The sequence below is a fragment of the Lactuca sativa genome, chromosome 6 (assembly GCF_002870075.4).
Source record: "Lactuca sativa cultivar Salinas chromosome 6, Lsat_Salinas_v11, whole genome shotgun sequence".
NCBI lineage: Eukaryota > Viridiplantae > Streptophyta > Magnoliopsida > Asterales > Asteraceae > Lactuca > Lactuca sativa.
Window position 1 is genome coordinate 12,581,541 of NC_056628.2, and position 72,089 is coordinate 12,653,629.

Consider the following 72,089-nt stretch of genomic DNA (forward strand, 5'->3'; position numbering starts at 1 on the left):
TATATATATATTTATCTCCAAATATGTTGGGTAGAACATGGGTATGGATAATGACAACAGACTCTTTCTAGACAATCATGTGGAACGTTATCAGGTTCATAACCTGTAGGTGTTGTGAACGATGTGTTCACCAGTATACTCTATCCCCCTAATGGTTGCCTTAGGACTTTTATTGTTGAGGAAACCCCTCGCGGTAAAGTCCATCCCGATGAAATTCCTAGATTAGGTCCTTTGATATAGATGTTGTTTTAGGGACGTAAAGTGAGGATAACGGGAATGGGTTATCGAGTTATTATTGGTTGGTGATATTAAATATAATTATTTATTGTGGGTTGAAAACCCTATATGCTCACCAAGCTCCCAAGCCTGGCCCACTCAGTTTTGTTGTATTGAAGGTAGTGGCGCGAGAGCATAAGTTGGATGACTTATCAAGATCTTTTGAAATTAGACCAGTTGTTATATGTAACTGTTGTATGGTCTATCTTTTGTTGTTTATGCTTTTGGTCTGTTTATCGGAACATGACATCCCGAATATTGTTATATAATGAAAATGCATCTCTTGATTAAATGCTTTGATAAACTTTATTTTATCATATTTTGTTTTGGGAACAAATTCCGCAACTCTTTTAAATCAAAAGGATTTACTCTGAAATTATTTTAAAAGCATAAATGAAACCTGTCTTTTCTGGCCGTGATTTTAGGGATGTCACAGTTGGTATCAGAGCATTAGTTTAAGCGAACTAAGAATTTGTAGGATTTCTAGACTTAAACTTAGAATGCTAAGTGGGGATTGTGAGATGTGTGTCTGTTATATTATAGACACGAGCACTAGTATATTTTAGGAAGCTGCCTAAATTGCTTTTATGTGCTAAATGTTATATGTTGCCATATATGATATTATTTGTTAGGATCTATGGTCTGTTGCCGACCAGATCTGGAAAACCTTATGTGTGTAGGATTCTAAGCGTACGTCTACGGTATTAGAACTAACATTTAAACGTTTCGGAGTGATAAGGATGATTTAACTATCTATCATGGATGAGGATCTAATTTCACCTTATTCAGTGTATAGATCAAAATGGTAAGAACCATGAGTGGCGTTGGAAACACGGATGAAAACAGGAATCAACCACCAGTGATTGAGCAAATACCTGTCGTAGTTGCTGCACCGGAGCTAATAACAATGGTTGGGGTGCAAGCCATGATTCGGGCTATGTTAGTCGAACAAAAGGAAGAAATGCGACAGACGTTGCATGAAAATAGGGACGAACCAATCATACCCATTGAGGAACCCAAACTGATTCCCGAACAATCGGAGGAAGGAAACAATAGTCGTGTTGTAAGTCAAGTTGGGACTCAAGGAGAACAAAGGAACGACCCGGAAAGGAGAAACAACAAGGATGGGCGAATGTATAAGAATTTCTTGGGCGCCAAGCCGCCAAGTCTTTCTGGGAGCCCAAAGCATGTTGAGATTATGGATTTGATCTCCGAAATGGAGATGGTATTTGAAAGTTGCGACTGTAGCAACAAACAGAATACTTTCTTTGCAGTTAGACAACTAAAGACTGGAGTCTTGAGCTGGTGAAAGTTGTTGGCGGATACTATGCCATGAGGAGAAGCCCTGAAAATGTCATGGGAGGAGTTCTTGGAACAACTAAGGGTGCAGTACTGTTCAGAGATAGATCTGATTGATCTAAACAATGAGTTCCAAAACTTGAAGAAGGGGAGAATGAGCGTAGATGACTATGCTACTGCATTCACTGAGAAAATGAAGTTATTTCCGTACCTAGTGCCAACAGAACTCTCCAAGATTGAGAGGTTCGCTAATGGATTGCCTGCTGACTTTGGCTTGATAGTCAAGATGGCAACCACTCTGAAAACAGTTGTTCGAGCAGCTAAGAATGTGGAGGCCCGACAGAAGGAAAAGGGTCTGGAAAGGATAGAGGTTAGTGAAAAGAGGAAGTTTGATGGACCTTCAGGGTCCAACAAGAAAAACAAGTTCTCGAAGTCTAGTTCGAGAGGAGGAGGCGAAGCAAAATGGTGCGACAAATGTAAGAAGAAGCATAACAGAAAATGTGACGTAGTGGCCACATGCTTCAAATGTGGAAATCCAGGGCATTTTGCCAACAAATTCACTCTCACCAAGAATGTTTGCTATGGTTGTGGTGAGGAGGGACACATGTCTAGGGACTGCCCGAAAAAGAATGAGGCAGCAAGACCCAACATTCCGCCAAAGCCGAAGGCGAGAGCCTTCCAGATGACACTGGAAGTTGCTAAAGATGAAGTTGATGTCGCTTTAGGTACCTTTCTCGTTAACAAATTGTCTGCCCAAAATTTATTTGATTCTGGAGCCAACTACTCCTTTATTTCGCATGAATTTGGTAGAAACCTAGTTTTGCCTTTCGATAGACTAGATAATGCTTTATTAGTCGAAGTTGCTAGTGGAAAGTTTGTACCTGTTAGCCATCGTATGAAAAACATCTTAATTGACTTAAATGGGAATAAGTTCCACGAGAAATTATTGCCTATCGAACTAAACGGTTTCGACATCATGCTTGGAATGGATTGGATTAGCGTCGAGATATTGTGCAAGAAGAAGATAGTCAAAGTAAACCCGCCTAGGAAAGAGTCGTTTATGGTGTATGGAGATAAACGCAGAGTAAATTCTGGAATCATTTCATTGATGAAAGCCAGAAAGTGTTTGGCTAAAGGATGTACATCGTATCTAGCATTCGTGATCAATGCTAAGAAGGAGAAAAAGGAGATGCAGAGCATTCCTGTCGTGTGTGATTATCCGAAAGTATTTCCCAAAGATCTTCCCGGATTACCGCCTAATAGACAAGTGGAGCTTAGAATAGACTTGTTACCAGGGACGACGTCAATAGCAAAGGCACCTTACCGATTAGCACCGACGGAGATGAAGGAGCTGATGATGCAACTTCAGGAGTTATTGGACAAAGGTTTCATAAGACCTAATTCATCATCCTGGGGAGCTCCGGTGTTATTCGTGAAGAAGAAAGATGGAAGTATGAGAATGTGCATCGATTACAGAGAGTTGAACAAGGCAAAAATAAAGAATAGATATCCGTTGTCGAGGATTGATGACATGTTCGATCAACTACAAGGTTCAAGTTATTTTTCAAAGATCGACCTGAGGTCATGATATCATCAGCTGGAAGTAAGGGAGCAGGATATAGGAAAGATTGCATTCAGAACACGATATGGACACTACGAGTTTTTGGTTATGTCTTTTGGACTAACTAAAGGTAGATCTCTCATAGGAAATCTAGTTGAATAAGAAGGATGTAAGACCACGATAGACCTTTCGGAGGGAAGTTGTCAATATTAGGCCAACTTGAGATAGACCTCTTGGAGGGAATCTAGTTGACTGGGGTTATTTATGCTAGCATATGTTGTGTGATATAATATAAGTAATATGTGACTTATTACTTGAAGTTTGTGTGCTATTATGTGTATCACATATAATTTGTATAATGCGTTAGTGTTGTGATTAGTCACTAAGCCTTAGGCTTACAATTGCTACTTTATGTTTTTATAGCAGGTCAGACAGATGATTGGATAGCATGGAGTTTGCAACATATGGACATTCTCATGGGCATGACATATATCTAGTATTCATTAATTATATGAAATGATTTTCAAGTAATGTTATATTTCCGCAACTTAATGGTACTACGCTAATATGATAATAATATCAAACATGATTAAGAATCGGTTTTAGCATATTAAATAAGGTTTCACATTTCACAAAGATCTATACTTGAATTTTCAAAAGTTTTATTGCCGGATTTTGAGATGTTACAGTTCATGCACATTCATCGTGAACTGCACTTCACTCATGTGAAATGCATCATCTACTACCTTAGAGGCATCAATATGCATCCACTTGCATCATTTCCTACACTTATGCCTATTTGGGCGTATGCCCAAACATTAGATGGTCAACAACGGGTTTTGGTCTGTTATTTTTGAAAATTTAGTCTCATGTTCCATAACAACTTATTATCTCCTGCTTTAACTTGCTTGAGTGTGGTAGGATATCGAGGTGTCGCAAAAGATATTATGGAAACTTGTTGGATCTACAACATATACTTCTTGAAGTTCAATGTCCCATACGTTGGGCCAATCTCACACTTTATTGTGACAATGGTTTTGATCGATCTCTCTAGCATCCTCGTTGGACACTAACATGGATATATGCTTTATTCAAGAAAAAGATGCCCTTAGTCAGTTTCGTGTACTTCACATTCCTTCATCCTACCAATATGGAGACATTTGCACCGATTGTCTATCATGGCATGCATCTTGACCGATTGTCTAGCATTATAATTATTTATAAGTATCTTTTTATATAGTTGCCAAGTCTAATTTTGTAACAGAATACGAATAGCACAAAAGCCTAATACAAAACATCAGAATCGACACATATATATTAGTTTGGATCTTATATATTTAATGATAATTCTTGTTAGAGATCTATAGAATGTGGTTCTAACTCACTATGTTTTAAGCCGAATACTTTATGATGGTGTTTTAAATGTTTTTGATGGATGAAAGGTTTTAATCATAGATTTAAATAAACAGAGAAATATTATGAAAAAAATGCAGAGGGACAAATGATGCAGGTTAAAAAAGCACGAGAAAGTGGGAAAAGCGGGCAGTTGGAAAGTGGAAAAGCTGACTTAGCTTTTCACCAAATCCTAAATAAACTAATCAATCTTCCTCAAAACCCATATAAATTCATTAGATTATGCGTGTATTCTACTATTCTCTAGGTAGAAATATAAAAATTATTTGCTTATATACATAAATATTTAGACCGGAGAGAGTGGTGTCATCGAAACCTCATTTCCTCCACCACCATATAAGCGTCACGTCATTTTTTACCACACAAATATGGTTTCTTGTCACACTAAGAGAGTGGTGTCATGCTTTTATTTTCTTTTATTTTTGTTTTTTTAGCTATTTCAATTAAAACTTCTTTTTTAATAAAAAACAAAAATTTTCATTGCTTGAAAATTAAAAAGAACATTACATTGAAAATTCAAAAAACATTACATTGCATTACACAAATAAGGGGCTGTTTGGTAAGATCTGAATTTTTAAGATCTGAATTTTTAACATGCTATTTGGTTGGAACCTCTTAATTGTTGTGCTGAATTAACAAAATGACCATTTTACCCTTTTGTATTATTTTTTTCTGAATAATTATAAAAAAACATAAATGCCATACAAAATCCAAAATTCACACAAATCAAAATTTCTTTTCAATAATTTATAATTGATCTTTTTGAGATATATTTACAAAAATAACATCATGCTTTTATATCCCAAGGATTTCAAAGTTAAAAACAACATATTTGACATCGATTTGTACTCCTTCTCCATCACCTCAAAGTTTTCTTTTAAACATTTCAACCTGCAAATCCAAATTCAACAAGAAAACAAATCAGCTCAATGGAAAGTTATATAATCATTACTATAAATTGAATGAATGTTCTTTACATAACTAGGCTTGGGTTGAAACCCAAGCTTTTCCAAAAAACACTTTAAACATATATATAATCATTACTGTATGTGTTCTATTCCAGATTCATCAACCAATTGGTTTTTTTTTTTTTTTTTGCCAAAATCTACAATATTAACCAACCAATTTATCATCTTCTATCTTAAGATTTCAAACAATATTCATATTTTCTGGAAACATGATGCTACTAATAATAGGGTTTTTCAGAAAATATACAAATTCATCGTCAATCTGTCTTTGCATATGAATTAACCCTCAAATTTGAACTACTCGAAATTAATTGAGGTTTGAGGTCAAGAACTTCTGTCGATAGTTTTGAGGGCAAGAAAATGAAAAAAAAACTAATATGATTTCAAGCATTGATTTCTTGTAATAGAAATATATGATGAAATTAACAAGAAGTTAGGGTAAATCATTTGATTTCCAGCGACAATACTCAACTTCCAAGCAAAAAGAAAAGAAAGAAAAATGTACCACAGTCGATGACTTTGAGGGAGCCAGAGGGCTTCGCTGCCGGCGGAGACTGCGTCTTTTGCATAGGTGGTGGCCGGACGGGATGGAGGATGGTTGCAATCGGAGTTTCGGTGGGAGGGAGCAGATAGACATGCGAAGAAGAGAGAGTAGAAGGAAGGCGGTAGGTCTCGCACAAAAGGCTTCACTGAGGAATAGAATGGAGGCATATTAGGGCAAAGGGGCAAGAAGATGTCGGTGTTTTGTTGTAGAAGGGTCGGAGGGAAGAGCAACCTGTGAGAATGAGAAATAGACAGAGAAGAAGGAGCGGCGATGGGTAAAAGAGGAATACGCATCTCTTATTTTTTTTCAGACACGACTCCACATCTGAAATATTAAGAGGGTTTTAAAAAATTAAGAAACAAAAAGTAATAGGCTACCAAACAAGCTGAATCTGAATTTTTAAGAGGTTACATCTTAATTTTTCAATTAAGAGGTAAACAAACAAGGCCTAAATAAATAAAAACACACATGACATTAAAATAATCCTAAAAACTTAAAAAACACAAATAAAATAACAAAAGCAAACTATATAAAGTCGTTATCCGAGATTGGTAATTTTTTTTTTAAGTTAAGAGAGAAAGGTTTGTATTGTGTGAGAAAAAAATGAAGTGTTTGTATATATATAGAAAAGAAAGACAAAAAGGAAAAAAAAAATTAATTTATTGCAAAGACCGTTCAACGGTCAAAAACTTCAACAACCAATCACGATTCGCGGTAGTCTCTAACCGTAGTACGGCCTAAACCGCATGAAACCGCAGTCTAGGGGCGATGTGAGCGGCTGAGGTGGCACAAACCGCGACCACACCCTCTAACCTTATACTTTTTTGGTTAAAATAATTAAATATGTTGTTATTTACAAACCATAATTTGTTATTTTAAACCTAAAAGATAATAGCATAACATTAATTGTCGCCAAATTTTTTATTTAAATTATAAATAAGTATATTTATATGAACACATTATTGAATAATGACAAAATTACAAAAATGGTCTCCATAGTTGTCAAAATTATACGGTTTTGGTCAAAAAAGATTTAGTAGTGCACCAGTGGTCTAATTTTGAATACCTTGTACGGATTTGATCCCTAAATCATTAACTTTAACAGTTTAACTATTATCTTTTTTTAAATGATTATTTTACCCTCAATGACCATTTTTTCAATTGAGTCTTTTTACCAAACCATAAGATCATGTCTGCATATCTTCTTTTTAACTTTATTGAAGTATTATATATTAGTTTTCTTTAACTAATTTTTTTCATTTCTTTTTATTGTATTATTATATATTAATAAATATTATTTTTAATATATAATATTTAATATATTAATAATATTATTTTATTGGAGTATTGATTTCTTTTAATTATTTTTTTTTATTTTTTTATTGGATTATTATATATTAATAAATATTATTTTTAATATTATATATATATATATATATATATATATATATATATATATATATATATATATATATATATTAATGAATATTACTTTATGAGATTATTAACTTCTTTTAGTTATTTTTTTAATTTCTATTGTATTAATTCTTTTTTGTCGGACCGAGTTTGAGACATATTTCGGAGAAAACCACAATTTTCAGACCGAGTGATAGTGGTGGTATTGTCCAAAATATGCTATCGTCCGGAATGCCCATTCCAGACGAAGTGGTTATTTTTGCAAAAGAGTTGGTTATTTTCTTCAAATACACATTAAAATGTTGTTGGATTACTTAATTTCCTGTTTATTAATGTACAATAATTCAAATAAATATTTAAAAAATAATTATAAATATCAGTAGTCTGATAAAGTAATATTCATCAATATATTAATATTATATATTTAAAGTAATATCTATTCATATATAACAATTCAAAAATAATTAATTTAATAAAAAAGTTTTAAAAAAGAAATGAACTAAAAGAAATTAATCCAACAAAATTTCAAGAACAAGGCCCAAAAATCCACCTCTTATATTTTATTTTAAATATATCCGAGATAGCATACTTTGGACAACACCACCATTATCACTCGGTTCGAAAATGATGATTTTGTCCAAAATATGTCTCAAAACTTGTTCCGACAAATTAAAAAAAAATAACTAAAAGAAGTTAATAATCTCATAAAGTAATATTCATTAATATATATATATATATATATATATATATATATATATATATATATATATATATATATATATATATATATATATATATATAATATTAAAATAATATTTATTAATATATAATAATCCAATAAACAAGAAATAATCCAATAAAAAAATTAAAAAAGAATTAATTACAAGAAATCAATACTCCAATAAAATAATATTATTAATGTATAATATATTATATATTAATATATAATAATCTGATAAAAAAATTAGTTCAATAAAAAGAAATTAAAAAAATTAATTTAAAAAACTAATATATAATAATTTAATAAAGTTAAAAAGAAGATATGCAGAAATGGTCCCTATGGTTGGGTAAAAAGACTTAATTGTAGAAATGGTCCCTGAAGGTAAAATAGTCAACTTGTTAAAATTAACGACATAGAGATCAAATCCGCAAGAGGTATCCAAAATTGGACCATTGGTGTACGATCAAACCTTTTTGGACCAAAACCGTATAATTTTGACAACTACAGGAACCATTTTTGCAATTTTGTCATAATTATAAAAAACATATTATTCAAAATGTTTTTTATATTTTCCAGCTAGTTTATCAATTAGTTTTTACCCTACCTCATTTTTTATTAACTAGCTAATAAGCTAACAGCTACCTATTTAGCTAATAACTAATTTTTCAATTAGTACGCTAAACATAATTGTGAGCTTCACAACTTCCAAATTCTTAATTAAGATAGCTTTGGGCAACGTGCCCAAATGCCAGAACTATCACACAATGAAAGATTTCTAATAATCTTGATGTTTTGTTGGATTCTAACAATTTACACAATATTGGATTGAGTTGCAAAAATATGCTATTGATGAAATACTTCAAAAAAATTTCATCGAAGACTCTTACCTACGATATTGCAATAGATTGAGCAATGTTTTTATTAATGATTTATTCATCATAAGTGCAGCCTATCCAAGTACAACTCTTAGTTCTAACAACATTGTTGCATTATGTTGAAATCACACGAGATATTTTTCCCAACATCTTCATTTCTTATATCAATTTAGGACAAAGAAACAGAAGGTTTTCACGTACTTACAACTGAAACCTCACTACAAAACCCTAATCTACTCTCACTTAATCATACACTCAACCCTAATCTAAACAGATCATACGATAAGAAACATCTGAATCACTGATCTATCAACAAACGATTGAGCGATTACAACAACTTGTTAACATACACAAGAACAGAGAAAAGTAGATGCACGAACAAAGAAACTAGAGAATACCCTAACTCTTTCAAGCTGAAGAAGATGATCTCTAAAATATCTCCACTCTCTCTCCTCTTTTATACCTCAGTAACACAAATATGGATCAACCCAAATATATTCGACCCATATCAGAAGATCCGCGCATTGTTCCTGCATTTACAGTCTGAACCCACAAAAAATACTGAAACACAAAAAACCCCCTTTAAGAATACAAATAAATATAAGATTGAATTATTTCGTTATTTTCAACATTCCCCTCAATCGAAATATTTATTTGTTTTTCTTAAAAATATCAATGAGACCCATTTTTTTAGATAAAAAATCATGTTGTTTTATATTCAAAGATTTTGTAAGAATATCTGCATTCTGTTCAGAAGAAAGAATTTTAACCAACTTTATAACCCCATTAGAAATTTTTTTCTCTAACAAAATGCAAATCAATTTCAAAATGTTTAGTTCTTTCATGAAACACTGGATTAAGAGCTAACTTAATTGTTGAGTCATTATCACAAAATACAGAAATTGGAATAAAATTCTTAACTCCTAATTCAAAAAAGATTTTCAAAACCCAAATTATTTCACAAGTAATAGACCCAAGAGCTCTATATTCAGCTTCAGTAGAAGATCTAGAAACAGTAGATTGTTTCTTACTCTTCCATGAAATCAAACAGTTATTAAAATACACCAAGTAACCTGTTACAGATTTTCTTGTAGTTAAGCATTTGGCCCAGTCTGCATCAACAAATCCACTCAATACAAAATTATCAGATTTAGTTATTGCAACTCCTTTTCCAGGACTTCCTTTTAAATATCTTAACAACCTTAAAGCAACTTTTAAATGAGATTTTCTAGGTTTGTGCATAAATTGACTTAGCACTTGAACCCCATAAGCAATATCTGGCCTAGTAACAGTAAGATATATAAGTTTCCCAATAAGTTTTTGAAATTCAGTTTTATTTTCCAATAGCTCATTGTTTTTATCTTCATTTTCTGCATTTATCATAAAATTTGTTTCTAAAGGAGTGCTAACTGGTTTACAACCAAGCAAACCATACTCATGCAAAAGTTCTAAGCAATACTTTCTTTGATTTAAACATAAACCATTATCAATTTTAACTAATTCAATACCTAAAAAATACTTAAGAGCTCCAAGATCTTTAATCAAAAATTGAGTTTTCATAAATTCTTTAACCTTTTTCAGTTTCACAATTACCAGTTAATATAATATCATCAACATATACAAGTAACACAGTTATTGAATTTTCAAACCTTCTAATAAAAAGTGAATAATCACTTATACTTTGTTGAAAGCCAAACATAAACAAAGAAGCACACAGTTTTTCATTCCATTTTCTAGGAGCTTGCTTTAAACCATATAATGATTTTGTAAGCTTACAAACCCTAGAATCATTTACAGAATAATATCCAGGGGGAAGAGACATATAAACATCCTCAGATAGATCACCATAAAGAAAAGCATTATTTATATCTAACTGATATAAAGGCCAAGAATTATGCACAAATAATGAAATAACAATACGAATAGTCACAATTTTTGCAACAGGAGAAAAAGTTTCTTCAAAATCAATCCCTTCTCTTTGATTATACCCCTTAGCCACTAACCGGGTTTTATATCTTTCTACTTCACCATTTGACTTATATTTAATTTTGAAAACCCACTTGCAACCAATTGGTTTCCTATTTTTAGGTAAATTTGTTATTTCCCAAGTGTGATTACGATGAAGAGCTTCCATCTCTTCATTCATGGCCTTTACCCAATTAGGATCATATAAGGCTTCATTGTAATTTTTAGGCTCAACAGTCTTATTTAGATTTGAAACAAAACATTTAGCATCAGTATCAAGTAGAGAATAGTTAACAGATCTTTCTATGCCATATTTATATTTTCCTTCTATAACATAATCAGCAAACTTAATTGGCATATGTGATTCACGTCTAGACCTAGATGCACCTATAGACAACTCTACTGAAGGAGTTGAAGAAGTATGGCTATTTTCCTCAGACATATCAGAAGATAAAGGAATAGAACCAGCAGAAGGAGGCACATCTGCCTCGCCACTACGGTTGACTGACTCAACTAAGTCACTGTAATCCAAGTTAGTAGCTGCATTAATACCATCCTCCTGTGACTCCACTCTCAGTTCATCTAAATTTATAGAATCATTTAAGTATTCATTTTTATCAAAGTCATCATAGGAAAAGGGATCACTAGGGCCAAAAATATTAACAATTTTGTCAACAATAGTTGACCTCAATTTGTAAGGAAACACAGACTCATAAAACTTCACATCCCTGGATACAAAAGAAGTGTTAGTATCCAGACTAAGAAGTTTATAAGCTTTCTTATCAGATGAATATCCTAACAAAACACATTTTTCAGCACGCTCAGAAAATTTATCAGATACATTTTGTTTAGCAGCGAAACAAAGACAGCCAAAAACTCTTAAATGATCAAAACTAGGAGTTCTTTTAAAAACAAGTTCATAAGGAGATAAGCCATTCAAAACAGAAGTAGGCATTATATTTATCAAAAAAACCAAAGTTAAAACTGCATCTCCCCAATACTTAACAGGAACTCCTGACTGAAACATAAGAGATCGTGCCACATTAAGAATATGTATGTGCTTTCTTTCCACAACTCCATTTTGTTGTGGAGTGTAAGCATAAGAGGTCTGATGAATGACTCCATGTTCTATACAATAAAACTTCATTTGATTATTTATAAACTATGTTCCATTATCAGACCTTATGGTCTTGATATTAACACCAAATTGATTTAATAGAATATTCACAAAAACCTTAAAACAATCAAAAACTTCACTTTTAGATTTTAAAAGAAAAACTCAAGTTACCCTAGAAAAATCATCCATAATAGTCAAAAAATACTTATAACCCTCAACAGAAGCCAATCTATAGGGACCCCAAACATCTAGATGAACCAATTCACCTAATTGAGTTGAATGATGCTGACTATGAGAAAATAAAAAATTATCTAGTCTGTTTTGCTTTATGACAAGCATCACAAGGAGGTAAGGATTCATTTCCAAAATTCAGTTTATCCTTTAGAGCACTTAAAGCCTGGTTAGTAGGATGACCAAGTCTACTGTGCCAGGTAAATTTTGAAACACAACACTTAGGAATAGTTAAACTAGCAGAATTACCTAAGGGAACATGATCAAGGTAATAAAGACCCCCAGATTCCTTACCATTCTCCACCATCTCCTTTGACAGTGAATCCTGAATTTTACAATTATATTCAGAAAATACAACTTCACAACCACTATCCTTACAAAGCTTGTGTACAGACAAGAGATTAACATTAAAGTCTGGAACAGCAAATACATCAAATAAAGTAAGATGAGAAGACAATTGAATGTTCCATATTTTATTAATAGGAGCAGAAGATCCATTTGGATGTTTAACAAGAAGATTGAGCCTAGACACATCCACTGTGTCTTGAAGTTGTGACTCAGAGGCTATCATATGTTGATTTGCCCCTGAGTCAACAATCCAACTCTGGGAATTATTTACACTGACAACGGAATTACAACAAGTAAATGAACATGTACCTGCCATATTAGATGCAGCAGAAACATCCTCATTGGTAGAACTGTCATTAATGAGACGAAGAAACTTGGAGTATTGTTCACTTGTGAGATGGTGAGCATCACTATTGTGAACAAACTCAGAAGAAACTATTGTATTGTTATTTGAACTGACAGAAGATGAATTTACAGAAAAAGATTTATTTTGGTTATTATTTTCATTTTTCTATTTAAAATCCTTTGGATAACCAATCAGTTTATAATATCTATCTATCATATGACCTTTAAGATTACAATGTTTACATTGTAATCCTTGATTTCTGATCCTGTTTTGACCTTGTCCCCTCTTAAAATCATTAACTTTACTATTAAACACAGACACCTGTGATTTTGAAGGGACAATTGAATTCAAAGACCCATTCCTTTGAAGAGATTCTTCTCTAGAAAGAATGGAAAAAGCAGATTTAACATTTGGTAATGGATCCATCAAAAGAATATGATTTTTGACTTGATTATATGAATCATCAAGACCACTCAGAAACTGCATTAGTTTCATCAAATTTAGAATGATCATTAAGCTTAGTAGCAGCCTCACATACACATTCAGTTAAACTAGTTAAACCATCAAACTCCTTCCATAAAGAGTCAAGTTTATTATAATAATCGGAAAGAGACGAACCATTTTGTTTTAAAGATTTAATTTGTTGATGGATATTAAAAACTACAGATCCATCAGCCTTATTATAAGTTTCAAATAATTCGTCCCAAATATCCTTAGCTTTATCAGTGTAAACATGACTAGCATATATGGATTCAGAAATAGACCCTAATATCCAATTGCATACAACAGCATTAACACGCTCCCATTTAGAAGATTTAGAGGCATCAGTTTTTTCAAGAGTTAAAGTTCCATCCACAAAACCCAACTTATTTCTAGCCTTCAGACCTCTAGACATGGCACTACGCCATAACCGATAATTTTCATTTCCAGTCAATTTAATGGTTATAATTGAGGCTACAGCATAATCAGAAGGATGAACATATAAGGGATCATCAAAATCAGCAGTAGTACTATCTTTAGGAGTACCACTCCCTTCAGGAGTGTCTCCTGCCATTGTAAATCACAGAAATCACACAGAACAGATAGCATATAAAAAACACACAGAAACAGATAGCAAACAGAGAATCAACAAAACAAATAACAGACCTTGTGTTGACTTAAAGTCCAGATGGTCACCACAGTATGTCGGGGCCCAAGACAATCAAACACAGAGTCAAAAAATAGCAACCAAGAACAACACAATATACACGAAAACAAAGAAGAAAGTATAAGAAGACACCCTCACAGTGCTATAGGTAGCGATGTTGTTTTAAAATTGACTCCCCGAATTCGTTCCCTACAAGGGTTTATCGATGATGAAATCCGACCCCAAGAGGATTATTTCAAATAAAGGGATTAATCGATGACTTCCAGAGTGTATTCCTTTTTGTTCAAACTTGCAATCGTAGCGACAAGTAAATGAGAAAAAACGCCAATCTGCAAGATCAATCAAACATCTCGCAGTACCAGGATCTAAAAAAAACAAACTAGGGTAAATAGAAAACGAAACCCTAGATCTAACAGATTCAAATGAAAAAATTAAAGAATCGGTATACCTTTTTAGATCGTCGAGAACCAAGATCACCAAACGACGATCAACAACAACCGAAGCGTCAGGATCAAAGAACATGAGCCTTAGCGCTCTGATACCATGTTGAAATCACACGAGATATTTTTCCCAACATCTTCATTTCTTATATCAATTTAGGACAAAGAAACAGAAGGTTTTCACGTACTTACAATTGAAACCTCACTACAAAACCCTAATCTACTCTCACTTAATCATACACTCAACCCTAATCTAAACAGATCATACGATAAGAAACATCTGAATCACTGATCTATCAACAAACGATTGAGCGATTACAACAACTTGTTAACATACACAAGAACAGAGAAAAGTAGATGCACGAACAAAGAAACTAGAGAATACCCTAACTCTTTCAAGCTGAAGAAGATGATCTCTAAAATATCTCCACTCTCTCTCCTCTTTTATACCTCAGTAACACAAATATGGATCAACCCAAATATATTCGACCCATATCAGAAGATCCGCGCATTGTTCCTGCATTTACAGTCTGAACCCACAACAAATACTCAAACACAAAAAAAACCCCTTTAAGAATACAAATAAATATAAGATTGAATTATTTCATTATTTTCAACACATTAGATTGCAGTTAAGGTGTTTGATGAAATACTCTAGTAACTTTCTTTTATATCAAGCATGTTACTTTATTAATTGTTTACTAATCATAAGTATTCGTAACACAACCCCTAGTTTCAACATTAATCGTTGCATCCATTACAATTGATTATAAAGTGGTGTCCTTCCTTTTCAAGAACTCAAGAACTTCATACAAATAGGTGGTCTAATTTTAGCCAGAGAAAGAACCGCAGCTGGAAGAATCCACAAACCTTCACCACAAATCAACCCAGAAGCCACCGAAGTAGACATCAAATCAGCCTTTTTAACATTCACCTTCTGCCATACTAACACCACCAAGCTTCCAACACACATATCAATACTAAAATACCCACCCACCAAAAAAGGCACAGCCATACATATAGGCAATGGCATCCACTTCCCTATCTTTTTAGGCAACAAATCTTTCACAATATTAACCCCCAAAGAAAAAGCAAAAAACCCATAGCATAAATCCAAACAATGTTTAGGTAAAGCCGAAAAGCCTTGAACACCAATAATCGCCATGTTTCTAAAAACTATCGCGAATGGTGCTTTGTATTCTCCATTAGGGTTTCCCACATCAAATGCTTTAGTAAATAAAGAAAGAGTTAAAGGCGACACAACACACCCTATAGCTGTCCCAATCGTTTGGCTTAAAAGCATTGTTCTAGGTGAAGTCAATGTTACATGACCGGTTTTCAAGTCGTGCATCAACGTACTAGAAACAAAAAGAACCGCCTTCGTAACACCACACCCCACCAATCCCGCCACCACTCCGTGGTGTTTTCCGGCCAACGCCGCCATCATGAAAAGCCCGATTTTGCTGTAGTTGTATGCCATGTCCCAATCGGTTAATCCGTTTCCATACGCGTTACAGAAGGCTAATGATGGAGCGATTATGTAGGCTATGATGATGTAGTACCATTTGACTTCGGGAAATATTAAGGGAATTACAAATGCATTGATAATGGAGAATGAAGTGTATCCAATCACTGCAAACCACATTGGTATGGCTTCTTTGATGAACACTTCGTTTTGTAATCGTTCGGTTTCTGTAACTTCCTTCTCGCTACCTACAGCTGTAAAAAGACGATAATGCCCTTGGAAATAAGTCAGGGTTAATGACTTGTAACACTTGATTAAAACTAAGGTTTTGAGATTTTTACCTAAACCAAGATTTTCCCTTTTCAATCTTCCGTAGATACTTGCATATGTGAAATATAGAATCTTGGTGAAGTTATAGAGTCCATCACCAAGGAGAAGAGCAATTGAGATAAAGACTTTGTAACCATTCAGGCTTTCCATACTACTTTCTGGAACATTATTAGGAAACCATTCTCCTTTTTGGTTTTCAATAAGTGGCCACATTATACCCCATGAAATCACAGCTCCAAACAGCAAAGAAAAGCTCACAATATGAGGGCAAATCATTCCGGTTCCCACATATGTCATGCTAAAATCGAAGTAAAATCTACACAAAATAGCAAAGAACTGAAGAACACATTATTTATAAATCAATTAAAGATTCCAAATAGGAACAAAGCTTACGTTTTCTTATAAGCTTCTAATCCAAAAGTAGGGAAGTGGGCAAATCCACATACTCCTTTTCCAGTGAAAAACCATTGAAAGATTGCCCACAAGAAACTGACTGAAAAGTACTTGGCAAATCCCTTGATTTGCTTCCTATAAATAAAAAAGACACTTGTTAATGATCATACAATGTGGAAAAAGGGTTTATGAAATATGTTATAAAAGTACTTTGCCATGTCATCTCCCTGACTATGAAATCCATTGATAAGAACAGCTGTAGCCATCCCACTTGGAAATATCAACTTATAATCAATAATCAAGATCTGTCAAATAGAATTCGCAAATGTCAATAATGTAAAGATTGTATTCAGTGTTCAACATTTCAACACAATTTATACTGAAAGGTGTTTGTTTATACACCATGTGGGACCCACATACCTTTCGGAGTGGAATCAGTACAAAAAGACCAGCAAAACAGATCAAGAAAGAGTAGCCAGTCATCCAACCAACATGAAGTTCTTTATAAGTCCCTGGAGAATTTGCTCCTCCAGCCAGCTCATATGTTTTCTTGTTCAAAGCAAATAAGAAAGATCCAAATCCACCTAATATTCAAAGTCAAAAACCAATAAACATTTCACAAAACATATAGATAAAGATGATAACTTGAAAGATTTGAAGTGGAAAAATGTTAGAAAAACCTCCAATGGCAATGCTGTAACAAGCAACTGAACATGTCTGGATCATTGTGTTTTCATGTCTGGTAAAGGGAACAAACGGAATCCCTAATTTTTGAAGTACTTTTGTCCATGTTTTCATGTACACAAAAGCAAGAAGTGCAGCTGAGACATTAAGATTAGGAATCAAACCAGTTGTGAGATTTAGTTTCATGGCTATAACAGTGTAAATGCATCCCAAAATAACACTCGCAATAACTCCACGAATTGTGATCTGTTTTGTCCATGGTTGCAGTCTTTTTGAAGCTTGAAGATGATGATCATAATCATCATCTTTCTTCTCTTGTCCCACCTCCTCTCTTTCTTTTTCAATCTCACCTGTCCCCTTCATGTCTGTGTTCATTGTTAATTTAAAGTTTAAACACCAAAAAAAGAAAAGAAAATTGTACAATGTAGCAATGAATTACTCACCTTCAAGTTTCTCTTTACTTCAATACATAAAAGGATGAAGGATGCATGAAGTTATAATAGCAAGTCAACTGGCAGATGTTGCTTTCTCACTGTCCTGCCTTTTCTCCTAGAAAACTTGCATTTATAATATTGATATGTGTGTGTGGAGTGGGAGAGAGAAAGAGCAAATAGCCAATCAGTAAAGCTGCATATGAATACTGTCGTCATGTTGATCTACCACTAAAACTAAATAATTTGTGAGATGGCATGCTGTGTACTATTATTCTCACTAACTTACAAGGTGCAAACACAGTCATTGACTTCGCCTTATTTTACACTCATTGTCTTGAAAGAAATCAACAAGCATTCATATGATCCCAAGTTATAATCCTATTATTAAGGAGATATTAATGCTGTAATTTGATTGGTTGTGTGGGTCAATGAGATTCCTTCTGCTGGACTAGGAATCCCATCAAACTCCATGGAATATCTCCATGTTAGCAAGAATTAGAAGAATGATTTCATCACAAAAGTTGTATTTATAATAAGTTTTCTCGTACAATTGATGCTTTAATCCGTTTTTATGGTAGGGACTGAAGGTTCAATTGGAAATGGACTTAAAATCCCCAATTTAATGCAGAAATCCAAACCAACGCCAGCAAACAGAAAGATTAGAAGATTTTCTGATACAAAAACAGCACCACTGAAAGTATGCGACAATATGCTACCAGCTTCCAACTCCATTGGTGGTCCTCCTGCTAGTGTAGCAAGACCTGCGTTAAAATTTCAAAGGAAAACATGAATCCGTTAGGTTTTAATCATCATCGAGATCTTGTTAATGGCGTAGCTTTCTGAAATACCTTTGACAAAGCCAAAAGCTGCAGACGTTCCAGATTTGAGCTGAAAATTGTCTAGGTCACGACGAACAGCATAGCGGAAAGTAACACCAAATAACGCACAGCTGATGAGAGTAATAACTGACGGAAGGATTAACTGTGATGCGTCGGTCGCCTGAGATAAGGAAATAGGCAAGCCTGCCAAGGTGCCGACTATGGCGGAGATAGAAGCAGCTTTTACAGATTCAAATCTCTCTTTGTTTTTGTACATCGCTTCTCTTTCTGTTTCTGTCATCATAGGATTTTTATCTCCGACTTCACCTTCAAGTGAGCGTTCTGCTTCTTCAACCAGTGCTCTTGCTTCTGATAACTCCTTCTGGCATTCCTCAATCTGAATTCAATGTACGAAACATACATCTGTAATAAGAACTAGGAACAAATATTCTAAATATATAAATTGGAGAAACAAAGAAATTAACCTCGGAAGCTCTGGATTCGAGTTGATTGATGTATTCTTTTATCTTCTGATTTTCTATTTCCTGCTTTTCGATCTGAGCAAGTTCTTGCTTGGCCAATTCAACTCGCTGTGTAGCTTTATCCAATCCATCTAACAAAGTTCTATTTTCCTCGCTGTTCAGCAATTGGTTTACCCGGTCGTCGACTATACCCGACAGCAAATTCTTCAATCCCCCGCCATTGTTGTTCTGGTCGGCGCTACCATTATCAGTAACGGGGTTACTACATTTGACGGCGAATGAACCAGACCTCGAGGATGACGACGATCTGAAGGGTTTGGAGTGAATGTAAAATTGAATCTTCGTGAACTGAATCGAGGATTTTGGAGAATATATGAGTGTGGGATTGGGTGTGGTTGCCATGCTTCCTGGATAGCTTCACAAATGACGGTTTCAAGAACTCCTGTACGGTACTTTTGAAAGAAAGTGAAGCGAATTTTACGTAAATATTCTTTTAACTCCAACCATATAAAATGTTTTGGAAATATCAACTTGAAAAATAGAGTAAATTCGTTATTTGCCAGGAAAAGTTTTTGTAATTTTGTGAAATATAAAGATCAATATGTTATTTTGATATTAGTCAAGGACCCTTTATATAACTTTAGGAAACACATGGATTATTTGACTAACTTTGTTAATATGCAGGAACTACTTATGTATTGTAAACTTTGTGAAATACAGGGATCATTTATATTATTTTGTGAATAGTAGGGACCATTTCTAAAATTTTGTAAAATACAGAGACCACTTTGTGAAAGATAAGGAGAAATTGGTAAGGCCTGGTATGGAAAGCACACATAGAAGCTGAGTTGGCATACCAACCTACGCGCAAACACCGCACCGCCCTAGATGCGCGTAGGTGGTTTGTGGCATAGTACCCTTCACGGATGAAAAAAGTCAATCAAATGAGGGTATAGAAAGTAACGGTCGTATATCTGACCGTTCAATCTATTTTTTTAATTATTAAACTTTTAAATTTAAATAACATCTATTTACATCTTTTACTTATATATACTACACATTTTACCTATATTTTACACTTCTAAAACACAAACTTTCTTCTACTTTTTTTTTATCTCTACTCAAAAATGGACCCACATCAAAATACATCACTCACTCCAAACACCTCAAACACTTTAAATGATTTGTCAAACTTACATGCAATTGTTAAATTCTTCGATCCAACAACAGCCTTTATTCACTAACCTTGCATACAACCCACAATTCTACCAACAACAATGATCACAACAACAATTCATTCAACCCCAATTTCAAGGTTTTCAACAACAACATTCTCAACAATTTCAACCACAATAATTCCAAGCACAATCATCTTAAGTCTCATTATCTCAATCTCAAACTATAAACCTCAACAACGACGACGAATGGGTCTCATAAACACCACAACCATCTTAAAGAAGGCAACCAAAAGAAAAAGGGGGAAAAGCAGTGGCTTGGAACGAAAAAGAGGAGGAAGTTTTAGCGAAAGCTTGGATTATCATATTGTGTGACTCGGATAGAAGCAACGCACAATCTGGAGAAAGTTTTTGAAATTGTGTTTTAGATCACTTTCACGCGCTACTAGGAAAACAAACAGATCGGTCGTACGACGTTGTCAACGGGAAATGACGTGATCTACGAGCGGTTTGCACAAAGTTTAGTGGCATATTTGATAATCTAAAAAATATGCAAAAAAGTGGTTGCAACGACTTCAACATTTTATCAACCGCGTGCTACTAATTCAAAGTTACCAACAACAGTAAACCATTCGGTCGCCAAAAGCATGGGAAGTTTGTCATAAGGGTCCAAAATGGGTCCTTAATCTGGAGACATCGCATTCGGACTCGACCACCGGCTCCAACAAAATACTAAGAACTTCCGATTCGAACGTGAGTTTTGGTCTAGACCTCAATGATGAATTTGATGTTGTCGAGGTAGAGGGTCCACCGGAAGTCCAGCTTCATCGACCACCGGGAAGGGAAGCAAAACGGGTAGCATCTTCATGTGGAAAAGCAACCGCAACTAGCGACGACAGGCTTGTGGAATCCATAGATAAAACTCCAAGTTTTCTAGAAAAAAGTATCAATCAACGGAGGAAGCTCGTCACTGAAAAAGCGCTCTTACTGATCCAAATCATAAACACAAAGCCCCAATCGGATCTCAACCTAGAAAATCTAACGACATTTCTAAAAATCCAACAACTCCTCAAAAAATATGACAATTAGGTTCTAATATTTATGTTGTAGTTAATATGTTTAATGTTTTTTTAAGTAATTAGGATAAATAAGTAATTTATGATTTTATTTTTTTATGTTTTTTAAGTATTTTATGATTTAAATTTGTGTGTTTTAAATTAATGTAATGTGTTTTTAATTTAATGTGTGTTTGTATTTAAATTATGTTTTTAATTTAATCTAATAATGTCAAAAAAAAATTGTTGTTGAATGGTAATGGGTTTGTAGTGGAGCTGACATGACGTTGAGGTGGCATCACTTTTTGAGTAGGTTGAGTGTCACCATACCCGTTAGCCTAAATATGAAGATAGAATTACACGAATGGTCTATGTAGTTTGGTAGTTTGTACTTTGCACCTGTTGTCTCCAAATCTTATTTTGTATCTCTCTATTCTATTTTAACTCTATTAATTCTTTAAATAGTTTTTGTGTCTTTTATTTTAACTCCATTAATTCTTCAAATAGTTTTTGGGTTAGGTTTAGGAAATCTTCAATCCAACATTAAAATTTATACTAAATATTTTATTACATTAAAATCTATCATTTAGCCCAGCTTAAACTTAACAATATATATATTGTTGGTGAATAGTATAATACCAAATATAGTATTATATTATTTATCAATATTATATTTAGTGTTTCAATTTTCATAGTGCATATTATGTATGGTTGTCAAATTCGTAATTTTGATTGTAGGATCGTACGATCCTATAATCTTAACTAAATAAATCGATCTCGATCTTATTAGGATCATTTTTCAGTAAGATCGTAGGATCGTGACTATTTAAAAAAAAAATTCTAATATTTTTTAATGGAGTAACTACGTAGAATACCAATTTTGAATTGTTTATCACTAAATGATGTATTAAATATGTATTTTTTATGTTTTAAACAATTTATTGTTAACTGAATCTTACGATCACGATTTTGTAAAGCGAAAAACAATCATATGTAAGATATTAATCTTGACAACCTTAATATTATGCTTTATTTATTGTTTTTAACTTCTTTTATCATTAATTTTTTTATCTTATTATTTATTAAAATGGGATTGCCCATATTCCAACTCTTATGAAGTACAATCTATCTCTTTTGTTTAAATTTCACATCATCGTATCTCTCTACCATCAGCCCCTTCTACCAACTGAAAGTATGTTGCCTTCGTTAGAGAAACCATTTGTCCCTCAACCCTCCACTCCCCCCCCCCCCCCCTACTCTCTTTCTTTGTGAACTGTGATGCTTACCTTCCTGAAGCCCCTTGCTAATAAATATCTATTCCCCAGCCTCAATCTATGTTCGTACGACATCTTCTCACTTTGTTTAAACCCAAAAGAAGTTTCGCAGATTGTGTTCAAACCCAATAAAGATCATAAATATATGTTCGAAAAAGGAAGAACTAGCTCGTCGTTTTCATGTTCAAGATTACGAGATTCAAGAACTCAATTTTGTTGAATTCAAGTCTATATTTAAACAAAGTAAGATGAAAAGATGCTCGTCGTAATATTGATTCAGAATTAAGTTCAAAAATGTGGGTTCAAAGTATAATGTCAATAACCATGGTAGATTTTTCGAAATATAATGTTACAATAATAAGAAAAAGAAGTGTTGTATAATAATAATAATAATAATAATAATAATAATAATAATAATAATAATAATAAATAATGAATGAAAATGTGTTGTTTTCTTTCATTTAACCTAAAAAGGACCAAAAAGAACTTCTATATCTACAAAACAAAATATGACGTTATAATAACTATATCTTATGCCTTTAAAATCTAAATAGAAACAAGAAAAGTCTTACATTCAACAAAAAATAAATAATAAAAACAAAAAAACAAATGTTTTTATATTTAACTCTAAAGAACAATAAAAACAACTCACATCAATCCTCTATTATAATAAAAGAGTACTTTTATGTCATGTGGTATTTTTTCAGCCATCATAGCCTCTAAATTTACAGAGTGTAGTATCAAGTTTGCCTTTCAAATTAAATTAGAAAAGTCAAATTAGCTTATTTTCAGTTTTCCGTTATGATAGATGGTATCCAAAAAATTAACGAGCATTCAATGTTCCTAATAATCAGCAATCACCTATATTTTTGTTGTTGATTAGCAAGATCAAACCAATTTTCTGCCTTTAAACTCTGGATAGAAACAAGGAACGTCTTGCATTTAACAACAAAAAAACAAAAAACAAAAAAATCAAATGTTTTTGTATTAAACTCTAAAGAAGAACAAAAACAATTCACATCAATCATCTATTATAATAAAAAAAGTACTTTTATGTCACGTAGTATTTTTTTCAACCCATCTTAGCCTCTAAATTTACAAAGTGAAGTACCGATTTTGCCCTTAAAATTAAATTAGGAAAGTCAAATTAGCTTATTTTCAGTCCTTCGTTATGACATATGGTATCCCACAAAATTAGCAAGCATCACCGTTCCTAGAAATCAGCAATCACCCAGATTCACCGTTCCTAAAAGTCAGCAATCACCCAGATTTTTGTTATTGATTAGCAAGATCTGAACCAATTTCGTGGCAATACTCTCATTTCACCTCCAAATTCCATAGTTTCGCCTTCAATCATCACAGCTTCACTTATGTCACCATTATCTCTTAGATCACTAATCCTAAAGCCAACCACCACCATTTACCCACACATCTCCTAGTCCTTGAAAATTACCAACGTTGCTTTTTGAAAATAGTTCATAGTAGGCTTTTTCATATTTACTTGAATTTCATTATTCATGTATTTATTCTTTTTTCTCTTCTTGGTTATGGAAATTGGTTGCTTAAAGTGGCTTTTTAGGTCTTGAAGTTTCAGAAACCCTAATGCCATGGATATAGAAAACTCTTTGTGTTCTCAAGTACGCTCTTTGAGGATCAACGAGATAAAAATCGATCGTCACTCATTACCTAAATTTCACCACAAAATTTTGTATTGGCCACAATAAATTTTGATTTGGAAATTCCATAATGTAGCATTTCTATTCAATATACAATCCACTATGTGGTAATTTTTCTTAACAGCAGTCGGTTTGATTCAAGCCTGATACGAAGATGCCATTTATGTTCAAGCTCGGTCTCAGTGAGAGTAATTATGAGTAATTCCACACGAAAATACTTCCCTACTTGACAAAAATTCTTCTTTTAAGTTCAAATAGGTTTTTTTCCTACTTGATGTGTTTCTAAATCACTAATCCTATTTAAGTTCAAGCAAGTCGCATAACGGAGTTTGCAGGGCTGGTGGTTCGGGCTGCTACAAGTGCGGCAAGTCAGAGCACTTTAGCAAGGAGTGTTTTGCTTCTATCACCACTACACATACATCAAACCTAATTTGCTTTCAATGCAATCAGATGGGCCACAAGAAGGCCGAGTGCCCAAGTTTAGCATCAGGAGGACCAGTGGTAGCACCGTCCCTTGTTACCCTACGGATCACGGATGGCCGCCAGGGCAAGGCAGATGATCATGTGGTGAGGAGTCGGGCTTTTCAGTTAACTGCCGAAGAGGCGTGCCGTGCAAGCCCTTGGCCACGTCGTGAGATTTGGCAAAATTCCAAATTCTTCATTATGTGCTTAATCCTTACAGATCTAAGAACAAAACTTCATATCTACTACTTCTTAATGACTTAATGGATAAAGTTTCAAATTTTACTATTAGGACTCCATTCTAAGGCTAAATCTACAACCCTGACTCCATTAAGTCCTTAATGTGGCCATAACTTATACATGGCACCAAAAATCATCCAAACTAAGGTTTTTTTCTCATTCAACATATGGACCATTAGAGATACATAACAAACTTTGGAGTCCCTCAAACTCTAATAGCATTCATGGAAGGATACCAAAACTACCCAAAATGACATCAAACTTGAATCTAGAAGAAGAGGTGTCAAGGTAGGAACTTTATACCCCAAATAGCTTAGATAGTTGTAACAACGTAAATTTTTAAAACAATTTTTTTTTTATTTTTCAAACACAATAAACTCATCTAATAATCTCAAAATCTCATGTGTATCAAATATCATCACAATAACCATATCCCAAAATCTCAAAAACATAATCCTCTGCCAGTGTGTACAAATCATGTCGGCGCCTTCCCGCGATCCTCGCTAGTACCTGCAACGCATATCACATAAAACGGTAAGCATAATTGCTTAGCGAGTTCCCCAACACACCACATACAACACATAAGCCACTCGAGGCTATAACTCGATAAGACCCTCTGGTCAATGTGTCTCAGCGCGACCCTCCAGTCCCGTAGTTCGTTGGACCCTCCGGTCCGGTCTAAATCGTTGGACCCTCTGGTCCGGTCTAAATCGTTGGACCCTACGATCCGGTCTAAATATCATATAGCATACATAAATCACAATACACATAATCTCAAGTAAACACATAACACATAAGACCCTCCGGTCTGCACATGGATACCACTCTAGGTAATGTATAGTGAGAAGACTCACCTTGTATGATGTCTAGTAAACTCTCGTGCTCGATATCCCCGACCTAGCCTTCGCCTATCAAAATGATAATATCGCTAATCAATACTCTCCTCATGTTCTCATCTCTAAAGAATGGGTAGAAAACCATTCTACCCCTCCATTGACTTCTCGAGTTAACCTTCCACTCGACAGGTTACCACTGATCATGAATCGCGGGTCAACCCGATCCGACTCGTCGAGTTCTCTCATGGACTCGGTGAGTTTCCTCCATGGCAATACTCATTTGGCCTTCTGAGGTTAGATCTGTTTCTCTAACTTATAGATCTAACCTTCTAACACCCAAAAACCACGTAAAAGTCTGAACTTGAGGCTCATGCATGATGTATTTTTCTCTATACACCATTATGACTCCATTGAAGCTTCATAGCTTCAAGGTTCCAAAGTTACTCACTCAATGCAACCTACTTTCTGGTTCTCTGAACCTCACAAGGTCCAGATCTATAAAATAACCCGAAAAAGGGTTTGGATGCACCCAAAACCCCATCCAAATGGTGATACAAGCCCTAACTCAACAACCAAAGGAAATCTATTCAAACACCAAGGAAACAAGAGCTTGTACCAGAAATGACCTCCAATGAGCCTTTTTCCCCTCTAGCTCACAATAACTCTAGGGTTTCTCTCATGGGACGAAGACACTGGTAGGAAGGGCCAAGGAGGCTATAAGTGCCATTAAATAGGCCCAAACCTGAAAGAATTAGGGTTTCTGCCAACAGCGCTGACTCGGCGAGTCAGCTTGTCGACTCGTCGAGTCCATTCATTTTCCACGTCACTAAGTCGCAATCCTACTCGACGAGTTAAGGCGCCAACTCATCAAGTCACTCCTCATCATTTAGAAAATAATACTCATTTTATCATACCTAGAAATCCGGATGTTACAATTCTCCCCCACTAGAATCAAACTTCGCCCTCGAAGTCTTGCTCTGCAAACAACTCTGGATGTTGCTCCCGCATCTCCGTCTCCAGCTCCCAAGTCAGCTCAGACCCTCTCCGATGCTGCCACTGGACCTGAACCAAAGGCACCTCCTTGTTCTTCAAAACCTTGATCTTCCGATCCAAGATTGCGATCGGCCTCTTAATGTAATTCAGGCTCGCATCCACCTGAATATCCTCTAGTGGTACTACTGTCGTCTCATCGGCTATACACTTCCTCAACTGGGATACGTGGAAAGTATCATGAATTTGGCTCAAATCCATAGGTAGCTCTAAACGGTATGCTACCTTACCCACTCTCGCGGTCACCCTGAACGGACCAATGTATCGGGGCCCTAGTTTGCCCCTCTTCCTGAACCGGATCACTCCTTTCCAAGGACATACCTTCAGGAGTACGAAATCTCCAACCTGGAACTCGAGTTTGGATCGCCGCCTATTCGCATAAATCTTCTGGCGGCTCTGGGCTGTCAGTAACCTCTGTCTGACCTGTTGGATCTACTCGGTCGTCTTAATCAGTATCTCAGTGCTACCCATCACTCGCTGCCCAACCTCTCCCCAACAGGTGGGAGTCCGACACCTCCTCCTATATAAAAGCTCAAAGGGAGACATACCAATACTCGAATGGTGGATGTTGTTGTAAGAAAACTCACCCAAAGGTAGGTATGTGTCCCAACTTCCCCTGAAGTCCATAACACATGCTCGGAGCATTTCCTTGAGCATTTTTATTGTTCACTCACTCTGGCCATCCGTCTGTGGGTGGTAAGCAGTACTGAAGTGAAATCTCGTACCCAACTCCTCATGGAACTTCTTCTAGAACCTGGAAGTGAAACGTACATCTCGGTCTGACACAATCGAGATCGGCACTCCATGCCACAATACCACCTCTCTCACATATGTCTCTGCCAGCCTCCCCGTAAAAGCGCTCTCACTGATAGCAAGGAAGTGAACGTTCTTGGTCAGCCGGTCTACAATCATCCAAATTACATCAACACCTCTCGCGGTCCTCGGAAATTTGGTGATAAAATCCATAGAAATTTGTTCCCACTTCCATTGGGGAACCTCTAATGGCTGCAATTCGCCATGCGAACGCTGGTGCTCGACCTTAACCCGGCGACAGGTCAAGCACCTCTCTACTACCCATGCAACATCCCTCTTCATACAGGGCCACCATTAGTCTCTCTTCAGATCCAAATACATCTTAGTGTCCCCGGGATAGATCAAAAATCTCGATCTATGCGTCTCCTCCATCAGAGTGCTACGTGCCCCGCCCGTATACGGCACCCAAATCCGACCACGAAAGGTCATAAGCCCTCGGCTATCCGTTACAAACTTAGATACCTGTCCAATCACTCGCTACCTCTTACGATTCTCCGATCTCACAGCCTCTGCATGGGCCTCTCGAATGATATCCCACACCAGAGTCATCATCGTCATCCTCATACATATATCTCGAATCGGAGCACTCACTGCCCTGCGGCTCAGAGCATCGGCTACCACGTTAGCCTTGCCCGGGTGGTACAGGATCTCATAGTTGTAATCCTTTACCACATCCAACCATATCCTTTGGCGCATATTCAGGTTGGGCTGATCCATCAGATACTTCAAACTCTTGTGGTCCGTGTATATGGTACATCGAACCCCATACAAATAATGGCGCCATATCTTGAGGGCGAACACCACTGCCCCTAATTCCAAATCGTGGGTGGGATACCTCGTCTCATGAGGCTTTAGCTGCCTCGATGCATATTCTATCACGTGCCCTCTGGAAGGGCTAACACCGCACCCAACCCCGATATAGACGCATCACAGTACACCACGAAATCCTTCATTCCCTCCAAAAGGGCTAACATCGGGGCTTCGCATAATCTCCTACGAAGGGTCTCAAACAAGGTCTACTACTCGACACCCCAAATGAAAGCAACACCCTTCTGGGTCATTCTGGTGAGGGGAACGACAATCTTGGAGAAATCTCTGATAAATCTCCAATGGTAGCCGACCAACCCCAGGAAGCTCCTGATCTCGGTGGGGGATCTCGGCACCTCCCAACTCATGAAAGCCTCAATCTTGGCCGGATCGACCAATATCCCATTTTGATTTACGAGATGTCCCAAGAACTGGACCTTTCATAACCAAAAATCACACTTGGAGAATTTGGCATAAAGCCTCTCCGATCTCAACACTCCAAGGATCTCCCTCAGATGTTCCTCATGTTGCTCTCTAGATCTCGAATACACTAGAATGTCGTCGATGAACACAATCACCGATCGATCCAACATCGGTCTGCATACTCGGTTCATGAGATCCATGAACGTCGTTGGTGCGTTGGTGCGCCCAAAAGGCATCACCACGAACTCGTAATGCCCATAACAAGTCCTGAACGCTGTCTGGATATCCTCATCACGCACCCTCATCTGGTGATATCCAGACCTCAAGTCTATCTTGGAAAACCAAGACGCTCCCTACAACTGATCGAACAGATCGTCGATCCTCGGTAGTAGATAACGGTTCTTGACCGTCAACTTGTTCAACTCCCGATAATTGATGCACATCCGGTGCGAACCATCCTTTTTCTTGAAAAAAAGGATCGGCGCTCCCCACGACAAGCTACTCGGTCGGATGAATCCTTTCCCCAACAGCTCTTGAAGCTGCGAGAAAAATTCATGCATCTCTGGTAGCACAAGGCGATAGGGTGCCTTGGCAATAGGCGCCGCTCCTGGAACCAAATCAATATGGAACTCCACATGCCTCTCCGGAGGCACATCCGGAAATTCCTTGGGGAAAACATCCAGGAACTCACGCACTATTGGAACCTCATCGACAGAACTCGGCCTTACTGTGGCAACTCGTGTATCCATCACATAGGCTACAAACCCTCTACAGCCCTGTTGCAGACTCTGTCTCTCCCTGTTAGCCGAGCAAAATGCTGACCCAGATCGGGTACCCTCGCCATACACCATAAGTACTCCCCCACTAGGGTCTCGTATGGTCACCAACTAACGCTCGCAGTCGATAACAGCTCCGAATCGGCTCAACCAGTCCATGCCCACGATGACACAGACATCCCCCATCGCAATCGGTACCAGGTCTATCGGGAACTCAACATCGAAAATCTCTAGTACACATCCTCGAATCACATCAGTAGCACACACTGCATGCTTGTCACTTATAGAAACTCGTAGAGGTCGGCTCAACGCCTCTCGTCGGATACTGATGTGTTGACTAAATGCTAATGACACAAAAGATCGACTCGCACCGGAGTCAAATAACACCAAACCAGGTACATAACTCACAAGAAAAGTACCTATGCATACCACAATATAAGCACACTATGTAACGCCCGCAGATCCGGGCTAGTCAATTTAGAGGCAATAGGGGTCGAAAACGACTTTTCGACAAAAAGATTATTTAGAATAAATAATCTTAACCAAGTTGTAGAATATGTCACAGGGTTTCCGTACATATAAAGAACGCCGAAATCCGAGTTATAACGAAGAAGTTATGACCCGTCGAAGTTTCGCGTCGGAACCGGCACGACGCCGGGAAGCGTAAATAGTAAATTTATGATAGAGCGAGATTTAGATTTAGCGCTCTAAACGAAAGTCGTAGAATATGTTAAACTAAGAACTTCGATAAAAAGAACGCCCAAATCTGACTTCGTACGAAGAAGTTACGATTTTTCAAAGTTTCGGATTAGCAGTGTACAGTCCGAAATTCGAATATTAGATCGAGCGATTTTTAGCCGACACAACCTAAACGAGAATTGAAGATCTCATTATTAGTAGCGTAACAATAAAAAGACAGACGAAAATGGACATCGGATGAAGAAGTTATGAGATTATAACGGACTAATCATGTCTCGGCCTGTTAAAAATATAACTTTAAAAATAAATTCAAAATTAGCCGAAGGAGTCTAAATGAAAGTTGTAGAGTGCGTCTCCACCTACGCATGGATATAAAGAACGTCAAAAACGGAGTTCGTATGAACGAGTTACAAATTATAATAGCATATTTACGTATTAAAATAAAGTATAAATCATATATACGTACACACATATATACATATGTATATATCATTAGAAAGGTATCGACGATGCGGTCATTATAAGACTAATGTTGAGTTCTTTCGACATTAGTTTGGTACAAATATCTTTAAATCTATTTAAAATAGTATTATAAAGGGGTGTTTAGTTGTTTATATAACTATAAGGTCATTAAGTAATTCTGGGAGATAGTTTTTGTAAATTCAATTACTATAAATAAGAGGCTTGGGCTCTCATATTTCTTGCACCATTCTCTTGATTCAAGAGTCTTTCTCTCCTTATCCCCCGAGCATTTCGGTCCCTCGTGATTCGACTTCTCTTTCTGTAGTTTTAGTATAGTAAGGTGAGCGCTGAAGCGCTGCACAAATCTTTCTTAGAAAGATTCAGCGACGAAGTTCTGCCCCTACAGAGCCCGACTCCTAGCTAAAATCCCCTTGTAAGTAAGTTATGCTTACCCTATTTTAAATATAGTTTATATTTAAAATTAGTATTGTTATTATAAATTTATAATAAATATTTGAGCTATTATTATGACTTATATAAGTGTCGTTATAATATCTTTTTAACTACTCACGGTACGGGGAATCTGGTTTAAAGGGCCGCATAGGGTTGTTGGATTTCAGAAGTGCTATATGCCAAAATGGTCCTGCCCTCCGGTGTTTTATGTCTGGCCCCTGTCTGTACATAGTGGTTGGAAAGTATTGTTTAAACGCTTATATAATAATAATAATAAGACTAATAATTAGTCACGGTAAATATTAGACTAAAATCTAGTGGTAATAATACTAGGTTTCGTCGAAGGAAATTATTTTAAAGTAAACGAAGCGTTGTCCGAGTACCGAGTCACCACCTTCTCAAGTGAGTGCATAGTTACTTTCATCTTACACATAGATATGAAGTATTTAATATATATTACGTGTTGTGAGTGCATAGTTACTTTCATCTTACACATAGATATGAAGTATTTAATATATATTACGTGTTGTGAGTGCATAGTTACTTTCATCTTACACATAGATATGAAGTATTTAATATATATTACGTGTTGTGAGTGCATAGTTACTTTCATCTTACACATAGATATGAAGTATTTAATATATATTACGTGTTGTGAGTGCATAGTTACTTTCATCTTACACATAGATATGAAGTATTTAATATATATTACATGTTGTGAGTGCATAGTTACTTTCATCTTCCACATAGATATGAAGTATTTTATATAAACTACGTGCTATGTGTGCATATTATCTGAATACTTGTTGTCTATGCTGGTTGAACGTTTTATACATGTTTTAAAGGACTTAAATTGTATACGTATCTTATATATACGAAAATGTTGGGTATGAGATGGGTAGATGAATGATGAGAGATAGAAGATGACGTGAGTATACGTTGGTAGCTATGGATTTAGTACCTGTTGGGAACTGGTAGCTATGGACTTAGTACCTATTAGTTAGACGCTGGTAGCTAAGGATTTAGTACCTGTAGGAACTGGTAGCTATGGACTTAGTACCTGTTGAACATTGGTAGCTATGGACTTAGTACCTATTAGATAAAGACTAGTAGCTATGGATTTAGTACCCGATGAATAGACTATAACAGCTATGGAATTAGTGCTTTATGAACGAACATTGGCAGCTATGGATTTAGTGCCAGTCCTATAACCCTGGAAGTAAGGGACTTCGGAATAAACGAATGCAGGAGAGATGACTCTTAGGTTAAATCCTTAAAGAGTAAAGAAGATAATGGGGATGGGTAATTGGGTTGATCGTTTGATTGAACATAATAATTATATTATTGTGGGTTGAAAACCCTATGTACTCACCAAGTTTCCCAACCTGACCCACTCAGTTTATGTATATCACAGGTGACGAAGTGAAGTGACATTACACTGAGAGATTTAAAAGAGATGTAGATCACTAGTGTAAATCATTGTAAGTTCTGTTTATGCTTATGTTTCGGTATTAACGATGACATCCCAAACATTTTAAAATGAAATAAATACGTTTCTTCGAAAATGTTTTAATAACGTATTTACCATGTTTTTCTGGGAACAAATTCCGCAACCTTTTTATAAAATGAAGTACTCTGATTTTTATAAAGCATAAACAAAATCGGTCTTTTCTGGCCGTGATTTTGGGGATGTCACACAATATCTCGAACTCAGAATAAGTAAATAAAAGAATGCATACCAGCCACGACATCGGGCGTTGTGCGGACCTCCTCCGTTGTCAAATGAAAGGCTCTCCTGCGAGTCTTCGGTGCCTCAGCCTTCACTGGCCGAGCCTCGGTGGCTCTAGTAGCAGTAGGTGCAGATCTCTAAGTTGATCCCTGAAGTAGCTGTGGGCACTCGGCCTTCCCATGGCCAGTCTGGTTGCAGTGGAAGCAAACTGCAAACCCCTTGGGGCAATCCCTCGCGAAATGCCCCTCCTTGCCACACTTATAGCACACCCCTGCTCTGCACACTCCCTCATGGCTCTTGCCGCACTTCCTGCAAGTGCGGCCCTTCGGACCTCCAGATCTCGAATCAGCGGGCTTTGTCCGCTTGGCTGCCGGCTGAGACTGTGTCGGCCGTCTATCCCTCCTTTGAGACTCGGCCTCCTCCCTAGCCTAAGTCTCTAGCTCAATCTCCCTCTTCTGGACATTTGCCTGGAGCTCGGAAAATGTCCAGTATGTCGAGTTCGCCAGGGACTCACGAATGTCCCTCCTCAGTATACTCAGATTTCGACTCATGCTCGCCTGCTCAAAAGACACATGTTCAGGGCAAAACAACGCCCTCTCGTGAAACATCTGTGTAATCACAGTCACGAACTCCATCCCCTTCTTGAGGGACAAGAACTCCTGACCTAGACATTCCCTCTCCATAGGGGGGACATACACATATCGGAACATGGTGGTGAACCTCTCCCAGGTCACCGCTGTAATCTCTACAGGAGTAAAGTCAGTCGTCACAAACTTCCACCAATCCTTCCCTCCCAAGCGAAGCTGGTTCAGCGCGAACCGTACACTCAGGTGCTCCAGACAAGAACATGTGTAGAAGCATCCCTCAATGTCAGAGATCCATCTCATTGCGGCTATCAGATCCTAAGTCCCATCAAACTCTGGTGGTTTCGTGTTGCTGAACTCCCGGTACAACAACAAGTCACCCCCTTGTGGCCTAGCAATGGCAATGGTTGCGGTGGCCGCAGCAACAACATCATCGGTAAGAGCATCATATCGCTCATCAAATGTCTCGATCAGCATGGTCTTGATAGACCCAAACATCTTTCGTATCGCAGCTTGAATGGCTGCAACCACCTCATCATGAATCATCTTGTGAATCTCATCATCGCTAACACCGCTAGTCCTGGAGTGTGGCGCGTACCCACCATAATTTCTCTGAAATACAACACAAAAGAAATCAGAGACTCGCTCGAGCACTCTCGCACTCTATCACTCAACCCTACTTGCTCCTTAGTACCCTAAGGATTCTTACTTGGGCTGTTCACTGATCCAATGCTTTCAGTAGTACATGCCCTTATACTACCTTCCACACCACATCAGTAATCACTCCAAGTCCTCCTCCTAGGATTCCAGTTCACAAGTACCTATATCTCGATGAGTGCATGCTACCACCCAGTGGACCTCTCATAAGCTCCTCTCTGCTAGCTACTCATACTCAATAAATTCACAGTAGCAGTGGCTCCTAGGCTAAGGCATCACAGATCAGGCCCACTCTAGTCCTAGATATGAATACCTAGCCTAATCTTGCATGCATAGCATATCACATAATATCTCATAACACATATTGTAAGGGTATTTTGGGAAATCACCGTTCGGGCGCTGGCAGATCGTACACACTGCTCCGTTCTGCTTTTCTCAAAATCTTTTACTCTTTTTATAAAAATTGTATCTTTTATGGAAAATTTTCTCAAATCCTCAGTTTGAGTTCAGATACGCCCGAAGGTGCATCCGAATCCCTCAAACCAAGGCTCTGATACCAACTTGTAACAACGTAAATTTTTAAAACAATTTTTTTTTATTTTTCAAACACAATTAACTCGTATAAATATTCTTAAAATCTCATGTGTATCAAATGTCATCACAATCACAATATCCCAAAATCTCAAAAACATAATCCTCTGTCAGTGTGTACAAATCATGCTGGCGCCTTCCCGCGATCCTCGCTAGTACCTGAAACGCATATCACATAACACGGTAAGCATAAATACTTAGTGAGTTCCCCAACATACCACATACAGCATATAAGCCACTCGAGGCTATAACTCGATAAGACCCTTTGGTCAATGTGTCTCAGCGCGACCCTCCAGTCCCGTAGTTCATTGGACCCTCCGGTCCGGTCTAGCTCGTTGGACCCTCTGGTCCGGTTTAAATCGTTGGACCCTCCGATCTGGTCTAAATATCACATAGCATACATAAATCACAATACACATAATCTCAAGTAAACACATAACACATAAGAACCTCCGGTCTGCACATGGAGACCACTCTAGGTAATGTATAGTGAGAAGACTCACCTCGTATGATGTCTAGTAAACTCTCGTGCTCAATATCCCCGACCTATCCTCCGCCTATCAAAATGATAATATCTCTAATCAATACTCTCCTCATGTTCTCATCTCTAAAGAATGGGTAGAAGACCATACTACCCCTCCATGGACTCCCTTGAATCAGTGTGACCAAGCTCCCAAGTTCAACTAAAGTCAACCCAGTCAACGGCCCAACTTTGACCAGACTCATCGAGTGCACTCGAGTGACTCGGCGAGTCCATGTGTGTCCTCTGATTCCTCCTAAGGCCTCACTCGACTCGTCAAGTTAACCTTTCACTCGACGGGTTACCACTGATCACGAATCGCGGGGCAACCCGATCCGACTCGTCGAGTTCTCTCATGGACTCGGCGAGTTTCCTCCATGGCAATACTCATTTGGCCTTATGAGGTCAGATCTGTTTCTCTAACTTATAGATCTGACCTTCTAACACCCAAAAATCACGTAAAGGTCTGAACTTGAGGCTCATGCATGGTGTATTTTGCTCTATACACCATTATGACTCTATTGAAGCTTCATAGCTTCAAGGTTCCAAAGTTACTCACTCAAAGCTACCTACTTTCTGGTTCTCTGGACCTCATAAGGTCTAAATCAACAAAATAACCCGAAAAAGGGTTTGGATGCACCCAAAACCCCATCCAAATGGTGATACAAACCCTAACTCAACAACCAATGGAAATCTATTCAAACACCAAGGAAACAAGAGCTTGTACCAGATATGAAGCTTGAATAAAGACGAAGCAGATCCACCAACTCTCCTCTGAGATCCTTGCAACACTCTTGACCTTCTTCTTCAAAGAAATGACCTCCAATGAGCCTCTTTCCTCTCTAGCTCACAATAACTCTAGGGTTTCTCTCAAGGGACGAATACACTAGTGGGAAGCGCCAAGGAGGCTATAAGTGCCTTTAAATAGGCCGAAGCCCGAAAGAATCAGGGTTTTTGCCAACAACGCTGACTCGGCGAGTCAGCTTGTCGACTCGTCAAGTCCATTCATTTTCCACGTCACTAAGTCACGATCCTACTCTACGAGTTAAGGCGCCAACTCGTCGACTCACTCCTCATCATTTAGAAAATAATACTCATTTTATCATACTTGGAAATCCGGATGTTACAATAGTTGAAGATGATGATGGATCCAATCTTTCTCTTTTGCTTCTTTGCTTCCTTGTGAGCTTCCTTTTTCTCAAGCCTCACCAAAATCCAAGGAATAAGCTTTATGATCTTCATGGAGGCTAGGGTTTTGTGGGAGATAGATTAGAGGTTGAAGAGGATTCCTTAATCGTTGAGATTAGGTGTTTAAATAGAGAGAAAACCCTAAAAATCATGGGCTTGTACTACATCAGTTGTCACGATGTGGGCTTCCTCCTGCCACGTCGTGGCGACCATCCAAACGTGCATTCCTGTATTAGTCACGCCACGTCGTGGTGCTCCATTGTAACGCTTGGTCCAAATATGAATTAATTCGAATTATTTTTTTAAATATTAGAAGGATCTCGAAGAGTAGAAAGCTTTCCAGCCGCGTAGATGGGAGGACCTACTCGACGAGTTGACTATGGAAATGAAAACCCTAATTTTGGGGCTTTGTACTCTATTTAAAGGATTTAACATCTAGGTTTGGCCTCCTTACCAGCCTCCTTGCCCAGTTAAAACCCTAGAATCGCCTTCCCCTCTTGTTCATTGAGTTTTGTGAGTGTTGAGTGATTGTTTGAGATCTTTGAAGGAGGTTTTGAAGAGAGAGGTATCAAGCTTGGAGGAGTGAACTTGGATCCAGAAACTCTACAAAAAAGGCTGCATCTTGGAGTTATAAAGTCATAACCTTGACATGTAGCTTACTAGATCTCATTTTTTGTAGTTTTGGACTTGGTTTTGGGACTTTGGCTTGGATGTCCAAAGAAAATAGGTTTCCAGAGGTTGAGGGTGTAGATCTGGCCTCTATAAGACCTCTAGAGGATTAAAGTTGCAAACTTTAATAACCTCCATGTCCCATTCATGCAATATGTCCATTATGAAGCCAAAAATGAACCTTAGAGGGTGGTTCTGTCATGCATGGACGTAAAGTTGGAAACTTTACGTGATTAAACCACCTTAGGACCTCATATCTATAATATGGAACGTTGAAGCAAGGGTTAGAGGCTTAATGGGTCAAGGCCCTCCTCAAAGGAACTAGGGTTTGGGTCTAAAGCTTATTAGATGATCTTAGGGGTAAAGTTGGATACTTTACCCTTCTGGACGTCTCTATGGTTAGGGATCTGAAGTTTGGAACCTTTGGATTCAAGAAAAAAGGGCTTAATGCATCAAGTGAGTTGACAGACTGAAGAACTCAACGAGTTTACAAGGGAACTCGGCAAGTTGGGTTGAGGTTACCCCGATTCTGTTGGAAACTGGAGGAACTCGACGAGTTGTAGGAAAACTTGACGAGTTGGATCGCAACATCGTGATTCTGGCTTTGGGATGGACTCGACGAGTTACATAGATAACTCAACGAGTTAGGTCAACTCGGAGCGTTGACTTTGACCTTGACTAGAGTTGACTTTTAAAGGTTTGAAGGGTTGAGTTGTATCTAAGGAGTTGTTTATGATTAAGGAGGTGGCAGAGCCGATACTTGGAGTTTGGACCTACTCGGCTACAGTTCGCATTTAAGGTGAGTCTCCTCACCATACCAATGAGTCGAAGGCACTAAGGCCGGCCCATTATATGTTATGAGGAATGCTAGTTGATTACGTGATATTTGTGATATGCTAGTTGTTCTTGTGATACTCGCATGGAAGACCCCGAGGGGTTCCCATGGCAATGGACTAAGACCATGCGGTGGTTCCCATGCCATTCAATGTAAGACCTTAGAGAGTTTCCATGACATCTTAGTATGTTTGCATGTTTAGCTTATATGACATTTCTGTGGTTAGCTAAGACCATGTGGGGGGTTCCCATGGCAGGTAGTTAAGACCATGTGGGGGTTCCCATGGCAGTGGGTTAAGACCACGTGGGGGTTCCAGTGGCACCCGATGTAAGGCCATGGAGGGTTTCCACGGCATCCTTATATGTTTATATGCATGGATTATGTAGCTTATATGGCTACTATGGTTTATGTGATTATTAGGATTGTGTGGGTATGTTATGGGGAACTCACTAAGCGTTAGCTTACAGTTTGTTGGTTGTTTTAGGTACTTCAGGATCTAAGGGAAAGAGCTCGGCGTGATGGCGCGACATGCACTCTCTGGCATTTTATTTGGGACAATCTGATGTTATGAATAAACTATTTTATGTTATGGATTTTGAAAAGAAATGTGATTGGAATTTTATATTTTATGGAAATGATTTCGTTACTTAAAACTAAAAAAAATTATTGGAAATTTGGGATGCTACATCCATTCACCACGTCATGGAACTAGATTTTTCCCAAAAATCTTTCCTTTGATCCCTCAAAGCCCTCATATGATCCATTCTGGAAAAACAGGTGTTACATTTTTCCTTGTTGCTTATTTAATATATTAGATTTTATTGTGAACCCATGATTAATCTTGGGATGTAATTGTTTTAATTTTTATAGAATTATGTATTTGTTAGAATTTTTTTTTTTGATAATCCCCAATTAGTTAAGTGTAGAAAATATGGGTTGTTATAGTGAGCAGAGTTGTAATTTTCTTTTTCTTGTCCCTATACTCATTCTACCAATCATGATAGCATATGAGCTTGAAACATGAATCTTCTGTATGTGTAGTTACTTTGCAAAAATTACAATATCGATCATTTTGATTCTTTATTATGTATTCTTTTTTTACCTTTGTACTGAGAGTTATTACTCTACTTCTTAAAATTATTGTTTGAGTTTAAAGATTTCACAAACATGGTAGCCATATCATCAACGATAGATAAATTAATTTGCACTTCCCTCTGTTTTTCAACTCTTAGGGCCATAGAGTAAGCTTCATGAACACTAGGCAAATGATCTAGTACAAGGATCTAATTACGTAGATTATCATATATATATATATATATATATATATATATATATATATATATATATATATATATATATATATATATATCACTTAATCTTGTCAAGAATTGCATAAGTCTTGTCATTGTAGTAATTTTAGATATGTTCTTAGCAGAACCACACGTATCATGGTGGTAAAGGAATCAAACAATTAAGCTCATCCCATAACTGTTTCAAGCGAGTGTAATACTTTGAGAGTGAATCATTACCTTGAATAATTGAAGCAATTTGCCTTTGAAGTTGATAGATCAATGGTACAATGATTTCACCAAAGTGTTCTTCTAATTCGTTCCACAATTCCTTTGCAGTTATAGAAAAATAATTATTTTATAGATCTCCTTAGAAATCGAATTCAATAACCATGTTCATACCATGAATTTTGTGTTGATCCAATCAACAATCTCATTTTCACCATATTCAGGCTTCGAAGAAGTTATGTCAATTTATCCAAGCTTCTTCTTGGCTCCCAAAGCAATTTGAACATAAAACTTCCATTGAAGGTAATTTTCATTACCAGTAAGAAATGTCGAAACTAAGAACATGTTTGGAGAATCATCTCCTTATTGAACTCCCGAAGCATTCGAATTATTATTATCAACAACAATCGAAGAAGAATTAAGAGTACTCATTGTGATAAGATGAAAAGATCAAATCGATTGAAAAAAATAAGAACATAGTGTAATTTGCAGAAGATCATATCTCAAGCTCTAATACAATTTCAAGATACAATATATGAATTAGAAGATAAGGAAGACGGAATTGAAAGGTAATAATTCGTGTATTGATCAGTATAACCATTACATCAATGAAAGAAATATTTTTATAATAATTATACATGAGCTAACTATGCTTGGGTAAACTAACTATCAAGCTAATTGTTTCTAACTAACATCTAACAATATAATTAGCAAGTGTTTGGTACATGATAATCATTACATACATTATGTTGGAGCTATGTAAAAGAATATCACACCGACATCTTTAGTTGACCTGGCGAACTTGATAATCGGTTAAGTCGATATCTCTGAGCATTCTGGTCAATATTGTTGGGATTATTTTACATTCCTATTTGTAAGGAAAGACTCACAGGTTGTGAATTTTGTATATAAACAATTACATCATAGAGGCACAATCGATGTGAAATTTAAGTAGTTTTAAGAGTGTTAACTTGTGAGTTTTGTGATTAAATCCTTGAGTGTTTCTCATCAAAGAAAATTCCTTTGGTTTAAGGGGGTTGATAAATACTTTTTTATCACATTGCACAAACAATTTAGTATGATTACACCTTAGAAATATTAGGAATAATCAACAGAATCAATTACATTAAATAGTTGATTTATTTTATCTTGTAAATTATTCTCTGTATATCTTCTTGTAATAACTTTATTTTGTTATAATATATATATATATATATATATATATATATATATATATATATATATATATTCAAATCTTCCCTTTCAATTATCATATGGTATCAGCCAAATTTTTCTAAAAAGTTCATTCTCTCTCTCTCTCTACGTTCTCCATTCTCCTTCCTCTGTAACTTTGACTAGTCTGCCATGTCTTCTTCCTCTTTAACCACCGACAGCACCCTCCCAATGGCCACTATTTTGCACATGATTTATTTTAAACTCTCTCCAGTAACTATCTTCTCTGGAAAAATCATATGATTCCAATTTTCATTGTTCAGAAACTCATGGGACACATTGATGGATCTTCTTCATCACCTTCTCCTATTATTGTTACAGAAGGTAAAGAATCTCCCAACCCTTCTTACTCTGTTTGGCGTGATGCAGATCAAAAGGCTCTCATTCTCATCAATGCTTCTTTCTCTGAAGAAGAAGCGGCTGAGATTCTTGGTCTCACTGTTGCCCACTCTGTTTGGTTGGCTCTTGAAAATGCCTACAGTAACTCTTTTGTCGAGCGAATTCAGAATCTCCATGATCAACTCCGGAAAATCACCAAAGGTACTATTTCTGTTTCAGAATTTGGTCAAAAATTCAAGGATATTTGTGACCAACTATTCGCTATTGGTCATGTTGTCAATGAGATGGACAAAGTTCATTGGTTTCTTTGCGACTTGGGTGCATCTTTTGAGACCTTCTCAACATCGATTCGAATAGCCTATACACGCCCCTTATTTCGTGATTTACACTCTCAGGCGGAGAGTCATGAAATGTTTTTACACTCTCTCCATGGATATGTTGCACCTCAGGCTGCCTCCTACTGTGATACTCCCTTCAATAACAATCGGGTCTATTTTTCTGGCGATAGAGGGCGTAGGAAGCGTCCTCATCATTGTCAGTTATGCAGAAAAAATGGTCACTACGAAAATCAATGTCCCAATCTTGCTTCTTTTGCCTCTCAAGCATCACCATTAGATGCAAATCTTGCACAAGCTTTTCAGGCATAATGCCATGTTACCCAAAATGCACCAGATTGGTACGTCGACGCAGGTGCAACGACTCATATGACTCCTTCTCCAGACAAGGTTAATCATGCTAAACCATACATGGGTGATGCAAACGTGACTTTTGGAAATGGTAACTCTTTTTCTATCTCTCATATGGGTAATTCTTCCCTAAAAATTAACCTTAAATTACGGGATGTCTTACTTAGCCCTGTCGAAAATACCCGTTACCCGAATTACCCGCCCGATTTTTTCGGGTATCGGGTAATTCGGATATCGGGTTAATTTTTTCGTTATTTGGGTAACCCGATTTTTTTAGGTCAGGTAAAGGGTAAGTGTATTGGGTTTCGGGTATACCTAAATTACCCAAAATATATATAACAAATAATGGCCCAATATGGCAATATCCCTTTTATCCGTCTCAATTCCCAAATCACAACCCAATTTACCTCGTTCTATTTTCTCTATGTAAAATATTTTCTCTATGTAAAAAAAAAACCTTGTCTGCCTCTTCATTCGTCACCGTCGATCATCGTCGCCACCTCCTCATCGGTCATCAGGTGGTCGTTGGCTCGGCGCTGCCTCGCCGATCATCAGGTGTTCGTCGGCTCATCACAACGTCACTTCAGCTCGTCACCACTCCAGGAAAAAATCACGGATTTGAACTTCAAACTCAAATGTAAGTTATAACAACAAATTGATCCTCTTTTTGACATAGCAAATTAGAATACTAGTGCAACTTTGAATGAGGCTCTTGTGGCTTTAAAGAAAGAGCAAAAGCATTGGTTTTATTTTACAGTTTACAATTTGTTGGGATTCATCTTGATTATGATTGGCATGGCGACAGGGCCCTATGTTTGTGTGTGTTTGGGAAACTAATAGTATTATTTGTTTTGGCTTTCGTTCAGTTATATTTGTTTTCCAAATCTGATGATACTTTTCTGTAGATAAATTGGTGGGTTTTACTATAGAATTGAAAGCTTGATCCACAATTATTGCTGAATTTTTTTTTGAACAATGCGTTGGGTGATGAGAAGTACTTCATAAAACATTATGTTTATAATATAAGAATAAGCAAATGAAATTATATTTCGAGTTGCATTGGAAAACAGTTAAAAGAGGTCAAATACATAACTAGACAAGTGTTTACAATTTGCTTTTATTTTACAGTTTACAATTTATTTTACAATTTACAATTTGTTCAAATGTTTAGTATAATATATATCATAAACTAGAAAAGATTCACCCAAAAGAAAAGTTATAACTTTGTTCGAATTCATCTCTTCTTTTATTTAGTTGTAGAAAAAATTTGTACTCTTCATTTGTTTTGGCTTTCGTTCTTCATTTTTGTAAATCTTATTTGGAAACAAAATTAATCAAGAGACATAGATTAGGCCCCACAAGATGAAGTAATGAAAATGGAACATTAATTGTCATATTAAGGCCTCGTCCAAAAATATAGTATGTGAAAAGAAGGAGCAAAGAAGGAATATGATAATGTGTGTAAAACTGGAACTTCCAAATAAAACTATGCCACGAAATTTACTACCTAAATGGATAAGCTTAATTGAAAAACTAAGTAAAGCACATAATTTTTTTTTTCTGTTTTTTGCATAGAAATATGCTATTCATCGCTTTCATTGAAATATTTTGCTAGCCTATTATTGATGAAATATGTTTTACATCAGCAGTTTATCTGTTTTTTTTCCTGTTTATAACTTTTTTTTCCTGATTTTTATGTCTTTAACAGTTTTTCTGTTTTTTTTCTTGTTTTAGATGTCAAAAACGGATGACTATATTGAAGTGGAAGATGGGACGATTGAAGTTGACAACCCAACCAATGATCAAATTCCACAAGAAAAATAGAAAAAAAAACTAAAGAATCCAACCCAAGATCGAAAGTTTGGAAAGAATTTGAAAGGTATAAGGACGAAAAGGGTGTTCAAAGATGCAAATGTAAGCATTGTGGTGGCGGGAATTACAAGTGCGAATCAGGTGGTTATGGGACCAAAAATCTAGGTTATCATTTAACTAAATGTAAAGTTTACTTGGCTAAACTTAGTGGTGGGCAAACACAACTAGCTTTCCAATATGGTGATGAAAACAAATTGCCAACTTGGAAATTTGATCAAAATGAGAGTCAAAAAGCTCTAGCTCACATGTTGGTAGTTGATGAACTTCCTTTTAGCTTTGTAGAAGGTGCGGGCTTTAGGTATTACAATAGCGTTACTCAACCATTGTTTAAAGTTCCGTGTAGAAGTACAAGCACAACGGATGTCTACCAATTGTTTATATACGAAAAAGAAAAAAATCGTGACTTTATTATAAAAAATGTTGGTAGAATATGTTTGACCACCGATACGTGGACTTCTAAACAACAATCATGTTATATGTGTCTCACCGCCCACTTTATTGATAATGAATGGAAATTAAAAAAAAGTGTTGTGTTTTTCTTCTCAAGAGAGTCACCGTGGGGTTGATATTGGGAAAATGGTTGAGAAATGTTTAACGGAGTGGGAAATAGAAAACGTTTTCACAATTTCTGTTGACAATGCAAGTGCGAAAGATGTGACAATTGACTTCATGAAAAAAAGTTTTCAAAACTCCAAAAGTGTGGGAAATGGATGCATATTCGATGTATTGCCCACAATTTAAATTTAGTGGTGCAAGATGGCATAAAAAAAGTTGATAAGGCGGTTGAGATAGTTCGATGGGCGGTTAAATGGATTAGGCAACCGCCTTCTAGAATTCATAAGTTTACCGAGTTTGCTAAGGTTGCTAATCCCGGTATAACAAAACACTTGAAGAGAGATGTGCCAACAAGATGGAACTCTACTTACCATATGTTGGAAATTGCCCAAGCTTACCAAAAAACTTTTGAGAGATATGATCTTGACGAATTTGATTTTTGGTGCGAAATTGAAAAGGCGGGTTTGTCGATACCTTCATCAAGCGATTGGGAAAGGGCTAGGAATGTATGTCATTTTTTAAAACCTTTTCATGATGTTACTTTGAAGATTTCTGGGACACTTTATATGACATCAAACACATGCATTGAAGATATATATTTCATTCGTACGCTCTTGGATGATGCTATTTCCTTCTAGTCTTTGTGATATTGCATTGGCCAGGAATATGAAGTTTGATAAGTATTTTGGCGACATAGAAAAAATGAATTTATTGCTCTACTTTGCTTTGATTCTTGATCCGAGGAACAAAGTAAAGTATTTGGTTATACTACTTGAGGATCGTTATGGAGAAAAGGGGGTGGAGGCCAAAAAGAAATATATCATGGATTCTATGTATGAATTATATAATGATTATATTAAAATTCATTCTCCAAGTTCTACTTCAAGTACTGCCGAGTCTACCACTTCATCATTGATAATAGGGAAACGCCAAAACCCGGATTTTATGGCACCTAATCTCCCATTAAGAAATAAACTAAGAGAAAAGATGAAGACGAACATAGTTGAATCAATTGGGGAGTTAGAAAAATATTTGCAAGAAAGTGTTGAAGACGACTTAGAAATGTTTAGTATTCTAGATTGGTGGAAAGTGAATAGTTCAAGATTTATGGTTCTATCATTGATGGCAAGAGATGTGTTTGTCATTCCCGTCTCAACCGTGGCTTCGGAATCTGTTTTTAGCACTAGTGGGAGGGTGTTGGATCCGTTTAGGAGTTCTTTGACTCCTAAGATTGTTGAAAGTTTAATTTGTACACAAGACTGGATTCAGGGTAGCATAAGTGACACGATCGATTATGAAAAAGATTGGGAAGAAAATCAACAAATTGACAAAGGTAATTGTTTATCGTTCATTATTTTAATTATTGTAAATTTAATATATTTTCCTTTTAATACTAATTTTATTTGACTTTTTTTATATAGAATTGAGCAAGATGAAGTAGTGAATGTGCAAGAAGAACGAGTAGGTGCAAGAAGACGAGTATATTTATGAATGTCTTTTGGAACTTGAATGTTATTTTTTTCATAATATGTAATGGATTTCTATGTTTTCTAGATTTAAGACATGAGTTTTTTTTATCTAAATGCAAAATATATGCATATACATTGATATCAAGTAATTTTGGTTGTTATTATTTCTTTTAAGTATTTGTTTTTTTAATATCTTATTAGATTCGATTAAATCGTTAAACGAATACTTGATATCTCAAATATTATTGAGTAAAAAATCTCAATGTTCAAAGTTTGAGCACTACATACTTATTTCATTAAATTTATTTTTAGGTGTCACTAAAAAAAATCGGGTAATACCCGAATTACCCTTACCCGACCCACTACCTGAATTACCCAAACCCGAATTACCCGAATTTAGTTTGGGTAGGGTAAAGGGTAATTTTTTTAATATGAATTACCCGAATTACCCGAAACCCGAAAAATTTACCCGATTAACACCGCTAGTCTTAGTTATATCACATTTGACAAAAAAAACCTTTTGTCAATTAGTAAACTCACTCTAGACAATCATGTGGATGTTTCTTAACCTTTCTTCCATATTTAGGACAGGGAAATGAACCAAATATTAGCACGGGGAAGATGTGAAAACGGTCTCTACGTTCTTCATGATGGACCTCAGGCCTTCGTTGTTGTCACAAATAAACGTGCACGTGCTTCTTACGAGTTGTGGCATTCTCGCCTTGGGCATGCTGCATTTGATGTTGTTTCTTTTTTAAATAAGATGGGTTATTTATCGATTACATCTGTTTTACCGAAACCCATTGTTTGTTCATCTTGTCAACTTTCAAAAGGACATCGTTTATCTTTTGATATAAATAATAAACGATTTTTAGCACCTTTGGATTTTGTTCATTGTGATTTATGGGGTCCTTCACCCGTTATTTCTAAGGATGGTTATAACTATTATGTCGTGTTTATTGATGATTTCTCTCGTTTGACTTGGTTCTACCCATTAAAGACAAAATTTGGATTTTATACGGTTCTCTCTACCTTTGTTAAGTTTGTGTAGACACAATTTGACAGAAAAATCAAAGTCTTTCAAAGTGATGGTGGCGGTTAGTTTGTCAACAACGCAGTCTGTCACATATTTAAAGATAATGGAACATTTCATTGTCTCTCATATCCGTATACGCCCCAACAAAATGGGCGGGCTGAACGTAAACATCGACATATTGTCGAAATGGGTCTCGCTATGCTCTTCAATGCACATGTTCTCACACCTTATTGGGTGGACGCTTTTAGCTCTGCTGTATATATCATAAATCGTCTACCTACACATGTATTAAATAAAAACTCTCCATTTGAGCTCCTTTTTCTTCGGCCACCCACATACAACAATTTTCGAACCTATGGGTGTTTGGTTTATCCTTATCTTCGGGATTACTCTCCTAACAAGCTTGCTCCTCGAAGCATCCTGTAACGCCTGTGTTTACGGAGAGTGACATGATGGGCCGAATCTCATCTGGGAGACGGAGAGTGACATGATGGGTCGCTATCCACATTTGTTTGTTGGTGTGTGATTCTGGCGACGGAATCATTCTAAGGTAGAGAGAACTGTAACGCCTGTATTTCCGGGCTTGTCATTAACATTGATATAGTAGTCCAGGTTAACCTTTGTAACCCGTTTTGAAATAATAGAAGTGTATTATTTGAGTATTATGTATTATGTGCTTAATTGTGTGTCTTAATTTAATTAAGAATAAAAATAAGCGTCAGAATGAAATGTTAGATAAAGTCGATATCTATGGATAATGTTGTAGTAGTGGAAACGAGGTTTCCGAATATATAAAGAATGCCGAAATCCGAGTGATAACGAAGAAGTTATAACCTGTCGAAGTTTCGCGACAGAACCGGCACGACGTTGAATGACGTAAAAAGTGAAATTTATGTTAGAGCAATATTTAGCCTTAGCGATCTAAACGAAACTCGTAGAGTTCGTTAAACCGAGAGCGTGCATGAAAAGAACGCCCAAATCTGACTTCGTATGAGGAAGTTATGATTTTTCGAAGTTTTGACTTAGCGGTATGCAGCCCGAATACTCGAAATAGAGATCGAGTGATATTTAGCCAAAAATTTCTAAATGAGAATTGAATATCTCATCGATAGTATTCCAACGATAAAAAGACAGACGAAAACGGAGTTCAGATGAAGGAGTTATGAATTTCGAACAGAGTTTTCCTGTCCCGGCCTACTAAAAATAATATATAAGTAATATACTTATAATATATTAAAAATCAAGTCAAAAATAGCCAATGGAGTCTAAACGAGAGTTGTAGAGCATAATCTCACCTTCACATCGATATAAAGAACGTCGAAAACGGATTTCGTATGCAAAAGTTATGAATTTCTGAAGTTCGGGGCGCGAAACCCCAAAACTGTCAGATACCACGACGTGGCAAGCAGTGCCACGATGTGGAGAGTCTTCTTACACCTCCGGGAGTCCCCCAGATGCAACTTGCGATGACGCATGCAGTGACGACCAATCCCACGACGTGGAAAAAGGTGTCACGACGTGGCAAGGGCCAGTTTTGCCCTATAAATAGATTTGAAGGGTCAGCCGAGTTTGGTTACTCACTCTCTTATCTCTCTCCTGTATTGCATCGATTTACGTGCAAAGAAGTACCCCCGAAGCCCCGGTATCAATCCCGAGCCCCGAAGCAAGTCCCGAAGCCCCGAAGATCCCGAGAAGTGCAATTCCTGAGCCGAAGCTCTGCTCGCGAGAAGCCCAGTTTTTGTGAAGATCTTCCAGATCTACTGAAGAATACTACTTTTGCAAGACGTAGTGCTGTCCGATCATCTTCTGATCAAGTGAGTGTGTAGTTACTTTCTTCTAACGCATAACTATGAAGTATTTTATACGATATACATGATATGTGTATATTTTGTTGTAATATGTGTGAATATATATTCATTTTCTTCTATCTCATAAATATGATTTATTCTCTATGAAATACGTGTTATGTGTATGTGTCTCATCTGTTGATTGGAATATGTATTGAATGAGAATGCTATACAGGTTTTAAACTATGTATAAAAATATATATTTTTATATACTAATATGTTGGGTAGAACATGGGTAGATAATTGATGTGTGATAAACAGATGAGAGGCCTTGATGTTGTTGTTGTTGATCTAGTTATTCAGCGGAGTATGGATAACGACCACAGACTCTTTCTAGACATTCCTGTGGAACGCTAGCAGGTTCATAACCTGTAGGTGTTGTGAACGATGTGTTCACCAGTGTACTCTATCCCCCTCATGGTTGCCTTTAGGATATCTATTGTTGAGGAAACCCCTTAGCAGTAATGTCCATCCCGATGAAAATCCTAGATTAGGTCCCTTGAGATAGATGTTGTTTTAGGGACATAAAGTGATGATAACGGGAATGGGTAATCGGGTTATTGTTGGTTGGTGAAATTAAATGTAATTATTTATTGTGGGTTGAAAACCCTATATGCTCACCAGGCTCCCAAGCCTGACCCACTCAGTTTATTCGTATTACAGGTAGTGGCGCGAGGGCATAAGATGGTTGAATCATCAAGTTGTTTTGTTTACAAGTCTATATATGTATATATTTGTTGAATGACTTGTAATGTTATCGTTTATGCTTTATGGTCTGTATCGGAACATGATATCCCGAGTTTTGATTATATAATGAAAATGCATCTCTTGATGAAATGCTTTGATAAATATTATTTTATCATATTTTGTTTTGGGAACAAATTCCGCAACTCTTTTAAATCAAAAGGATTTACTCTGAAATTATTTTAAAAAGCATAAATGAAATCGGTCTTTTCTGGCCGTGATTTTGGGGATGTCACTCATCCCGTGTATCTTTATTGGCTATTCTTCTCAATACAAGGGCTTTCGTTGTTTGGATCCAGTCACTTCTCGTATTTATGTGACACGTCATGCTCGTTTTGATGAAGATTGTTTCCCTTTTCGGGAAACGTCGCTACTAAGGATCAAACCTTGTTGGACTTAATAACTTTTTTTTATAACAGTTCTACTGTGGCATCCTCACCTGCTGTTGCAAAAGTATCAATAAAGTCAGTTATGCCCTCCAGGAAGCCTTGTTCCTCTTGTTCTATTACGAAGCATCCATCTTTTTCAGACCCAATGGCCCAACCGCAGCCCAATGATAGACCACAGTCTCCTCTTAGCCCACTTCATGATGATGAGCCCATCAATATGTCTAATGCTTCAAATCCAATACCACAACCACAACAACCTCTGAATACAAACCAACAATCTATTTCAACTCATCACATGACTACACGAGCAAAAGTTGGGATTTTCAAACCTCGACACCAATTGGATTTATCTCATACACCTTCTCATGCACTTTACTCGGCTCTATTTGCTCAAAAGGATTCAAATCCGCTGCTAAAAACCCAAAGTGGATGTTAGCAATGCATGAAGAAATGACAGCTCTTCAACAAAATGATACTTGGGTTTTAGGACCACGCCCTAATATTGAAATGTCGTCAGTTCCAAATGGGTGTTTCGCACAAAGTATCATTTAGATGGATCAGTTGAACGCCTCAAAGCACAACTTGTGTCTCAAGGATTTACTCAAGTTTCGGATCTTGATTATTCTCTTACATTTAGTCCCATTGTTAAGGCGGCCACGATACGTATTGTCTTGTCTCTTGCAATTATCAATAAATGGCGTCTTCATCAACTCGATGTCAAAAATGATTTTCTCAATGGTTATTTGAATGAAACTCTATTTATGGAATAACCACCTGGTTTTGTCGACCCTCGTTTTCCTAATCACATTTGCATGTTAAAAAGGCATTATATGGGCTAAAACAAGCTCCGCAAGCATGGTTTCATCGTCTTAGTTCATTTCTTATTACAAACGTTTTCACGTGTGCTCGATCCGACACTTTGCTTTTTGTTTTTAAACGGGAAGCGTGCATCGTTTATCTTCCTGTTTACGTTGATGATCTCATTTTAACTGGCAACAACGAACAAGTTCTCTCTTCGTTTATTACTAAACTTCATCAAGAATTTGCAGTTAAGGATCTTGGTGACCTAAACTACTACTTGGGTCTTGAAGTTTCATATACGGATGATGGCTTATTTCTTAGTCAGTCTAAATATGCGCATGACATTCTAGACCGAGCAAATCTTCTCCATGCCAAACCGGTAGGCACACCTCTAGCCTCCCATGAGATATTCACATCTACTGGTACCTCGTATTCTAATCTGTGACATCCCCAATTTCACGGCCAGAAAAGACCGATTTGTTTATGCTTTGTTTTCAAAATCAGAGTGATCGTTTAAAGGAAACGGTTGCGGAATTTGTTCCCAAAATAAAATATGATAACCATTTTATCAAAACATTTCTCGAAAAGAATGTATTTTTATTAAATAATAAAACCTCGGGATGTCATGTTCGTTACAGACCAAAAGCATAAACAACATAAAATAGACCTTACAATAGTTATTCAACTACTGATCTATAATCCAAAATCTCTCGTCAAGTCCGCCGACTTATACTCTTGTGTCATTACCTGTAATGAAAAGAAAACTGAGTGGGTCAGGCTTGGGAGCCTGGTGAGCATATAGGGTTTTCAACCCACAATAATACATTTATTATATTCAATTATCAAACAATCAACTCAAATACCCATCTCCATCATCTTCTTAAGGTTTCCCCCTAAGAACCAACTATCTTTCATTCACTTATTCCTAAGGAATCGGCACGAAATCCATTGCTGCCAAAGTTTATCTATCGAGTACTAAATCCATAGTTATAAGACGCTAACTCCATAGTCGTCGGGGTTTACTCAAGCGGCGCTAACTCCATAGTCACCAAGGTACACTTAACAAGCGCTAACTCCATAGTCGCCAAGGTTTACTTAACAAGCGCTAACTCCATAGTCGCCAAGGTTCATCAAATAGGCACGAAGTCACATCGTCGCCAAGGTTTATGCAATAGGCGCTAACTCCATAGTCACCAAGGTTTATATAAAAAGGCGCTAACTCCATAGTCACCAAGGTTTATCTAACAACAGGCGCTAACTCCATAGTCACCAAGGTTTATCTAACAGCAGGCGCTAACTCCATAGTCACCAAGGTTTATCTAACAGCAGGTGCTAACTCCATAGTCACCAAGGTTTATCTAACAGCAGGCGCTAACTCCATAGTCACCAACTAACCCATCTACCCATGTTCTACCCAACAATATTAGTAGACAAAAATATACATTTGTATACATAGTTTAAAGAAAACCTGTATAGCATGCTTTAATCAACACATATATCACATAACAGATGAGGCACACACACGTAACACATATCTCATAAAGAAATAAGCAGATCTGTAAGATAGAAGAGAGTGAATACTCATTCACACATAACACAACCAAATATATACACATAGCACGTATTTTTATATAAAATACTTCGTATTATTGTATTAGAAGAAAATAACTACACACTCACTTGATCAGAAGACGATCCGACAGCACTACGGCTTATAGAAGTAGTATTCCTCAGCAGATCTGGAAGATCTCCTCGAAAATCAAACTTCTCGCGGGCAGAGCTTCGACTCGGGAACCACACTTTTCGGGATCTTCGGGATCTCGGGACTTGCCTCGGGGCTAGGGTATAATACCGGGGCTTCGGGGTATTTCTGGCACGCAAAACGATGCAAAATGGGAGAGAGAAGAGAAGAAATTGGCAATTGGGTCGGCTGCCCTCGCATCCTATTTATAGGAGGCTGGAGCCTCGGAGTACGCGGGGCGTACGCCAGTACGCGGGGCGTACTGGTTCGAAAAACGTCACTGCGTGCGTCATCCGAAGCCACTTGCTGCGAATGTCGACACTTCGGAGTACGCGGGGCGTACTCGAGTACGCAGCGCGTACCTCGGATCAGACCGGTGACTCCTTCGGATAATGCTTCCGAATTTCCTTTTAAATTTAAATACAAATTGATTAATAAACTTCGGAAATTCATATCTTCTTCATACGAACTCCGTTTTCGACGTTCTTTATATCCATGCGAAGCTGAGACTACGCTCTACAACTTTCGTTTAGACTCCGTCGGCTAATTTTGACTTTTATTTTTATTATTTATTTTTAATAGGCCGCGACAGAAAACTTCGTTATAAATTCATAACTTCTTCGTTTGACGTCCGTTCTCGCCTAACTTTTTATCGCTTCGATACCAACAACGAGATCTCCGATTCTCGTTTAGATTGCTAAGGCTAAATATCGCTCTAACGTAAATTCACTTTTTACGTCGCGCTGTGTCGTGTCGGTTCTGTCGCGAAACTTTGACAGGTCATAACTTCTTCGTTATAACTCGGATTTTGGCGTTCTTTATATGTACGGAAACCTTGTAACATATACTACAACGTAGTTAGGATTATTCATCCTAAATAATCTTCTATCAAAAAGTCATTTTTGACTCTTATTGTCTCTAAATTGACTAGCCCTGATCTATGGGCGTTACAATTATCTCCCCCTTAGGATGATTACGTCCCGGAATCATCAACGAAATAGGATTCGCATACTGACTCCATAAGTTATCTCTCCATTCTAAGTAATAACCCTGATGGTTCGTGTCCTGATGACCTCTCATCATAGTCGGACTTAATTGATATGACCCCTAGGATCGGGATAACAACTATCTTTCTAGACATTACCGAAACAATGGTAATGACATACTTGAATAAAACAGAATCAATTACTAGCTTCTTGTTAACCTTGTGACTTCCCCTGATCCAAGCGTGAGTCCTGTGCTTCCGGTAGTATAGATCTCTACTACCATTCACACCTACTCATACTCGTCACAAGTATTGTCTCGCAGTTAACCAAGTCACCATACATAAATCATATAATCATTCAACACATCAGACAACAAAACTAGGATTTGTATTAATTCTTGAAACTATTACACAAAAGTTCAAGTTCACCCTATACTATGCCTCTAACAGGCTATGCCTCCTGATACAGACTTTACCGACTTTATATATTAATAAGAAGTCTTCATCCTTTAACCCTCCCATCTCTTTCTGCTTCGTTGAGGAACATGTTGAATGCCCTTGGTTGTGGAGGTGTGTTTTTCTGTGGGCAGTCTTTAGAAATATGACCTTCTCCATTACACCTATAGCACATCTTCTTGTTAGGTGCGCACTTGTTGGCATAGTGCCCTGTCTTCCCACATTTGTAGCAAGTCATCTCCTCGCTACATTTCCCGAAGTGTCTCTTCTTACACTTCTCACACCACTTAGCCTCATCTCTTCCTCCAGTTTTCGAGAATTTACTTTCTTTATCGATTATTGAAGATCCTTCACGCTTCCTTTTCTCTCCAACTTCAGCCCTTTCCAGACCCTTTTCTTTTATTTGGGTCTCAACATTTTTGGCTGCCCAGATGGCGGCTTTCAGAGTGGTTGCTTGTTTGACTATCGGACCAAAGTCCGCTGGTAATCCATTGGCAAATTTGTTGACCTTGGAAAGTTCAGTCGGAATTAGGTATGGAATAAGCTTCATCTTCTCCGTAAAGCTCGTAGCGTATTCACTAACGCTCAATTTTCCTTTCTTCAGATTCTGAAATTCATTGTTGATTTCCAGAAGATCCTGCTCAGAGCAGTATTGCATTTTCATTTGCCCCACGAACTCTTCCCAAGACATCTTGCTAGCTTCCCCCTTAGGCATTGAACCAGCCAGTAACTTCCACCAGCTCAATACTCCAGATTTTAACAGAGGGATTGCAAGAGCGGTCTTCTGTCTGTTGCTACACTCGCAACTTTCAAACATTGTCTCCATTTCGGAGATCCAGTCCATGACTTGCACCGGTGTCGGGCTCCCAGAAAGACACGGTGGTTTGGATGCCATGAAATCCTTGTACTTGCATCCACGTCCATCATTTCCTTTATCCTGGTTGTTTTGGCGAACTATTGGTGGGTTGGCTTGACCAACGGTCCCACTATAGTTTCCTCCTTCAGAATGCCCTCCATTTACTTCGGGCTCTTCTACTCGAATTGACAATTCCTCGCGATTTTGTCTGATCAGACGTCTAGTTTCTTCCATCTGATTATTCAACATTGCCTGGATCATCACTTGAACTCCGGCCATTGTCATTGGTTCAGGCGCTGCTGCCACAACAGGTATTTGTTCAATTACTGGTACTTGATTCCTGTTCTCATTAGCATTTCCAACTCCACTCCTCGTTCTCACCATTTTTGATCTATACACCGAATATGGTGAAATTAGATCTTTAATCACGATAGATATTCAAATCATCCTTATCACTCCGAAACGTTTATATGCTAGTTCTAATATCGTAGATGTACGCTTAGAATCCTATACACATAAGGTTTCCAGATCCGGTCGGCAACAGACCATAGATCCGAACAAATAATAGCATCAATATAGCTATCACACAAAACATTTAGCACGTGAAAGCATTTTAGGCAATTTTCCTAAAATAAAATAGTGCCTGTGTCAATTTAGGTGTACTACCTAAAATATAATGGACACACTCAACTCGCAATCATTGCTTAGAATTCTAAGTTTAAGTCTAGAAATCCTACAAATTCCTAGTTCGCTTAAACTAATGCTCTGATACCAACTGTGACATCCCCAATTTCACGGCCAGAAAAGACCGATTTGTTTATGCTTTGTTTTCAAAATCAGAGTGATCGTTTAAAGGAAACGGTTGCGGAATTTGTTCCCAAAATAAAATATGATAACCATTTTATCAAAACATTTCCCGAAAAGAATGTATTTTTATTAAATAATAAAACCTCGGGATGTCATGTTCGTTACAAACCAAAAGCATAAACAACATAAAATAGACCTTACAATAGTTATTCAACTACTGATCTATAATCCAAAATCTCTCGTCAAGTCCGCCGACTTATACTCTTGTGTCATTACCTGTAATGAAAAGAAAACTGAGTGGGTCAGGCTTGGGAGCCTGGTGAGCATATAGGGTTTTCAACCCACAATAATACATTTATTATATTCAATTATCAAACAATCAACTCAAATACCCATCTCCATCATCTTCTTAAGGTTTCCCCCTAAGAACCAACTATCTTTCATTCACTTATTCCTAAGGAATCGGCACGAAATCCATTGCTGCCAAAGTTTATCTATCGAGTACTAAATCCATAGTTATAAGACGCTAACTCCATAGTCGTCGGGGTTTACTCAAGCGGCGCTAACTCCATAGTCACCAAGGTACACTTAACAAGCGCTAACTCCATAGTCGCCAAGGTTTACTTAACAAGCGCTAACTCCATAGTCGCCAAGGTTCATCAAATAGGCACGAAGTCACATCGTCGCCAAGGTTTATGCAATAGGCGCTAACTCCATAGTCACCAAGGTTTATATAAAAAGGCGCTAACTCCATAGTCACCAAGGTTTATCTAACAGCAGGCGCTAACTCCATAGTCACCAAGGTTTATCTAACAGCAGACGCTAACTCCATAGTCACCAAGGTTTATCTAACAGCAGGCGCTAACTCCATAGTCACCAAGGTTTATCTAACAGCAGGCGCTAACTCCATAGTCACCAACTAACCCATCTACCCATGTTCTACCCAACAATATTAGTAGACAAAAATATACATTTGTATACATAGTTTAAAGAAAACCTGTATAGCATGCTTTAATCAACACATATATCACATAACAGATGAGGCACACACACGTAACACATATCTCATAAAGAAATAAGTAGATCTGTAAGATAGAAGAGAGTGAATACTCATTCACACATAACACAACCAAATATATACACATAGCACGTATTTTTATATAAAATACTTCGTATTATTGTATTAGAAGAAAATAACTACACACTCACTTGATCAGAAGACGATCCGACAGCACTACGGCTTATAGAAGTAGTATTCCTCAGCAGATCTGGAAGATCTCCTCGAAAATCAAACTTCTCGCGGGCAGAGCTTCGACTCGGGAACCACACTTTTCGGGATCTTCGGGATCTCGGGACTTGCCTCGGGGTTAGGGTATAATACCGGGGCTTCGGGGTATTTCTGGCACGCAAAACGATTCAAAACGGGAGAGAAAAGAGAAGAAATTGGCAATTGGGTCGGCTGCCCTCGCATCCTATTTATAGGAGGCTGGAGCCTCGGAGTACGCGGGGCGTACGCCAGTACGCGGGGCGTACTGGTCCGAAAAACGTCACTGCGTGCGTCATCCGAAGCCACTTGCTGCGAATGTCGACACTTCGGAGTACGCGGGGCGTACTCGAGTACGCAGCGCGTACCTCGGATCAGACCGGTGACTCCTTCGGATAATGCTTCCGAATTTCCTTTTAAATTTAAATACAAATTGATTAATAAACTTCGGAAATTCATATCTTCTTCATACGAACTCCGTTTTTGACGTTCTTTATATCCATGCGAAGGTGAGACTACGCTCTACAACTTTCGTTTAGACTCCGTCGGCTAATTTTGACTTTTATTTTTATTATTTATTTTTAATAGGCCGCGACAGAAAACTTCGTTATAAATTCATAACTTCTTCGTTTGACGTCCGTTCTCGCCTAACTTTTTATCGCTTCGATACCAACAACGAGATCTCCGATTCTCGTTTAGATTGCTAAGGCTAAATATCGCTCTAACGTAAATTCACTTTTTACGTCGCGCTGTGTCGTGTCGGTTCTGTCGCGAAACTTTGACATGTCATAACTTCTTCGTTATAACTCGGATTTTGGCGTTCTTTATATGTACGGAAACCTTGTAACATATACTACAACGTAGTTAGGATTATTCATCCTAAATAATCTTCTATCAAAAAGTCATTTTTGACTCTTATTGTCTCTAAATTGACTAGCCCTGATCTATGGGCGTTACATAATCCAACAGAGTATCCCTCGTTTGTGGGCGCGCTTCAGTACTTGACCATTACTCGGCTTGATATTTCATATGCAGTTAATCAAGTAAGTCAGTTTCTTCAAAACCCTACGACAGATCATTTTCAAGGTGTCAAGAGAATTCTTCATTATATTAAGGGTACCGTTTCTTTTGGGCTTACTTTCAAAAAGCTTAATGACACATCTATTTTGGGTTATTCATATGCTGATTGGGCTAGATGTATAGAAACCCGAAGGTCCACATATGGTTACTCCATTTTTCTTGGGGGTAATATAGTTTCGTGGAGTGCTAAAAAGCAGCCTACAGTTGCTCGTTCAAGCTGTGAGTCGGAATATCAGGCAATGGCAAACACCGCTGCTGAAATCGTTTGGGTCACTCATTTGTTGCGCGAACTTCATGCTTTACCGCCAGATCGCCCAACTCTCTTACGTGACAACCGTAGTGCTCTATTCCTAAGCCAAAATCCGGTGTCTCATAAATGGGCAAAACATATTGATCTTGATTATCACTTTATTCGTGAGCTCGTTTCATCTGGTAGATTGTATACTAAATTTGTTTCTACCAAGCTTCAGGGACATTTTCACAAAAAGTCTTTCACGTCCACAATTTGAATTCTTTCGAGCTATGCTTCGTCTTGGACCACCACAATCTCGCTTGCGGGGGGATATTAGGAATAAATCAACAGAATCAATTACATTAAATAGTTGATTTATTTTATCTTGTAAATTATTCTCTGTATATCTTTCTGTAATAATTTTATTTTGTTCTTTTTATTTTATCTTCCTGTAATAACTTTATTTTGTTAATATATATTCAAATCCTCCCATATTGGTGAGGTATCCCTTTCAATTATCACAAGAAATACATTGTTATTTCGTTTAGTGTTTTGTAATTGTTCAGTTTTGGTTCTCGCTAAAAGATCCCATGTCCTCGTATCAACGTAAATGATCATATCGATAATGAGTGAACCAAATAGATGTTTATTTTGTGTGGTTAGTATGTATATTTGGTTTATTGTTTACAACGCTTTTAAAATATTCGTCATTGGTATCTTGGTTGATTATTATTTCCATCCTACTCTCGTACCTCATAATCGTTGTTGTCTTGTTGACATGCTCACATCAAACCGTGAATGTTTTTGTGGTATTATATCCCAATATTTGTATGCTATGGCCTTATGGGTGGCTTATGCCATTTTGTACGCCTCTTGTTTTAATTTTATTGGGTGTAATAGAATGTTCTAGGTGGCATTTGCCATTTTGGATCACTTTTAGTTTTGCGTTTTTTCGGTGCCATAGTTATATGTGTAACATTGTCATTTTACCAAGATAATTTATTGGACGTACTATGCTCTTATGAAAATTATTATGTTTTAACTTTTTTATTTTTAAATAAACGTTGATAAATATAAGTAAAACTATATATTAAGATAAACTGAAAATTATATTATACCTACATATGATATAAAAAAACTCTTATAAGCATGCATTATACTTTTAAAAATATTTATATAGAATACTAATTTATACAAAACAAACTCAATTAGGATTTTTTAGGAACTAAACCTTTTATTTTGTACCAATGGCCGAAAGGAAAGCAATGACATTATTTTTTCTCAACACACTCCAAGAATCAAGCCATCCCTTCCCTCATCCTATTATCAGAGATCAATGGTGCACACAAGATATTTGGTGAAATGTCTTAATGAATATGCTAATATTAGTTCGTTAGTCACTAACCATAATTCCTATTTAAATATCTTTCTATATAATCGCCATGTATATCCCATTATCGATTATGCTATTTACTCTACTTCTTCATTACTGCTATTCAACCAAATAAAACCATTTATTATTTTTAAAATAGTTGTTCAATTACCAACAAACAATAATCTATTGTTTTTTTTTGGTTTTTGGAAATAAAACGCGTTTGTTTGTTTGTTTGCAATTATCCTAGAAAAAAGAAAAAGAAAAAGAAAAACACCAAAAATAATTTAGATTATGCGCCCTACCGACACTCTGGCTACGATGTTTAGAGGTCGACGGCTCGTGACGAGGGGTTAACATACATTCCACTTTCTCATCACTTCCTTTAAATTGCGAACACTACACAGATTTTCAAGGGTCTTCTCTTTTTCCATACACACTCTCATCTCAAACACAGATTTAGATCGAGATCGAGATCGATAACCATGGAGCTATTCTACTTGATAGTGTTTGGGGCCTTAGGAGTTGTCGTTGCAACAATGGAGCTCAGCAAGAGCAACAAAGATCGAATCAATACTCCTTCTGCTTTCAATTCCTTCAAGAACAATTACCTCCTCGTCTACTCCCTTATGATGGGTACCTTTCTACTTCCCTTATCATTATATCTCGTCCACATTATCATTTTCTGTATATGCTCGTTACCAATTGTTCATGATTTGAGTTGACACTTGTAATTCGGCATTTATCGGAATGAATTAGATCTGGATTATCCAGATTTGCATTAAATGCTGCTAAATTTTACAACCCTTTTGGATCTGGGCTAGTATATTGACTATGTTCTAATAGCTTTGAGTTAGATCGGGATAGTCTAGATCCTTTACAACTCATTGGTTACTTTTGATGATTGTGTTATGACTTGTGACTAAGTTTTTTCTTTCATGGTGGTTGTAGCTGGTGATTGGTTGCAGGGGCCTTATGTCTACTACCTTTACACCACTTACGGTTTCGGGAAAGGAGATATCGGGCAGCTCTTCATTGCTGGTTTCGGATCTTCCATGCTCTTTGGGACAATCGTTGGATCCTTAGCTGACAAACAGTAATTTCCAAATTCCAGTCAATCTTTTCAACTTTAAACAATTATCCTCCTCAATTTAACTTGATTCAACTCGTTTCTGCCAAATTCAGTGGTCGAAAAAGAGCTTCAATTACTTACTGCATAACCTACATTCTGAGTTGCATCACCAAGCATTCACCTCAGTACAGAATTCTAATGGTGGGGCGTATATTGGGAGGGATTGCCACCTCTCTCCTCTTTTCAGCCTTCGAATCATGGCTAGTTGCTGAACACAACAAGGTGAGATATAATATTACATTACTAAATATACCCTTTATATTGTGTATGGTTCTAATGCTCTTGTTTTGTTGCATTTATAGAGAGGTTTTGAGCAACAATGGCTATCAATTACATTCTCCAAGGCAATATTTCTTGGGAATGGACTAGTTGCCATTTTAGCTGGTTTATTTGGAAATCTTTTAGTTGGTTCATTGGCCATGGGACCTGTTGCTCCATTTGATGCAGCTTCAATCTTTCTTGCCATTGGAATGGCCATCATCATATCATCATGGACTGAAAATTATGGTGACTCATCAGAAAGCAAAGATCTTATGACCCAATTCAGGGGTGCTGCTGTAGCAATTGCATCAGGTTTCTCTCTCTCTCTCTCTCTCTCTCTCTCTCTCTCTCTCTCTATATATATATATATATATATATATATATATATATATATATATATATATATATATATATATATATATATATATATATATACAGGAGAAGCATGAAGAATCCAAAGTGGCAATCTTGTAATTATGCGTGCATATCATTCTGCCTTCTAAATTTGGACCTAATAGTTTCTTTTATTTTTTGTGTGTAAAAACAGATGAAAAGATAGCATTATTGGGTGCGATACAATCTTTGTTCGAGGGTTCAATGTACACTTTTGTGTTCTTATGGACACCTGCTTTAAGCCCAAATGGTGAAGACATTCCACATGGTTTCATTTTTGCTACTTTCATGTTATCTTCCATGTTAGGAAGCTCTTTAGCTTCTCGTTTATTAGCACGTGCATCAATCAAAGTTGAAAGCTACATGCAAATTGTCTTCATCATCTCTTCAGCCTCTCTCTTGCTTCCAGTCATCACAAGTGTACGCCAAACTTTTTAACCTCATTTTTAAGGGTTCATGTCATCAATGGGTAACAAACTTTTTGAAATGTTAAAAAACACTATTGTACTAAAGAAGTAATATCATAAAACATTTTGTTACCCATTAATGACATAAAGCTTTTCTTTTTTGAATTAATGTATGCAAATAATCTGAAGAATGAGTTTTTTTTTTACAGTCTTTGGTGGCTCCTTCGAAAGAGAAAGGTGGAAGTATAAAATTTGCAGGGTGTATTCAGTTGATTGGATTCTGTGTGTTTGAAGCTTGTGTTGGGTTATTTTGGCCATCTATTATGAAAATGAGGTCTCAATATATTCCTGAAGAAGCAAGAAGTACAATTATGAACTTTTTCAGGATTCCACTTAATATCTTTGTATGCATTGTACTTTATAATGTGAGTCCCTCTCTCTCTCTCTCTCACAATATATCTAGCTGTGCTTACATGTATACATTTGACCATTCATTGACTTTTTTTAATCTTTTTATTAAGGTTGATGCATTCCCAATTACTGTAATGTTTGGAATGTGTTCCTTTTTCCTTTTCATTGCATCTATGTTGCAAAGGCGGCTTTTGGGGGTTGCAGAAAGATCAAGTAAGTTTTTTATTATCTTGAGTAAATTACAAATCTAGTCCCTGTGTTTTACTCAAAATCCCAAGTTTGGTCCATGTGCTTTACAAATCGAAAATGAATGCAAGTCTTAACTTTGAGAAGATTTCAAAATTTGGAGCAAACATGCCGTTTTGAGTAAAGCACAAGGACCAAATTTGTAATTTACTCTAGATTCTTTTTGGGATGAACAAATGTTTTCTTTTTTGAGTGAATAGTTGATTTTGTATGCTTTGATATAGGGCAAGATAAGGGGAGAGAATTGGAGGCAGAACCACTCAATATCTGATTACCCAAGATTAAGAAATGTATTGGGATTTTATATTTTATAGATCAATTTTTGTTAAAAGTTGTGTGTTAAATTAAGAAACATATTGGGATCTGTGCATCAAGGAGCCATAGTTGGTGATGAAGAACACAAAGAGAAAGAATTAAAAGTTGATTGAGAATAAGGAAGTCGGTATACCCTTAATATATAGTGTATTATTAAGTTTTTGTAATCTCATAGAACGATTTATTTCTAACCTAAGTTGTTTCAACATTTTGTAATGCTGTTTTTTTGTATGTATCAACATTAAAGATGTTCATTAAGAAAGAGCAGTACTTGTTTGATATGCATTTCTAGTAGCTTACTTCACAACTTATGGTATGTATATGTGTGCTAATCTTTTACAGTAATAAATTGGGCTAAATGCAAGAAATAATAACATAATTTGTTTATATGTACATTGTAGCATCGTACGTTCAAATGCTTTTATTACAACGTTGTGCTTTCAAACATTATAATGTTTGTGGGACATCATTGTCTCGTTGAAACCGAAGGGAAATTTGTATAGGGTGACAGTTAGGTTAACTATGTTGTATGACTCTGAAAGTTGGTCGATAAAGAATGTGCATGAGAGGAAGATGGAAGTTACATAATGAGGATGCACTGGTGGGCCTACGGTAGAATAATGTTGGATATAATATTGGGCCTACGGTAGAACAATGTTGGATATAATACTGTAGAACAATGTTGGATATAATACTGGGCCTACAGTAGAACAATGTTGGATATAATACTGAATGTGTTATTTAGAAAACTACTTTGGGAGACTAGGAGTGGCGTTGACCACCAAAGCATCGAGTGAAGTAGGAAGATTTTGGTGGTTTGTGATGAATAATATCATAAAATGTTCATGGTCCTCATGTGAACAGACAATCAATGATTGCTATAAAACTAATTTGATAGATAGTTAACCAAGAATTATCGACCGATAGCATTTGAATAAATAAACAATAAACCTAAATAGATAATAATAATACTAACCACATGAGATATGTACATAACATATATTTATTTGGTTCCACTATTGAGGTGATAATATACATCCACATGAGAAGAAAAGATCATTTATTCCAACGAGTACCAAAGTCGACCGATTACAAAACACAAACTCATAATAGCAATGAGTTGATAGGGTGTAAAACCCGCTCAGTTGATCACTCAACGTGATTACAATGTGTTCCCCGAACCCTCTAAATCAAAGGAATATGATTTGATGAAAACACTCAACAATACTAGTTACAAAAAGCTTAAAATTTTGAAACTTTCTTAAGTTTTCTATAAGTTGCTCGTAGTCGCATGTGTATCAACTTTAGGAGTTGCCTCAAATTTATTAAGAAAATACTCATAGCTATGCATATTGAATGTGTATCACCTTCTAAAAGCTGTGTATATCGCATATCTATCACCTTTACGAGTGGCCTCAAATTTATCAGGAAAAACCATATTGTGACTTTCTATAAAAATTAGGCCCTCGGTCAAGCCCAAAACACACAAGAAAAAATTTACGGACCAATCTAATAATTTTTCATGTAGCTCTAACATAGTGACCAAATGCTTGGAGATAGCCAGTCTTTCGATTGATTTTATCATCTAGTTGGAGTCGAATGTTGGTCCACCCCATAAAAGGAACGAAAACTATCAAATTTTAACATTTCACCTTGATTGAGTTCATCCTACAAAGTTTTGATCCTTAACAAAATTGAGTTTGGATCTAAACCATAATGCTTCCAAACAAGAAAGAACCAAAATGACATTTATGGAAATGAGCTTTGATATGTGTTGGAGCAGGAACTGCTCTACAATGCTGAGTGATTTATTATGTTAGAATATCTCTTGTATAAAAGCATATTCCATCCACTAATATATAAAGTGGAGGTATGTGGTCATTTGTATGAGTGTTCTTCATTGTAATATTTTGTATCTCTCTATCTAAAAATTTCAGTTTACTCACTTGTTCATGTTCATCATTGTTCGGAAGAAACAAGAACAAGTCCTTGGGATATTTCCTGATGAGAATGATATTAGAAATATTTCCGGCAAAGATCTTTTCTCGAAAGTAGAAAGATTCTGGACTCAATCCGGTGATGTTCCCAAATCTTTGGATGATCCACCGGATGGTGCTACCAAAAAGCCAAGTGTAGATGTTCCTGAGACCACCACTCTCTTAGATGATCCTCCTCGGACAAATGATGATAAAAGTGATGTTGCTAAGTCAACACCTATTTCGGATGATCCACCTCACGATGTAACCAAACCAGAATGAGATGTTCCTGAACCAATCAAGGTTTCAAAGGATCCTTCAAATGAAGTCAACTTTGAAGAAAAAGACAGAGTTGGTATTGAGATGATTTTTAAAGAAGGTGATATGGTTGTCACAAGTGTTCAAAAGCTGATTGACTAGATCAGGTTCATGCAACCTTCTTCTTCTAAACCAAAGGTTAATTTTTATCTACAATCCTCATCAGGCGAAATGAAGGTTGGTGATGATAATGGCGAGGGAAATAATGATATTGTAGATTTAGGCCATGATGATGACAACAATGGTGATGGTGACGACAAAAGCAAATCCAATGAATCAGTTGAAGGATCAAGTTCGGACAAGGGCTATTTGGATGAACTTATTGTTGACCCTTTTGCATTACTTGAAATGAGAGACAAAGTCGACAAGGTTGTGCAAAGGTAGATTCGGTCAATGCTCAGGTCAGATCATTTGATTCCAAACTGGATTTAGTTCTCAAATCCATTTCGGAAATCAAGTCTGCCACTCCCTCCCTTCAAGACTGAGAGCGGAATTTAGATCAACTTATCTCCCTATGGATCAAACATACCTTGGAAGAATCTGACAAGCGATATGAAGAAAACCTCCAAAATCACATCGAAACAGTAGAACAGATGTTGAATATTCATGACAACATGATATCTGTTACAAATGAATTAATCAAGTAGAATCATGTTCTTCATGAGAAACAAATTTAGAGGTTAAAAAGGGAGATCAAGGCGAAGGACAGAATGAACCTCATTCTACAACAAGTTCTAATCAAAGTAAATCGGTATGCTTAACACTTTGTGGACATTATGAATTACAAGTTTGATGAAGTCTTGTTAATATTTGAAGAAACTTTAGATGTTCTGAAGAAGCAAGCCTCTATCGCTAAAGTTTATGACAATCTAACCAAGATTGTCAATGTTAACCTTCAGAAAGTTCGACAAGTTTGGGGAGTTGAAATAGTAAGTTGAGCTTGCTCTGGTGCAATAATGGGGGAGAAGATGATAAATGATTAAATTGGAACAACAAATTCCAGCTTCGCGATGAAACCTCAGACGAAAAAGCTCAAAATGACGATGCACAATTGGTCTCTACAGAACTACCTTTCATCGAAAATTCCTTTCCGATGAAGAAAAGGCAAAATGGCTATCTTGGCCATCAACCATGTCCACATTCATCAACAAAAGCATCCTTGAAGCCAAATGTAACATCCCAAAAATAGTATTAAAATTTTCATTTTTCAAACACCCAAAAGATAATACAACTTGTTCCAAGCCAATCATAGTATAAATATTCTCGACATCAGAGTGAAACCAAATAACAATGTGGAATAATATCAAGGGGATGTTGTGCGATCATGTCAGACTCTTCCCTTGTGAACTGGAAGTACCTAAAAATGTTTAAACCACAAACCATAAGCATAAAGCTTAGCGAGTTCCCGAAAATACCGCATACCATACAATAGGTCCAGCCCGACATACAAACAAGCCCAACCCATCATACCGACGAGCCTAGCCCAACATATCGATGGGCCCAACCAAACATGAAAATGGGCCCATCCTAATATATCAATGGTCCCATCCCAACACACAATGCAAGATTCACAAAGACAGATAGGATCATATATAGTATAGTGAGAAGACTCACTTTAACCTTGAAGACAAGATAAATCACTCACTCGAGATGATGATATCAAACCTCTTGCTAAACATATACATAATAATACCCTAATTAATAATTAAGGTAATAACTAACTCATGAAATTTCTAGGCTCACAATTAAACCTCCTTTAGGCAAGACCATTTTGCCCTGCCAATACTAAGTCCTAACATGGTCGACCAAAAGTCAAACCGATCAAAAAGTCAACGGTTAACCCTTGGTTGACTTACGCCCAATGAAGCAAACTAATATACACCCAACATAGAGGTACACTTAGCATACAGAAGTCTACACGCAACGTAGAGCTACACTTAGCGTACAAAAGGCTACACCCAACATAGAGCCCCTATTTCCCAAAAACTTATATTATGCTCTTAATACAGCAAGCCAAACTCTTAAACTCCCATATCTGATCTAAATGAATGTCTTAATGGATAAAGTCTCTGACTTTATCTCTTTGCATCGCCAAGAAGAGCACAAAACCAAACTCTAAGTCCATATTGTCACTTTTTGCTCAAGAACCCATGCATGGATGGATGAGAGTGCCCAAGCTCTCATTTTAATGACTCTATAACCTCAAAAACATTAGAAGGAGGCATTCAAATCGTGTAGAGTAACCCATACTCATAAGGACCAAGATTATCGGGACAAAAGCATAAAACTCACAACCATACTAGATCTAACATGTACAAGCATCAAGATGAAAGCAGTATACCATCCAGAGATAGATGTTGGCTTGCAAAACCCAAATCTAAACACCTTGAAGCTTCCCACTTGCTTCTACAAACACTTTCTTCCTTCAAAGAGCACAAAAAACTCTCTAAAAGTTCAAAAACTCAAAAATGGAGGTTATTATTTCAAAGGAAAGATAAGAGGTAATGGAGGATGGTTATGTGAATGGTCCCAAGAAGTTAGAGCCTTTAAATACGGTTCAAAACCTTAGGCTTAGGGTTTTGGATAGAAGTGGCTACGCCTAACATAGGCCATTAAACTCGCATCCAGAATTCAGCACCTACACCTAACATAGGGTGTTGTTATGTGGTTGCCCAGATGAATGTGTGGTTACCCGCATACGAGTTTCTTCCAATGAGCACTCCCAGAAACACAATGCATGAAGTTGGCAAATCTATGTTAGAAAGCCATACCGAGGGCTGGACCCCAGTATTGCTCTCCGATGCCTAAGTTAGAAGTCATATCTAGGGCATGGATATTGAACTTTCTAGAATTCAAGAACACCTCTAGAAACCCCATGACCATCTAGAATTTCGTCCCACCTCCTAGGGAGGTTCTAGAACTGGCCAATGTTCAACTTTTGAACATTGTCACCTTTAGTCCTTCTAGTTAATCCCAAAATTAATTCCAAATTAATTTCTGATTAATTCTTAATTAAATAATACTATTTATAATTAATATATTATTCTCATAATATATTAATAAATCATCTATTTTTATTTCTAATTAATTTATTAATAATAAATTAATAAATCAGTCTCTCTCTCTCTCTCCAAACAACATTCCGATCTTTTACTAGGTTTGTGGGTAACCCAAAGGACTATGCTACTATCAATTCAAGTACATACCAATTATAGTTATGCGCTTAGGCACCTAATGTGTTACATTACATATTTTGTATGTGTTTGATTAGGTGCCTAAGCCCATAACTATAATTGGTATGTACTTGAATTGATAGTAGCATAGTTCTTTGGGTTACCCACAAACCTGACACCAAATACAGATAAATCATTAATCAATAACCCAAGTCCGTGAAGTTTAACACTTTGAACCAAGGTCAAACTATTAAAAAGTCAACGGCCAACGATCAACAAAAGTTAATGGTCACCCAAGTCAACATTCACCACGACGTGGAGAAACACTCACCACGACATGGAGAAATACTCACCACAACATGGAGACCTCATGTTCACATCGTGGTCATAACAGGAAAAAAACAATCGACATACAGGACCCTACCACGACGTGGCAAGCCCTTGGCCACATCGTCATTCTTGGAAGAAGGCCATATTCTTCATTAAGAGCTTAATCGTTATAGATCTAAACCCATAACTTCAGATCTAGTCCTTTCTAATGACTTAATGGATAAAGTTTCCAACTTTATCCATTAGGACTCAACCACAAGGCAAGATATACACTTCTAGATCTAATAATTCCTTAATGAGGCCAATTATTGAACACATATACAAAGTAACTCCAACCATGACTCTTTTCTCACTTACCAGAAGCTTAGAGACTACAAGAGGACCACAACAAGCTTTGGAGTTCCTCAAACTCCAAGAGCATCCATGGAAGGGACCAAACCACCCAAACTTGAATCTAGAAGAAGAAATGCCAATGTATGAACTTTAAACCTCAAATGGCTCAGATTTCAGAAGAGAATAATGGATCCAAACTAGCTACTTGCTTCCTTGCACCAAAGTGAACTCCCTCATTCCTTAAGCTTCACCAAAATCCAAAGACTAAGCTCCAAATCAAGAAAATAGACTCTCAAACATGCATGGAGGCTAGGATTTCGTGTTGAGGGGTTGGGGGATGAATATGATGCCCTAATCCTTTAGATTAGGTGATTAAATATGAAGAAAACCTTAAAAATCTTGGGCATGGGTTGCATCAGCTACCACGTTGTGGCCTTCCTCTTGACACGTCGTGGCGACCATTCAAAATGTGCATTCTTGAAATTGATATGCCACGTCATGACACTCAATTCTCCACATCGTGGCATAAGGTTTTTACCAAAAGCTTACCTTTGATGCCTATGAGTCCTTAACTGATCTATTATGGAAAGCAGGTGTTACACAAAAGATTCATTTCAAGAACAGCCAAGTCCCAAGCTCCAAAAGAAATCAAGAAAGAGTTTATCGAGCAAGTCACCTAGTGGATCGAAGTCATAGACTAGATGTAAAAAGTCTACTTGTTCTCTTTTGACAATGCAACCTAATTGGATACTAGATAACTAAAGATCACTTAGAGGGAGATTTTTAATTTAGAAAAAGTGATTGTTTAGTCTATCTAAAGTTTGGTACTTTCCAAGCTCAGCCTATTTCTGATGCACTTGTGCTTCCAAAGAATTGTCTAGTTTTTGACATAGAGAATGATGGTTGTTTAAGACAAGTATTGTTTTGTTTGATTTAGGTTGTCTTATGTAAAATACAGGCGATAAGATCAAAAGGAAAACATTTTCATATTTCAGGTTATTGAGCTCGTAGTCCATGCTTGTCCTTGTTGTATTTTGTCTTATGTACTTCCTTTTCCTATTAAAAGGAGTGTCAACCCCATATATTATTTACACCTTTATCAATAGAAGAATCACATATGTTATTCTCTCATTCTCTAGTTCTTCTCTAAAATAGTTTTATTTTGGTACTTGGTTATTTTACTCTTCAAGGCTTGACTGGAAATTGTTATCAACCTCCATTGTTGTTGTTCATTCAATGATTCCGGGGAGGACTGTTTGAGTGACCCGAGGTGGAGATATGGAATCACTACCATGTGTTAGTTGCAGAAACAAACTTCGAGGACAGAGTCTAACTTAAGTGGGGGAGAATTGTAACATCTGGTTTTGCGGCACTTTCATTGTTGGCCCTTATATTGAGATTTATTGCAATTTAGACCCTAAGTACAAGAAAGAGTGCATTGAAGGCCATAGTATCATTTTCGAAATTTGAGTGATTGGGGAGTACTCCATGCATACATGTGTACGTTGGGCGTATATATGTATGCAAGACGTACATGTCAAATATGTAAACCCTAATTTTTAGGGTTTGGCTCATATTTAAACCCCATTATTGCCTCATCTCCCCTCACTTCATCAGCCTCCATCCTCTTGATATGTTTTTTCAACCCCAATCCATTTTGTGAAGAATTTCTAGGCTTGAAAGTGTGTGTTTTGTTCTTTTGAAGAAGAAGGAAGAAGGAGAGACTACCTTGGAGGAGTGAAGCTCTTTAGATCTTGGATCCCACCATCTTTTGGCATCATTATGAGGTATAAATTTTTAAACTTGGTGAAGTTCCATTTAGATCTTGTGTTGGGTTTGATTTTTCGTCCTTTTTGTCCCGAATGTGGAGATTCATGAACACAACATTTTCTTGACCCATTAAGCTATCCTTTCAGACCTTTGGAAGGGTCTCGAGTCATAAAAATGGGTTCCAAATGGTTGGTTTTGCTCTACGCATCATTTAGAAGGTCTTAATGGATTAAGAAGTTGAGTTAAGCACTTAACAGACATGCAAAGTCATAAAGTTGGAAACTTTATGACTCTTGAGGATATTTTAGCCATGGATCTGAAAAATAGATGTAAGAACTTAAGCCATTAAGCTCTTATTGAGAAATTGGGCATCTAGGAGTACGCCTCACATACCTGGAGTACGCATCACGTACGAGGTCAACCACCCCAATGGTAGTCAACGCTTAAGTACGCCCAGTATACATTTGGAGTACACCCCGCGTACTCACTCTGTGTTGACTCGGTTAGATTGACTCGGTTGAGTTGGCTCAGTTGACTTATGAATTTTTACCAGTTTCACTTTGAGTTTGACCAAGCTTGACTTAAGGGTATTTTGGGTATTTTATTGGTTTTTGAGAATTGGTCTTTTGGATGATGATTTAAAATTGGTATTTTTTTGTTGGATAGTGTAACGCCCATAGATCCGGGCTATTCAATTTAGAGACGATAAGCATCAAAATTGACTTTTTGATGGAAGATTATTTAGAAGGGGTAATCTTAACTAAGTTATAGTATATGTTACAAGGATTTCGTACATATAAAGAACACCGAAATCCGAGTTATAACGAAGAAGTTATGACCTGTCGAAGTTTCGCGACAGAATCGGCACGACACAGCGCGATGTAAATAGCGAATTTACGTTAGAGCGATATTTCTGGTTTCATATGAGGAAGTTATATTTTTCTAACTTTCAGCTTAGCAGTATGCAACCCGAAGTTCGACTTTGAGATCGAGCGGTTTTTAGCCGAAACAATCTAAACAAGAATCGAAGATCTCGTCAATGGTAGTGCAATGGTAAAAAGACAGATGAAAACGGACGTCGGATGAAGAAGTTATGAATTTATAACGGAGTTCTCTTGTCCCGGGCTACTAAAAATAATATATTTATAATATATTAAAAATAAAGTCAAAATTAGCCAACGGAGTCTAAACGAGAGTTGTAGAGCATAATCTCACCTACGCGTGGATATAAAGAACGTCGAAAACAGAGCTCGTATGCGAAAGTTATGAATTTATGAAGTTCGAGGCGTGAACCCCAAGGCTGTGTCAGAGCTCACGAGGTGAATATTAGAAATTCACGAGGTGAGTCAGTTCACGAGGTGAATATTAGAAACTCACGAGGTGAACAGATGATGGACGTCTTCCAGGGCAAGTGGCCATGACGAACACAGTGACGTATCGAGCTCACGAGGTGAATATCAGAAACTTACGAGGTGAGCCTAGGTCACGAGGTGAAT

The 72,089-nt window shown here is 36.9% G+C and overlaps 4 protein-coding genes across 5 annotated transcripts; 2 read left to right on the forward strand and 2 right to left on the reverse strand.

Annotated features, from left to right (window-relative positions):
- Positions 1-15,293: 15,293 nt before the first annotated feature.
- Positions 15,294-18,326, reverse strand: LOC111880878 (metal-nicotianamine transporter YSL3-like). 2 transcript variants are annotated; one of them, XM_023877290.3, is made up of 7 exons: positions 17,983-18,326; positions 17,536-17,904; positions 17,276-17,439; positions 17,066-17,160; positions 16,856-16,990; positions 16,474-16,778; positions 15,294-16,386 (listed from the first exon to the last, which is right to left on the reverse strand). In XM_023877290.3, the coding sequence occupies exons 2-7, from the start codon at positions 17,900-17,902 to the stop codon at positions 15,458-15,460; spliced, it is 1,995 nt and encodes a 664-aa protein (XP_023733058.1). In that variant the 5' UTR covers positions 17,903-17,904; positions 17,983-18,326; the 3' UTR covers positions 15,294-15,457. The 2 variants fall into 2 exon arrangements, with proteins under 2 accessions (XP_023733058.1, XP_023733057.1); XM_023877289.2 differs by lacking the exon at positions 17,983-18,326 and having other exon boundaries at positions 17,536-17,914.
- A 154-nt stretch (positions 18,327-18,480) lies between these two features.
- Positions 18,481-19,754, reverse strand: LOC111880879 (uncharacterized). The gene is made up of 3 exons (XM_023877291.3): positions 19,277-19,754; positions 18,822-19,188; positions 18,481-18,734 (listed from the first exon to the last, which is right to left on the reverse strand). The coding sequence occupies exons 1-3, from the start codon at positions 19,673-19,675 to the stop codon at positions 18,532-18,534; spliced, it is 969 nt and encodes a 322-aa protein (XP_023733059.1). The 5' UTR covers positions 19,676-19,754; the 3' UTR covers positions 18,481-18,531.
- Positions 19,755-43,928: 24,174 nt separating this feature from the next.
- LOC128126745 (zinc finger BED domain-containing protein RICESLEEPER 2-like) lies at positions 43,929-45,890 on the forward strand. Its single transcript, XM_052764844.1, has 6 exons — positions 43,929-43,936; positions 44,043-44,239; positions 44,442-44,537; positions 44,642-44,955; positions 45,041-45,782; positions 45,871-45,890. Exons 1-6 carry the CDS (start codon positions 43,929-43,931, stop codon positions 45,888-45,890), a joined length of 1,377 nt encoding a protein of 458 aa, XP_052620804.1.
- A 13,989-nt stretch (positions 45,891-59,879) lies between these two features.
- Positions 59,880-62,972, forward strand: LOC111880872 (uncharacterized). The gene is made up of 8 exons (XM_023877282.3): positions 59,880-60,164; positions 60,480-60,624; positions 60,714-60,882; positions 60,963-61,233; positions 61,469-61,734; positions 61,931-62,146; positions 62,243-62,345; positions 62,603-62,972. Exons 1-8 carry the CDS (start codon positions 60,014-60,016, stop codon positions 62,647-62,649), a joined length of 1,368 nt encoding a protein of 455 aa, XP_023733050.2. The 5' UTR covers positions 59,880-60,013; the 3' UTR covers positions 62,650-62,972.
- The last annotated feature ends 9,117 nt before the right edge of the window (positions 62,973-72,089 follow it).

What these genes read in the sequence shown, in the direction of transcription:
- LOC111880878 (XM_023877289.2), bottom strand. Translation starts at nt 17,914, where the DNA reads ATGAACACAGACATGAAGGGGACAGGTGAGATTGAAAAAGAAAGAGAG. An exon ending in TTAGAAGCTTATAAGAAAAC is followed by an intron (nt 16,779 to 16,855) that starts GTAAGCTTTGTT and finishes TATTTTGTGTAG; the next exon opens with ATTTTACTTCGATTTTAGCA. An exon ending in AAGGGAAAATCTTGGTTTAG is followed by an intron (nt 16,387 to 16,473) that starts GTAAAAATCTCA and finishes GTCTTTTTACAG; the next exon opens with CTGTAGGTAGCGAGAAGGAA.
- LOC111880879 (XM_023877291.3), bottom strand. Translation starts at nt 19,675, where the DNA reads ATGGCAACCACACCCAATCCCACACTCATATATTCTCCAAAATCCTCG. An exon ending in TCGAATCCAGAGCTTCCGAG is followed by an intron (nt 19,189 to 19,276) that starts GTTAATTTCTTT and finishes CATTGAATTCAG; the next exon opens with ATTGAGGAATGCCAGAAGGA. An exon ending in AGCTTTTGGCTTTGTCAAAG is followed by an intron (nt 18,735 to 18,821) that starts GTATTTCAGAAA and finishes ATTTTAACGCAG; the next exon opens with GTCTTGCTACACTAGCAGGA.
- LOC128126745 (XM_052764844.1), top strand. An exon ending in GTTTAAAGTTCCGTGTAGAA is followed by an intron (nt 44,240 to 44,441) that starts GTACAAGCACAA and finishes TTTCTTCTCAAG; the next exon opens with AGAGTCACCGTGGGGTTGAT. An exon ending in ATTGGGAAAGGGCTAGGAAT is followed by an intron (nt 44,956 to 45,040) that starts GTATGTCATTTT and finishes CATGCATTGAAG; the next exon opens with ATATATATTTCATTCGTACG.
- LOC111880872 (XM_023877282.3), top strand. Translation starts at nt 60,014, where the DNA reads ATGGAGCTATTCTACTTGATAGTGTTTGGGGCCTTAGGAGTTGTCGTT. An exon ending in TGCTTCCAGTCATCACAAGT is followed by an intron (nt 61,735 to 61,930) that starts GTACGCCAAACT and finishes TTTTTTTTACAG; the next exon opens with TCTTTGGTGGCTCCTTCGAA. An exon ending in TATGCATTGTACTTTATAAT is followed by an intron (nt 62,147 to 62,242) that starts GTGAGTCCCTCT and finishes CTTTTTATTAAG; the next exon opens with GTTGATGCATTCCCAATTAC.